This window comes from Malania oleifera, chromosome 9 (assembly GCF_029873635.1).
Source record: "Malania oleifera isolate guangnan ecotype guangnan chromosome 9, ASM2987363v1, whole genome shotgun sequence".
NCBI lineage: Eukaryota > Viridiplantae > Streptophyta > Magnoliopsida > Santalales > Ximeniaceae > Malania > Malania oleifera.
This window is the reverse complement of record NC_080425.1, coordinates 9,875,777-9,947,865: the sequence shown is the minus strand read 5'-3', so window position 1 is coordinate 9,947,865 and position 72,089 is coordinate 9,875,777. Positions and strand designations below refer to the sequence as shown.

Below are 72,089 nucleotides of genomic sequence, written 5' to 3'. Positions count from 1 at the left end.
ATATATGGTTGCAAAAGTATATATTATTATATATGGTTATGAGTACATTTTTTATTATTTCTCAATTAAAATAAATTATTAAATGAATGTGTTATGACACACTAAAACTCATTTACCACACACTGTTAATAATTTATCCCCACTTAGTGAGAGGTGTCTCACCCCAAGAATTTTAAACATTTGAAGAAGTTCAGGATGCCAGGTGGAGCAGGCTCCGAGATAGAGGAGGCTTAGATTACCGTAGTTTAGGGTACGTTTCATTTTTGAGACTAGGGATATGTTTTTATAACCCTTGGGATAACTTAAGGTTTTTTTTTGAGTTTGTAAGTATATTTATGGAGACTCTAGTGCTCTGATATTGTATATAAGAATTAGGTGTAAAAACTTATAATATAGATTTAATTTAAAAGCTCATTAAACACCGTAGTAGAATCCCAAGAGGAGCATCTTTCTTTAGAAGTATCATCAATGACTCTTTTAACATCAAATAAAATCAGGATAGATCTCCAATTTTTTTCAATAACAATGAAAAGAGCATTTATAAAATTTGGAGTTCATATACCAAAACCCCTATTTTTGGCCAAAAACTGTAAAATCGTAAAATCGTAAGAAACAACATTTATACCTGGTAAAATTTTGCAGATAAGCAGTCAAAATGTGTAGTAAAACATAATCTATCTTTCTAGCAGTTCAGTTTTCTAAAAATACTGATGTAAACAAATCCCCTTACCTTAATCCCGAAAATAGAAATACGAACGGATCGGTCCAAAACAATGACTCGAGATCCCAGAAACCTAGAAATCGAAGAACATTACTTCACTATAATTTTGACCACTACATAACTACCGAATTAGAAACGAAATCAGATCCTTACCTCAATTTTAGGGGAAACCTCGAAAATCCTCAAATTGCAAATCTGATCCACTATAACTGTAGTGATTCTCCTCCTAATCCACTTAGTGATGTTGGATTGTTGATTCCAGCAACAGATGACATAGAATCATAGAGAGAGAAAGAGAAAAAAAATGGGATAACTTAGCAAAGAAGAAAAAGATATTCTATTTATAGCCAGGTTGACCTAGTTAGCCTCGTCGATGAGTCGGAGTTCTCGTCAATGAGCCGAAGAAGGTCGCTCGTGGCCGAGTAAGTGACCTCGTCGATGAGCCTGAGTTTTTAGCATCTCTGAAAATCCCTTGGTATCTCTTCGTTGACGGGTCTTTGCATCTCGTTGCCGAGCAACTGAAGAGACTTCGTTGATAAGAAATGGAGCCTCGTCAAAAAGCTCTACTATTTTATCCTTTTTAATTTTCCTTTTCTTTTCTTTATTTATTTTCCGGATTCGGGTCCCTACAACCCTGACTTGTTTAGTAAGACCCAGAGTTTGACAAGTAAAGGTAAGTAATGGTTTTTTACTTCAATCTTGTACAATGTAGAATAGTTGGTTATAAGTTAGTGTTTTGGGTTCTAGGTTATGTGGGGTCTTGTAAGAATTTTGATTTGGTTATTATAATCTCCCAAAGCGGTTTATGTAACCACGGTATTCCTCTGCCATAAGTGAGGGTAATTAATAAAGATTCAATGATTTGTTTTTCAATTGATGATATGAGTGGTGATTAACAAATTTAGAGGGCAAAATTTTATAAGGAGAGGAGGATGTAGAGACCTGAAAAATAATAATAATAAAAATAAGTAAGAAAAAAGAGAATTTGGTTTAGCACAGGTCAAACCTTCGATGGTTTTGGCGGAGCTCAGAAAACCATCGACTGTTTTGAGTTATCGTAGCTGAGTAAGGGTAAGACAGTAGAATTAAGGTTTGGTTAAAAACCAAACCATCAGCGATTTCAGGAAACCATCAACAATTTGCTGTGGGTCAAAAACCTATAAATAGGTTTCAATTCATTCTTTTTAGATTAAACTCATTCCTCTTTCTATCTCTCTCTCTCTCTCTCTCTCTCTCTCTCTCTCTCTCTCTCTCTCTCTCTCTCTCTCTCTCTTCATTTTCTCCCTCAAATCTTCCCCAAATTGATGATCGGACACCACTATAAGGTCCTTGGTTTGATTCTCGTCACTTTAATCGGGGCAGATTTGTGTTTTAAGGATCCTAGACACCACTCCAAAGTTAAGGTAAGGAAAATTTATGCGTGTTGTTTTTAAAGTTTAATTGGTTAATGGGAGTGTATGAGCCTTGAAATGTTAAGATGGAAAATATTCTGGGATTTAGCTGAATGAACTGAAATATGTGGTTACAAGGTTTGTGCTCCAAACGCCGTAAGCGTCATTTTAGGATTCTTACAGGAACAATCTCAATAAACAAGTAATGGGAATAAATTATGTCAGGAGTTTTCTTTGAAAATTAATTGATTAATTTAAAGCATGCGATTATGAAAATATTATTATATGTAATTCTCTGACGAAAATAGTGGTTTTGGATTATCAATTATTTTATGGGCAAATGTTATATTATAAAATATTACTGAAAATCTGTGTGGCATGAGAAATGGTTTTGGTTACCATAAAATAAATATGTGAAAATATTTTATGATGAAATGAGATTTATACTAATTTGTGGGGGAACATTGAAAATGTGACAGATATTGTGAAATGATGAGATATGATTTGATATTGAAATATGTGTATTGGCAGTCTTATATTGGGAAATGAAATGATAGAAATGATATTTTTTTTCTGTATATATATATTGAGTTGTGGAAATGAGAACCCGATGACCAGTGATGTATATGAGAGCACGGTACCGTAGCTAGTGATTGAGTTAGTGCAACCACACTGCTCGGGGAGAGTGTTGGTATTGGAAGTCAATTGGGTCTGCAAAGAGATGTTGACCGTCCCTGGGTTTGGACCAGGCTGCGGTGTGCCAATTGAACTATAGACGAGATATTTTGACTTAACCTGGTAGGTCAGCCATGGTTAAATCCCGCTTTCGAACCGCACAACCCGGTCATGTGGGGTGATGACATGATGCTGATATGAATGTCCTCAGGATGGTTCCTCATTACAGACATGGTATACTAAGATGATTATACATTTATAGACATGATGTGTTTTGTACACTGGGAAATTTATTGAGTATGAGTATGTTTTTGGGAAATAAATATATGTTTGCGAAAGTATATATTATTATATATGGTTATGAGTACAGTTTTCTTGATTTCTCAATTAAAATAAATTATTAAATGAATGTGTTATGACATACTAAAACTCATTTGCCACACACTGTTAATAATTCATCCCCACTTACTGAGAGGTGTCTCACCGTAAGAATTTTAAACATTTCAGGAAGTTTAAGACGCCAGGCGGAGCAAGCTCCGAGATAGAGGAGGCTTAGATTACTGTAGTTCAGGGTACATTTTATTTTTGGGACTAAGTATATGTTTGTATAACCCTTGGGATAACTTATAGTTTTTTTTAGAGTTTATAAGTATATTTATGGAGACTCTAGTGCTCTGGTATTGTATATAAGAATTAGGTGTGTTATGTTCTCCGCTGCATAAATGGAATGTAAATATGGATAGATGTATTCCCGGTATCCCACCTTGGATATGTGTTAATTACATATTAATATTTTTTGGGTAAGAAGACTTCTTCTTCAAACAAAATTTAATACTTCACACTTACCTAATAAAAACTTTTGCAAATAGAATTGTATCTTTCCCTCTCAACAATAATGTTAAGATAGAGCTAATTCAATGAGTACTTTTCCTTCCTCCTCTTTGTGGATGAAGGGCCTTTTGAAGAATAGAACACTAAAGTTACATGCCTCCCTAGGACAATGCAACATTGAGTTGGGACAATGACCTTAGAAAGAAACTTTTAAGAGACTCTTGTGCATCACTTACGAATTGCTACAACGTACATCAGAAACCACCTCTTACCGTCATAGGTGAGTTCTGAAGAGCCTTAACTCGAATGATAAATTCAAGAATGAAAAAAAATATGCATAGGGTAAGAAACAAGTTAATTAGATCAATGGAATTGACACCACCATGTTATTTACCTAAATGTGGTTAAATTTTATAAATCATATCAGTTGATTGGTCTCTAAACTAACTTTAGGATTAACGAATGGATAGTCATATTTTTTTTTATCAGAGTCAAATTTTAGAGTATATGTTTATAGGAGAGGAAGGTACTAGTACCTCATATGCACTTGTCCAAAAAACGGTACCCAATTAACATTGCGTTGTTTTAGGTTGAATCAAAATGTCATGCAATTGCTCTTGCTAATTTACTAGCCATTTTAATGTTGAATATTCCCCACAAGGTCATCTTCCGTTCTAGCATGACATAGAGTTCATTTCATCTTATGAAAACTCAAAGGCCACAATTGCCTCTCCTTCAAGCTTCGTAGAAACAAGTTGGTTTTAAGTATTTTATAGGAAATATTGTTAACATTGGAGCTTATCTCTACCCAAAGATAGAAAAACTGTTATTATATTGAAGTAGTCCAAAAAGGAGGGTACTAAATAAAATCCTTAAGGGATGCAAGGATAGACTTAGATGCATAATTATAAGCAAGGGAATTGTACTTCCTATTAATAAACTTAATTAAAATGGTAAAAGAAGAACATATTACAAAGGGTTCCAATATCATTAAACACCGCAGTAGAATCCCAAGAGGAGCATCTTTCTTTAGAAGTATCATCAATAACTCTTTTAACATCAAATAAAATCAGGATAGACCTCCAAATTTTCATCCCTAACAACAAATACTTCAGCTTGATAAGCCGAAGATGTAGAGAATTTCAAACCCTCAAGAAACTAAAAAATTTGCACATTTTTCTTAAAATCAGTTCTACAATAGCAATGGAATCTGATAAAACACAACAAATAATCACATTATAAGGCCATATGAATTGAATCAACTCATGCAATAGAATTCCTTTAAAACTCAATGGTGGTAAGAATTTCGTTTCCCTCATGGGATTTCCCTCTTTCCTTAAATCAAAGGCCTACTTTGAGAATAATCTACAATTTTTTTATTTTTCAATTGTTTATAGATTGATAAATGTAAACTATGTTTGACAATAGTGTTTTGATTTTCAATGCATTGTCATGTGTTTTGGTCCCCAATGTTCAAACATTTTTCAGCATTTTTCTAAGGCAGAAAAAGTCAAATATAATATATACAGAAGCAAAAGAAAACGGAAAAGAATATAAATCAAAACATCCATATTAAAATCTTGATCAATTCAACTCTGAAGGAAGTCCATTTGATAAATCATGTACCAAGGTTGATTTTTTTTTCCAAAGGGTTCCATTTTTAGCTACAAAATTTCATACTTAAATGCCTCAAATGGCGGAAGAAGGATTGCCAAATTCATATGACATCGCAGTATGCTTGCTTTGGGATTTCTTTAATGAAATATATCATCTCATTCCATGTGACAGACAAGGGAACACAGGAAAAATTAAACTAATTGATTAAGCCAAATGACATCATTTTTTTTCTAAAAAAATTGAACTTATTCTGTCAAGCCTAAGAAAATGTGTGCAGCCTACCTATATATATATATATGGATGGATGAAAGAAAAAGAGGGTGAAAAAGAAAATCAAAGAAGAAAAAGCAAAAGGCTAATTAAGCTAGGTGGGAGGGAGGGGTGCTTGCAGATTAATTTCAAAGATTCATTGCATAATGCACCAACCCTGTGCCCTTTCTGGAGAAGTGCAATGTATTCCCTTTGAAAAGTGAGTACCCTCTCACTGTAGAAGAACAATTCTTTCATTGAACTCAAACCATGTTTACAGTACAAGACAGAAATTGCCCATTAAATATTATATACATAAATGAAGGAATAATGATTCTAATGATTCCTAAACCCTTATTATTACAGCTTAGGGTTTAAAGTTATGTGAAATTAGGGTTTAAAGTTCTGTGGGGTTTGTCATTATGACGTCAATGCTATTACTTATTAGTCATTACTGTTAGAGACATTTATAATATTTGAACTTTAATTTAACTACTAAAAAAGTGTTAGTGTTGGTGAAACCTTTTAGATTGACTCGTATTTATGCGTCAACACAGACTGACGCACTCGATCTACAATAACAAGAGTGAGTCTTTGAATATGATTTATTGCAGGATTAAACCTTTTAGTCGACGTTCTCAATCTGAGATTATTGCATTTGGTGTATCCATGTATGGAAGCTTGTTATTAAAAGAAAAAGAAAAAAAAAGGTTCTAGTGCCTTATAATTATTTCCTTTTAAAAGATGATATGCAGACCAGAATTTTGTTGACAAGGACCACACTGTAAATCAAATATTTTTAACAGTTATTAATCTAATCATTTCTTTTTTGTGGAAATCGTGTTTTGACTAGGATCAACATTGAGATTTTTCTTTCTTTTTTTATTTTCATTATGGATTTGGTCGAAAATTAATTTGACTCATGATGAAAGTTGATACCAATTTAAAAGGTTTGAAACCAAATTAATAAATTGTTCTACTATTCATCTACGAATTAAAACCCTTTTTGTATCATTTTGAAATAGAGGCATCGTTAATAACATTTTAATTGCTATATAATTACTCACGGTTTGATTTTTTTTTAGAACTTTTATTTTAGCATACATGTCACTTAGTAATTTATGAAGGAAGTCTCAAATCAATAAGGGACATAAAAAATATCAAGATAAAATATCTACCAATTTTTATTAAATGTTCATAGTTCATATGTTTTACCATCAAATTAACTATTGTTTTGCAACGAAAATTACTACAAAAGTTAATTACAATAGATATAAAATGCTAAGTTCACTTTTAATTATACAATAAGAAGAATAAAATAAAAAAATTGAATGAAAATATAATAAAGCACAAAATATATACATTTTTTTTTCAAGATTAAAGGAGATTATATTGTTTTTAAAGTCAATAGGTAAGGATGAATATAAGAATTTTCAAACCCTAATATCACATAGGTGTTTTATGTTGAATATATCCATCTAGCAATTAGCTTTATTCTAAGGTTAATAGTACTCTTTATTGCATATAGCAATGTGCAGGGTGTTTGACTAATTACGTGAAAATTTATTTATTTTTATTTTAAAAAATAAAATTTTAAAAATTAATTAAAATTTTATCCTCAAATACTAATAAATGGTTATACATAATATAAATTAAATATTTAATATAAAATCAAAAATTAAAATGGTGGAAATTTATTTTTGTAATTTTTAAATTTGAAAATCAGTTAATTCTTCAAGAAAATCGTTGAAATTATATGCTATAAAATGGAGGAAAAGTTTATAATGGTTATATATATAAATAGAGAGAGAGAGAGAGAGAGAGAGAGAGAGAGAGAGAGAGAGAGAGATGAAGGAAATTATAAATAAGAGAGAATTGGCAAATTCGCAGAAGCCAGTCAGCCACCCGCAGATTACTAGATCGCGGGTGGTATGACTCACGTGTTGGTCAAACAGTTTCAGTTCAAGCAATTAAAATATGCCACGTGGAGACAGAGCCCCAACAAAGCAGCCGAGCCCAAGCTCAGTTAGTATTAGCACGGTTTAAGATACGCCGGCTCTGAAAATAGATCGGCGATTTTAATCGGCGAGGCTTCGCAGAAACCGCCCGCTTTTGTCCACCGTGGCACCCCACGCCTCTCACTCTAAAACTCACCCACTAAATTCAGCCCAAATGCAGTCCAAATAAATCCCAAACCCAAATGCACACCAAATTCGCACCCTTCAATATCCCTACCACCACCACCACGCCCCTCGTCCCCTCAGCCGCCCTCTCTCTCTCTCTCTCTCTCTCTCTCTCTCTCGCGCTCGCTCTCTCTCTCCTCGTCACTGCTAGCGCTTTGACTCCTTTCTCCGCCGGTGACCGCCGCCCGGAGCCGGTAGCCACTCCGGGGAAGTAGAGAAACCAGTTTAAAAGCAGAGCGTACAAGACCTCTTTTGGCTGCCGGCGCTTTTTTCGGGTCCCGGTTTATGGAATGACGGACTACCGGTTACCGGCGATGAATCTATGGACTGACGATAACGCATCGATGATGGAGGCTTTCATGAGCTCCGATCTCTCCTCGTTCGGGTGGGCGCAGTCGTCTGCTGCTTCCACGTCCACGCCTGCGCCCGACCCATCTCGGAGCGTGGCGCAATCCCAGCCGTCCATTGTCCTCTTCAACCAGGAGACGCTCCAGCAGCGGCTCCAAACCCTAATCGAAGGCTCTCGGGAGAACTGGACCTACGCCATCTTCTGGCAGTCCTCCGTCGATCTCTCCGGCTCGTCGGTGCTGGGGTGGGGCGACGGCTATTACAAAGGGGAAGAAAATAAAGGGAAGCGCAAAATGACGCCGTCGTCGGCGGCGGAGCAGGAGCACCGGAAAAGGGTGCTCCGGGACCTCAATTCGTTGATTTCTGGGTCCTCGACTTCCACCGACGACGCTGTCGACGAAGAAGTCACCGATACGGAGTGGTTCTTCCTCGTGTCGATGACGCAGTCGTTCGTTAACGGCGTCGGATTGCCCGGCCAGGCGTTCTATAATTCAACTCCCGTGTGGGTCGCCGGCGCAGAGCGGCTCGCGGTTTCGTCGTGTGAGCGGGCACGGCAGGGGCAGGTCTTCGGGTTGCACACAATGGTGTGCATACCGCTAGTGAACGGCGTGGTTGAATTGGGGTCGACGGAAATGATATTCCAGAGTTCGGATCTGATGAACAAAGTTAGGTTCTTGTTCAATTTCAATAGTTTGGAGATGGGTTCTTGGCAGATCAATGCGGATCAGGGCGAGAGCGACCCGTCGGCGCTTTGGATCACCGATCCTTCTACGGTCGAGATGAAAGATTCTGTGAACACGGCGCCGGTTTCCTCGTCCCCTCCTACTACCAGTAATAACCAGCACGTATCGAAGCAAATTCAATTTGAAAATGCGAGTACCAGCAGTTTAACTCAGAATCGGAGTGCTGTACATGTCCAAACTCACCCCCAGCAAAACCAGCATCAGCATCAGCAGCCGTCGCCGCCGCAGCAACAGCAGCAGCAAACCCAGAGTTTCTTCTCGCGAGAATTGAATTTCGGTGAATTTGGGTACGACGGTAGCGGCACGAGGAATGGGTGCAAGCCGGAGGCCGGCGAGATACTGAATTTTGGGGATAGTAAGAGGAGTCCTTGCAATGGAAATGGGAATCTCTTTTCAGGTCATTCTCCATTAATCGCGGAGGATAATAAGAAGAGAAGGTCGCCGGTGTCGAGGGGGAGCAATGAAGAAGGGATGCTATCTTTTACTTCAGGGGTGGTTTTGGCGTCTTCCGGTATGGTGAAATCTGCCGGCGGCGCTGATTCAGATCATTCCGACCTTGAAGCTTCTGTTGTTCGAGAGGCGGATAGTAGTAGAGTGGTTGACCCAGAGAAACGACCACGGAAGCGGGGAAGAAAACCTGCAAATGGAAGGGAAGAGCCCTTGAATCATGTTGAAGCTGAAAGGCAGAGGAGGGAGAAGCTCAACCAGAGGTTCTATGCTCTCCGAGCCGTAGTCCCCAACGTCTCGAAGATGGACAAAGCTTCTCTTCTAGGGGATGCAATTACTTACATAAATGAGCTAAAAAGCAAGCTTCAGGGTGCAGAATCAGACAAGGAGGAATTGCAGAAGCAAGTTGAGACCTTGAAGAAGGACGCTGCTAAAGAATCCCGGTTTCCTACTTCATCGGCGCCACCTCCGCCTGATCAAGACCTCAAGATGTCGAACCATGAAAGCAAGTTGATAGAAGTAGACATTGATGTGAAAATAATCGGTTGGGATGCGATGATTCGAATCCAAAGTAGTAAACGAAACCACCCAGCAGCTAGGCTAATGGCTGCCCTGAAGGAATTAGACCTGGATGTGCACCATGCCAGTGTTTCAGTGGTGAACGATTTGATGATCCAGCAGGCTACAGTGAAGATGGGGGGTCGGTTTTTCTCACAAGATCAGCTCAGGGCATCCTTATTTGCCAGAGTATCCGAAAACCGATAAGCAATTGGTTAGAGCTCAACATGATCGATAGGAGCTGAGAGTTTCTATGTTCGTCATGGTGGAGGGCTCTGGGACATTTTAAGACTCCCTGGGTTGAGCTCTGTAATATAGTACTTTATTTAGTTTCTCATTAGTCCTTAGTATATTAATATATATATGTTTAAGCTTTGGGGTGATTTTAATCGAGGAGCCTGAGTTCTCAGAGCAAAGAAGTTTGTGTTTATCAGCTTGAAGAATGGCATATGGCTCTGATGGAGTTAGAACCACCTATTTTTTTGTGATTGATTTTCTGCCCTTTTGTACATAAATGAGAACCCAATGAAGTGTTGGGGCTTTTACCATGTCTACTTAGTTATTAGAATTTGTCTGTACCTCTGTTTTGTAAGATTGTAATCTGTAATATTCTCTTCTAATCCCTGTGTGTAGGATTTTTCGTGGTTAATTTAAGAGATGATGAAGATGAATAAAATCAGACGAATTTGATCTTTGTTCATTGTTGATGCTTTGGTGGCCAAATTGTTTGCAGGAGGGGAGGCTTTATGTGCAGTGCATTTTATCAGTAGGGGCAAACCAATTCTTTTGGTTTTGTCCTGTTTTATTTAACTTATCAGGAGTTTTTTTTTTTTCTGTAGATTGAATGACAATGATCAAACAAGTTGAGATTGAATAGGTATCCTGATGATAAAACTGTTATGGACCTTAGATGGTTGCTAGCTTCCCTACCATTCTTGGCAGAAGGTGATGCAGTTTGGCTGTTCAAACAAAATTGCCCTTCAAAGTTCAAAACCCCCTCCATTCAGGCAAGCCTAGAGCCTTTTTGTTTTTCCATTTTAAGAACATGGGAAACAGGTTTCTAGTTCTGTTGAACTTTTTATCCTGTAAAGTACACCGACCAATATGGGTGGTGGTGAGAAAAGGCTAATACATATTGAGTTGTTCTTTTCCTCTCCTGTACCCTTCCTCCTCTTGAGGACTGAATGTGGAATTATTGAATTTGTTCATATACTGCAATCTTGAAAAGCAAAACCAACGTGCATGACGGGGACTGATGTATATAGCTAGATTTTTTCTTCATTTTTTTTTTTTTTTTGAGAGTAAATTTTGGAATTGTTAACATGAAAAGAATCCAGGAGTTGGCTTCTCCTTTGGCTACCCTTCATCTCCAATCCTACTATCCCTCCTTTGGCTATTATGATATTTTTCAATATAGCAAATGGTGATACTATTCATCACGGGTCTGTTATGCGGCAGGCAGCCTCTCTGCTGGTTCTCATCCCATTAACCCGAAATGTCATGAGGCACGAGTCTCAGCTTCATCAAAAAACACTTCCTGGATTGGGGATTTTGTCACCCACGAAGCATCCCCCAAAAAACAGGGGTTTTTTGGTTACTCTTCTGACTTGCATGTTCATGTTGGGCGCTCAATATATTTCACATGATGGGCTCTTCACAGGAATCAAAGAATGCTCTAGTTTTTTAAGGCAGAAGAAGATAGCTTTCAAGCTTCATCACTAGCTGAGCTTTCTTTTCTGCTATTTAGCCTATTTCTCGGCCTTCCTCTCTCTTGCTCAACTCTCTGCACCGCGATGAGATTTCCTCTTGGGAAGCCCACAAGACACTTTGGCCTCGAGGACAACACATTGCAACATGGTCGAAGCGTGTCCCAGCAACATTCACACTGATGATATATGGAAGGAGGGTCTGGCAATCTTGTATTGGGTGAAAGTCCAGAAAACTCTAGCTTCCAAAATTGCAGCTTATCTCACTCACGGCCCGGGAGTTGAGCTTCATGAGTCAAAAGGTACACTACTTTGCCCGAGTCTGGAGACAACTTTCGGCATTCGGCATCAATATATTTGCGCACAATGCCATAATTAAAAGTCACAAAGCAACGAAAGCATCTGGAATTGATGAACTGGTGCATTAACATGGTAGGAGTTAATGTCTACATAAATTGATGTATCTATATATAAGTTATTGGGTGGTGATAGTTGTTGTTTATAGCAGTAGCCTTCACAATCATTTCCTTCTGTAAATGTTAAAAAGTGGTTCACACCCATGTGCCAAATGCACTTAAAAATGGAAGACTGGAAGAAAAGACATCCAGGGATTATTTTTAGCCCCAGCACAAAGCAGAGCTATGCCTATATTACAATAAGGAGACCTGCGGCGCATGGAAACACAGGGCCATCACACACCAGCTCCCCACCCCACAACAGTCCAACCACACACAACTAAATTCAAGATGCAACAAAAGGTTAGGTCTGGCTGCCTCAAAATCCGACTCATAGCCACCATCAACACCACCTCCAGACAAATTTCATGTCAAACATGTTCGATATGGTGCGATGCTGCTTGGCGAACTCCCCCGCAAAATAAACTGCAAGGGGACTTGTGACAAGGGTTACTCCATTCGGTCCAGAGCCAGCCGATAATGGACCTACTTACCTTGCTTATGGACCAGCTGCAGAGCTAACCCTTGCTCTATTGGTTTGGTGGTTGTTGCTATCAAGATGATTTCCTTATGCCCATCAGAGGACCTCGAGATGTTAATCCACAAAAAACGATACAAGAATTTTGAAAGAACTAATATATGGAACAAGGGCGACCTGTGGTTTCTTACTCGTGCAAAGGAATTCTTTTTTAGCAACTTGGACAAAATCGAATGCAAGGTGTGAAAGGTTTGAAGAACTTGGCAAAACAAGCAAGGCTTGGATAACTCGAGGGAAATTACGTTTTTTCTGCAATTTTGTAAAAATTTTAAAATATTAAAAACACTTCCTTTGTGCGACGAACGGAATAAGTTTATCAATTGCAGAGAAAAGAAAGAAATGTGAATATATCATCAATAAATATTAGAAATGGAGAGGGACAAGGATGTTATCAATAAAGAGATGCAAATATTAAAGTGTTAGGATATATCAACGCAGTTTACATATGACAAATATTAAATTTTAATATTTATATGAGACTACATACAAAAAAATTCATTAATATAAAGAACTATATTTCTTCCTTCTTTTTTTTCATGAAAAAAAAAAATTCATTGATGTTTTAAATACCCCACTGCTGTTTGAAGCCAGGCAATTTTTATGTTTCGTGTCTGTGTATAAACACATATACATTCAACTATTATATTGTAAAAGCAAAAAGAGAGAAATTAGAATATGTCATCTAATTTAATTAGAGAGAGGAGCCGGGCCTTTGGGCCTAGTGGTTCACCTTCCCATCGTCGGTCAAGATGGGGGTTCAAGCCTTCTTACGAGACTTTGGTTACCTTGGAGAGACATTTGTTGATATTTAATGGGTCGTTGGTTGGGCTTTGGGCTAGCTCTTTGAGGGCCTTGTATACTTTGGGTCGTTGGTTGGCCTTTGGGCCAGCTCTTGAGGACCTTGTATAGGCTGTATAAAAAAAAAAAAATTAGAGAGAGAGAGAGAGAGAGAGAGAGAGAGAGAGAGAGAGAGGAAGAATACATCATCAATGGATATATATAATAAAAAAGATACATGCAAATATTAACATTTTAAGATATTTGAATGCATTGTCTATGTATGACAAATACTAAATTTTAATATATATATATATATATATATATATATATATATATATACACATTTACCAAAATTTGATGATGGTATAGCCTTGTTCTTTTGTAAAAGATTTTTTATTTTCAATTATATTTTCAGTTTTTTTTGAATAATTGGAAAAATTCCACTTGCTTTTACAATTTTCCAAATTTGTATTGGAAAGTTAAATTTTTTAGTTATTTTTAAATTTTTTTTTATAAAATTTGAAGCAATAGGAAACAAGATTATATTTTGTAATTATGTAAAAATATAAAAATGAAAAATGAAAACTATTTTTGTACAACTAAACATACCTTAATTTTTTACTGCATAGATAAAAATTATACAATAATAATAACAATAACAATAAATCAAGTTATTTTAGGTCAATCTCTATCCTTTCTAAGCATAACTAGCTTACTCATTGCTAGTGCTCTATTTACTATTTAGCCAACATTGTAGATGCTCAAACCATTTGAATCGCCCCTATCATGACCCAAAAATTTTACCACTAAGATATAAAATGCTCTGATACTAATAATAATATCCACAATGTCAACTTGGACCCAAAGTGAGGTACCAGGGATATACCTATCCTAAATACATACTATCTATGCAGCAGAAAACATAATGTATCTGAACCTTATATACAATACTAAAGTAAAATATCCTAGGAATTACACAAACATATCTCCCAACTCAAACACTTACCCTGAAACTAGGATAGTACCAAAACGTCCTCTACTTTAGAGCTCGCTCCGCTCGTCTAACTGGATTCCCTGAAATGTTTGAAATATATATTGTTGGGGGGGGGGGGGGTGAGACACCTCTCAGTAAGTTGGGATAGATTATCATCAGTGTGTGGCAACATGAGTTCAAACGTGTTATGTAATAACCTAAGAAAATTAATCAGGGTTTTGTCGACAAGCATAGGGGATTCATCGACGAGGGTACATGAGAATCTCGTCGTCGAAGGCACGTCTCGTTGACGAGAAGATACTGAGAGATTATTTTTCCAAGTTTTGAATTTCGTCGACGAGGAGATAGCATTCATCGACGAACCTTCTTCTTGGCCTCATTGACGAGGTGACGTGGCTCGTTGACGAAGCCTAGGGTATAAATAGTGTTAAACTCATATTTTTACATAGAAAATTCAGCGCAAACACACACACACACACACTCTCTCTCTCTCTGTCCTTTACGGTTCCTCCTTCTTTTCTCTTCGATTCTGCCTCTGTTAGTCATCGGATCGACAATCTGAGGCCACCACGATGTTCTTGGAAAAGTTCTCTCCAGGTCTGCCGGAGCGGATCGTTGGTGGGACTGAGTTGAATTTCATCCTAGATTCAAGGTAAGATCTTTTATGCAATATTTGGTTTTCCAGCAGTTGTAGGAAATGTAGTAGTCGAAAAAATAGTGATATTTTGTTCTGGTAAATGTTGTTTTCAGGGTGTTGAGTGGGGAGTTTTGCGGTTGTAGGACCTGTCAAAGTAGGGGATCTTAGCAGGAATTAGGTAAGGGAAATATATTATGTTAGGAAACCTTATTATGATTTCAGTATAAATTATATGTTTTTATTAAATTATTATTCAGACCATATATATAGTTTTCCGAATCTGATAATATTGATATTTAGTTGTGTGGCATGAGTTAGTATTAGATTAGCACATGGTTTATATAATTTTTAGAATACTATGATTTATAGTATACGTACAGAAACTTGTATTTTATAGTATTTTCATACTATGACTTACAAACCTCAGAACCATAACATGCAGTTAATACTGTTAATCAGATATTTCAGTTATTTATTTATTACAGCTTATTCAGATCAGTTTATATAATGTTATGGTTATTTCAGTTGTTACAAAATCATGATAAAAGTAGTATCTAAGAAATATCAGTTATTTATATATAGTATCAGACCCTGATGGACCATATTCAGCCAGCAAAGCACGGTATCGTAGCTATATTCAGTTCAGAGTGCAACCGGTACTCAGATAGTATGTGGTATTCAGAAGTCGATCGTGCCTATGTTGTGGATAGGCCCCCCATCATATATGGGTTGAGGGGGCCGATCTGACTGTCAGAGTTCAGTTGACTTACCCTGGTCGGCCAGCCAGGTTAGGTCCCGCCTTCGGGCCGCACAACCCTGTCATAAGGGGTTAAATCATGACTTTCAGTTATCCATCTAGGGAATTTTCTCAATTATTATATACACGTATGATAAGCTTTATAGAAAATAATCTTACCTATAGATATTAGCAGTATTATGAAAATAATATTCAGAAAAATTAGTTTATGTTAAGCAACCTAGGTATGATTTATTTTGCAACAAGTATACAGGTTTTATTCAGTTGTGTTATTTATGGTATTTTTCTAAATCAGATTTTATAAGCATGTAGCTCACTTGCCACACACTAGTAATAACATATTTTGTTTTACTGAGCGTCGTCTTATCCCAATAAATTGACATTTTTCAAGTGATCCAGTTAGGCGAGCAGATCAGGCTCGCAGGTAGAGGGGCTACGGTGCTACTTTGTCAGTAAAGTGAGTATTATGGGAGATTATTTTTGTATAGTCCTAGTTTCAGTTAAGGGTATTTTGGGAATAGTAGTATATGTATATTTTGAAGAACACTCAGACACTCTGGTATTGTAATATATATGTGGTTATGTTTTACATATCTAGCTTTTTGCTACTTAGGTTGATGGTTAGATTTAAATCAGAAGGTATCAGAGCAATGTAAATTTCATAGTAATTTTTAAAAAATCTTTATTAATTTAGCAGGTCATTACAGTTTGGTATCAGAGCCTAGGTTGGTAGGTTTTGTAGACTTTAGAGCGCAGCGGAAGCAATACCAGAGTATAGGAAAGGATTGAGGTTTTGTTCTGTAGTTTGGGTATAGGATTTCTGTGATGGTTTCTTTGGTTTTCCTAGGGTGACGATTTCAGGAAAACCATAGTAAACTATCATCGGGTTGTGTGTTTAGGTTGCAGAGCTGGATTTTGAATTAAGATTAGGGAAAGCAGTTAAATATGAATATGAGATTCAATTTGAATGGGATATATTAGGTTGTATAGGAGATAAAATTCTTAAAGTGTGTTCCTTGTTTTCAGGATGGACCTAGGAAGCAGTGGCACGAATGCTGGGGAGGATAGGCCAGGACCTTCCAGCATGGGAGGAGGAGATACTGATGTCGTACTGCGCAATGTCACCTAGAAGGTGATGGATGAGATGGCCAGGAGCTCAGGGGAACGTAGTTGCGCGATCAAGCAGTTTACGCAGATGAAGCCCCTATCTTTTGCTGGAGGAGACGACCCGATTATAGCTGAAAATTGGGTCCAGGACATTGAGGAGACGTTGGTTGTGCTTCCATGTACGGATGAACAGAAGATAGTATTTGCGGCATTTAAACTGATAGGGGGGAAGTGAAGTGCTGATGGAGGTCAGCGCAACTGATTGAGGAGCAGAGACAGATTCCAGTGTTCATGATGTGGGACCGATTCAAGGAGCTGTTCTTTGAGCGATATTTCCATGCTATCGTTTAGAGCACGAAGGCAGTAGAGTTTATGCACCTAGTACAGAGGCAGATGATAATATCTCAGTATGTAACTTGATTTATTGAGTTGTCACTATTTGCCCCATATTTAGCACCAGATGAAGAGAAAAAAAAGAGAAAGTTTGAAAAGGGTCTGAGGCAGAGCCTGTTTGAGTAGGTGATTGGTTTTAGGGTTCAGAAATTTGTAGATGTCGTAGATAGGGCTGCAATTATTGAGAGGGGTATACATAGAGGTATTGCAGCTCAGAGTCAGAGGAAGAGGCCCACGCCTTAGGGTTTTCAGGCATGCTCCAGTCGGGGCCCATGGAGAGGAGGTCGTGATAGGAGAGATCAAAGGCAGACTATAGGACCTCATGAGAATTAGGGTACGCAGACTTTTTCGGTATGTTAAACATGTCCGAGACATCATTTGGGGGAATGCCGGGTAATGAGAGATATTTGCTATTGTTGTGGGAGACCCGGCCATATGGCACGTACATGCCTAGGTCTGTCAGATCAGGTTCCAGCTCTTAGGCCATTTCGGGGAGGATATCAAGCGCCTCGTGGAGGCTAACAGAGGAATGTGGCCCCGGCGAGGGTTTACGCTTTTAACACCGGGTGATGTTGAGGCTGCCGTGGATGTGGTGACAGGTACTTTTACTATCTTATCATATCCAGTTATTGTTTTATTTGATTCAAGTGCTACTCATTCCTTTGTCTCTGCATCCTATGTTAAATTTTCTGGAAGTGAGACCTATGGGTTCGATGTAATATTGGGTATGAATTGGTTGGCAGTTAATTACGCCAGTATTGATTACCATCAGAAAGAAGAAATTTTTAGACTCTTGGTGAGCAGGAATTCAGGTTTATTAGTTCACACATACAGGCTCCATCGCAGCTGGTGATAGCCATGCAGGAGTGCAGATTGCTCTTGGATGGAGGTCTGGGGTTTATAGCTTTTTGTAAAAGAAGTGACAAAAAATGAATTGAAGCTTGATAGTACACCAGTAGTACAAGAATTTTCAGATGTTTTTCTAGAAGAGCTATCTGGGTTGCCTCCCGAATGTGAGGTGGATTTTGCTATAGATTTACCTCCAGGGACAGTACCGATCTCCAAGATTCCTAATCGTATGGCTCCAGCTGAATTAGGAGAATTAAAGGATCGGTTGCAAGACTTGTTGGATAAGGAATTTATACGACCCAGTGTATCGCCGTGGGGAGCTCCATCTTTCGTAAAGAAGAAAGATGGGTCTATGAGAATGTGTATTGATTATAGGGAGATAAACAAGGTCATTATTAAGAATAGATATCCTCTACCCCATATAGATGATTTATTTGATCAACTTTATCGTACACGGGTGTACTCCAAAATCGACCTCAGATTAGGTTATCATCAAGTGAGGGTAAAAGTAGAGGACGTCGCGAATTCAGCTTTCAGGACTAGGTATGGGCACTATGAATTCCTCGTCATGCCATTTGATTTGACAAATGCCCCAGCAGTGTTCATGGACTTGATGAATAGAGTCTTTCACTAGTATCTAAATCAGTTTGTAGTGGTTTTTATTGATGACATACTGGTCTACTCGAGGAGTTTTGAGGATCATGAGGTGCATTTGAGACAAGTACTGTAGAAGCTCAGAGAGAGAAAGCTCTATGCCAAGCTTAGTAAGTGTGAGTTCTGGCTTGAGAAGGTTAGGTTTTTGGGCCATGTGATTTCAGGAGATGGTATTTCAGTGGATCCCATTGATGCGGTAGTAAATTGGGCTAGACCGAGGAACGTGCAGGAAGTCAGAAATTTCTTGGGACTGGCAAGTTATTACCGTCTATTTGTTGAGGGGTTTTCAGCCTTATCAGGACCTATCACACGTTTGACCAGAAAGAATGCCAGGTTTGTGTGGGATGAAGAATGTGAGCAGAGTTTTCAAGAATTAAAGCAGCGGCTCGTCACTGCACCAGTACTGACGATTCCATCGGGAGGTGATGGTTATGTAATTTACAGTGACGCGTCTTTGAAAGGGCTCGGTTGTGTACTGATGCAACATGGTAGGGTGGTAGCGTACGCTTCTAGACAGTTAAAAGAATATGAAAAGAACTACCCTACTCACGATCTGGAGTTGGCTGTAGTAGTGCATGCACTGAAGATCTGGAGAAATTACTTATATGGTGAGAGATGTGAAATATTTTCTGATCACAAGAGTTTAAAGTATTTAGTTACACAAAAAGAGTTGAATATGCAGCAAAGGAGGTGGTTAGAACTTATTAAGGATTACGATTGCACCATTAGTTACCACCTAGGTAAAGCAAATGTGGTAACTGATGCATTGAGCCGTAAATCAAAGGATACAACGCAGTTAGCAGCAGTAATTTAGCACTCGATTTAAATGGACTTGGAAAGGCTCGACGTGGAATTAGTAGAAGATGATCCTCAAGCGTTTATTGCCAGTTTGGTTGTACAACCTACACTATATGAAAGAATTAAAGCTGCTTAGGGGAATAATCCAGAATTAGCAGAAGTAATGGCTAGAATACAAGATGGTTAGAAAGAGGAATTCATCATTTTAGAAGATTAGGCTTTGAGATTTCGCACTAGATTGTGTGTGCCTGTGGATGATAGCATTAGGAGAACAATTCTAGAGGAGGCTCATAGGCCTCTATACACTGTTCACCCTAGCAGTATGAAAATGTATAGGGATCTATGAGAGTATTTCTAGTGTAGCGGCATGAAGAGAGAGATTGCGAAATTTGTGCAGCAGTGCTTAATGTACCAGTAGGTTAAGGCTAAGCACTAGAGGCCGGCAGGACAGTTGCAACCACTTTTCATTCCCAATGTAAGAACCCGAACCGTGATATAGGGAATTAACTAATTAAAAGAAGGTAAATTGGTAATTAAACAAGCTTCGATAACGAAGCCAGAGTTCGTCGATAGTCTTTGTAGTTCTCGGCGAAGAAGTGTAGAGTCTCGTCGATGAGGAGTGGTCGGGTCAAAGGGTTGTAAATAGATATTTTCATTACTTCTCAGCTAAAAAAACTCAAATTCTCTCTCTATCTGTCTAGAAACTCAACCTACTCTCTATCTCTTTAGATTTCTTCGCCGTATGTATAGATCCGACGTTACCATGAGGATTAGGGAAGGATTCTCTACAAGTTCTACGGATTGGATTTTCGTTTCAGGCATTCTCAGGGTTTGGCCCAAAATAGAGGCAAGGCTCAATTTTCAGTTCTGATTTTCTAGTCTTGTAGGTAACAGAATTGTGAGCGAGTTTTGTACTGTGGGTTGTAGGTTTTGGAACTCGGTTCGCGATGTAGAGGCCTTGGAGTTCAAGATTTGTCATTCAAGAAAAGGTAAGGGGATTTAGTTTATATCGGTTATTTTTGGAATCAGACTCAGTAGAACTATGGTTCATGATCTTGTGTGTGTTTTGGTTACTCATTTGGGGAAATCTAACAGGTAAAACTCTAGGCTTTTCATGTAACAATTTTTGGAAAAAGGGGGTACTCTGCTGCAATCCCTAGTTTTGTTGGAAAACCTTTGGTATACTGTGTTATGTATTGTGTTAGGGATGGTAGTGCCTTGACTTTATTAAACTGTATAAGCTTGGAAAATCATGATTTATAGATTACCAAATGGGTGTGGTTTGTTTGGTTATATGAGCATGCATGGTTGTGTTTTGATGAAATGCAATAGGAACTGGGTTCCAAGTTATTCCAAGTACTGAAATAGTGTTTGGCTCTATATCCGAGGGCGTGAGCCTTACCGGCTGATTACCGAAGGGTGTGGATCCACCAGTTTGTACCGGTACGAAGCCATGGGAGCCTAGGGTTTGCCATGTGCCGGGGAAGCCGTGTTTCGCGAGTAGGCTACGGGCCAACGTCGAATATTGCGGGCCGGCTTCGGGCCAAAGGGTGTGACGACACCTGGTTACTTGATCATGTGTGTGTGCGTGCGTGTATGCACTGTTTTGTGAAAGTACTGGAAATTGCATTTAACTGTGTATGTTTTGTTGTCATAATAACACTCAAATGCCACACACTGATATAAACTGTATTTGCCTTACTGAGAGGTTTCTCACCCTTGCTGTACGTACATATTTTTCAGGTCTTTTGGGTAAACGGAACTAGCATCCTAGTGTGGGAGCGTAGTGGTTGGTGTACTGCGAGAAGTACCTGGGTAAGCCCTAGGCCTATGCTGGGTGGTGTTTGGGGAGTTTTAATTGCCACTCGAGTTGTGTTGTATTTTGTGGAGTTAGACTCCTTTGTATAGACTCTGGTATGGTACTGTATATGTATACAAAGACTTATCTTTCGTTGTGTTTCCATGGTATATATGAATGTGTATAGGGTGCCTGGGAACCCTATGGGGTTGGACCCTCATTCATTGTACTGTATCTTGATTTTGTATGATACGGGGACAGGTTAGGTTACTTTTTCACCCTCGGGTCCAATTGTTGGGTTCGGGGCGTGACAACTTGGTATCAGAGCTAACCAGGTTGTTAGGTATTGCAGACTTGATTAGGCATAGCTGTGTGTACATACCATAGCATAGAAGTTTGGATGTGGATAAAGTTGGTTAAGGGATGTTTTGTTGCTAAACCAGGACTCGTCGGCGGTGTTATGTGTTTTTCCTAGAATGACGATTTTAGTAAAATCATGGCAAACCATTGATGACTTTCGTGTCAGTGTGATAGGACAGACCTGGACCTGACAGGTGGTAGTTAACATGATTAGTATTAGATAATTGTGTTAATTGTACATGTTGTAGGAGTCTTTATAGAACTCTATTGTGTTTTCAGAATGGAGCCCAAGGATAATGACCTGGGAAGTGGCTCCGAGGAGACGGCGAGTGATGAGTCTCCTATTGTGCCTTTAGGACTGACGAGATAGGTCCTACAGGAGATCGGGCGGAGTGTCAGGAGACGCGAACGTTCTCCTACGTCTGTGGGATGCACCATTGAGAGGTTCACATGCATGCATCCTCCGACGTTCTCAGGGGGACATGACCTGACGATAGTAGAGGACTGGTTCGAGAAGATTGAGAGGATTTTGGAGGTCCTACACTGCACAGACAGGCAGAGAGTTCTTTATGCTACCTTCCAGTTTTCTAGGGAGGCAGGGCGATGGTGGACTGCCATTAGTCTGCTGGAGAAGCAGAGGGCTGGTCCTTTGGAGATGTTTTGGAGTTGTTTCAAGGAAGTGTTCTTTGATAGATACTTCCCGGCTTTTGTACGTGACGCTAAGGTGGATGAATTTTTTGTTCTAACTCAAGGGAGTATGTCAGTGCTGGGCTATGCTGTTCGGTATATAAGGCTATCCCGATTTGAGCCATGCTTGATCTTGAACGAGTACGAAAAGACTCGGAGATTTGAGAAGGGCCTGAGGAAGGACATCCGAAGATTAGTGGGTATGCTTCATATCCTTGAGTTCTCGATTTTGGTGGATAAAGCCACTTTGAGACTGGTATTCGCGAAGACGAGGTGGATTAGGAGCCTAAGAAGAGGCCAGTACCTTCTGATTCTTAGTCTGGATCTCGTCAGGGATCGTGGAAGTAGAGGTATAGGGGCTCGGGTTATCGACAGAATACCGAGCATCGGGGTTCTTAGATGATCCAGGTGGGTGATCGTTGTACCGAGTGCCGTAGATGGCATAGTGGTGAGTGCCAACCATTTGGGGGTAATTGCAACAACTGTGGCCAGTCAAGTCACATGGCTTAAGATTGTCACGCATTGAAGAGGGGTACGCCTTCTTCGAGTCAGAATCAGGGAAGTAACCAGGTATCCTGAGGAACCCACTAGACGAACACAACTTTAGCGAGGGCATACTCGCTTACTCCAGCGGATGCTGAGCATGCGAGAAATATGGTGACAGGTACTATGATGTTGCTTTTCAATAATTTGATTTGGGTGTGACCCACTCCTTTATATCAGCTAATTTTGTGAAACTGTGAGGGTTGGAGACCAAAGTCATGGAAGAGGGATTGTGTGTGGTTATACCATCTGGGAGTATATCATTCTATAGAAGGATATTGGAAGACTGCCCAATGGTAATTCAGGGGAAGTTGCTACTACCAAACCTTGTAGAATACGACATGTTGGGGTTTGATGTTATATTGGGAATGGATTGGTTATTCTCCAATTATGCTGTGATCGACTATTGTAGGAAGGTGGCAGTGTTTAGACCTCCTGGGGAGTAGGAGTACAAGTTTGTGGGATCGTGTGTGCGTTCGACGCCACAGATTCTATCAGCATTGCAGGCGAGGAGGTTACTCTTGGATGGATGTCAGGGGTACCTAGCTCGTGTGAAGGAACCACAGCGGAACGAGTTGAGGCTCGAGGATATTCGAGTAGTCAGCGAATTTCTGGATGTGTTTCGAGATGATTTACCAGGTTTACCTCTAGATCATGAGGTGAAGTTCGTGATAAAATTGCTGCCTAGTAAGACATCGATCTCTAAAGCTCCGTACCGGATGACTCTAGAAGAACTTCGAGAGTTGAAGGAGTAGTTACAGGAATTACTGGACAAGGGCTTTATTCAACCTAGTGTTTCACCCTGGAGAGACCCAGTACTGTTTGTGAAGAAGAAGGACGGTCGATCCGTATGTGCATTGATTACCATGAGATTAATAAGATAACTTTGAAGAATCGCTATCCTTTGCCTCATATAGATGATCTCTTCGACCAGTTGCAGGGTACACAGGTCTTTTCAAAAATTGACCTACGGTTAGGATATCATCAAGTGAGGGTCAGATCTGAGGATGTAGTGAAGACTGCTTTCCGTACTAGATACGACCATTACGTATTTCTAGTCATGCCTTTTGGATTGATGAATGCTCCAGCAGTGTTCATTGATCTTATGAAATAGGGTTTTCCATGAGTACCTAGACCGGTTTGTGGTGGTGTTTATTGACGATATTCTGGTATACTTGAGGAGTGCGGAAGAGCATAAGAATCATCTGAGGTTAGAATTACAGATTCTGTGAGAGAAGAAGTTGTATGCTAAACTGAAGAAGTGTGAATTCTGGTTGAATCAGGTTGCATTCTTAGGCTATGTGGTGTCTGGAGATGGTATTTCAGTTGATCCTAGCAAGATCGAAGCTGTGGTCGACTGGGTGAGGCCGAAGAGTGTGCAAGAGGTTCAAAGTTTTCTAGGACTGGAAGGTTATTGTCATCGGTTCATGGAGGGGTTCTCTAAGTTGTCCGAACCTTTGACTCGTTTGAGCAGGAAATGGGTGAAATTTGAGTGGACCAGAGATTGCGAGCAGTGCTTTCAGGAGTTGAAGCACCAGCTGATTGCTGCTCTGATTTTGACCATTCCTTTGGGGGATGGCAGGTTTGTGATTTATAGCGACGCGTCTTTGAAAGGTCTGAGTTTTGTACTTATGCAATAGGGTAAAGTAATAGCTTATGCTTCTCGACAATTGAAGGATTATGATAAGAATTACCCTACGCATGATCTAGAATTGGCTGCTGTTGTATATGCACTGAAGATCTGGCAACACTATTTATATGGTGTGCAATGCAAGATTTTCACTGATCATAAGAGCCTTAAGTACTTTTTCACGCAGAAGGAACTAAACATGAGGCAGAGACGGTGGCTTGAGTTGATTAAAGATTACGATTGCACTATCAGCTATCACCTAGGAAAAGAGAATGTGGTAGCTGATGCGTTGAGTCGGAAGTCGGATCACGTGGTAGTATCTGCAGTTGTAGCTTAGCATCACATTAGACAGGATCTGGAGAGCTCAGGTATAGAGTTAGTGCGTGGTGATCATCAGGCTTTCCTTGCTAGTTTGGTGGTCCAACCGACTTTGTTTGAGCGTATAAAAGTCACGTAGGCTAGTGATGTAGAGTTGACAGAGGTTGTGGAAAAGGTACAACAGGTTTTGGCTTCAAAGTTTAACATCTCTGAGGGAGGTGTGTTGAGGTTTGGGACCAAGCTATGTGTTCCAAAAGACAATGAGATCAGAAGGACGATTCTGGAGGAAGTGCATCGCTCTTTGTATACGGTATATCCAGGTCGTACAAAGATGTATCGAGACTTGCGCGAGACTTTCTGGTGGAGTGGTATGCAGAGGCAAATTGCTCAGTTCGTGGAGTAGTGTCTGACATGTCAACAGGTGAAAGCTAAACATCAGAAGATGGCAGGGCCGTTATAGCCCTTAGCTATTCTGATGTGGAAATGGGAGCATATTTCAATAGACTTTGTGACCGAATTTCTGCCAACACTTCACGAGCATATTGCTATTTGGGTGATAGTGGACAGGTTGACGAAATCTGCTCACTTCTTACCGATGAAGGTTAGCTACCCTTTGCATAGGCTAGCAGACATGTATGTGCATAAGATAGTTAGAATGCAAGGGGTACCAGTGTCCATTGTATTAGATTGAGACCCAAGGTTTACTTCTCGATTCTTGATGAGCTTGTAGGAAGCATTGGGGATGAAGCTTACTTTTAGTACAATGTTCCACCCCCAGACTGATGGACAGTCGGAGAGGATGATATCGATCTTGGAAGATATGTTGCGGTCTTGTGTGTTAGATTTCGATGGTAGGATACATTTTATGCCACTAGTAGAATTTGCTTATAACAACAACTTCCAGGCTAGTATCGGGATGGCACCGTTCGAGGCTCTGTATGGTCGGAGGTGTCGATCTCCTCTGTGTTGGAGTGAGGTTGGTGAATGTCAGGTGTTAGGATCTGAACTTGTGCAGAAGGAATTTGAGAAGGTAAGTTTGATCCAAGAAAGGATTAAATCAGCTCAAAGTCAATAGAAAAGCTACGCAGATGTTCGCTGCCGTGAGTTGGAGTTCAAGGTGGGGGGTAAGGTATTTTTTAGGATCGCTCCAATGAAAGGGGTGATGAGATTTGCGAAGAAGGAAAAGCTGAGCTCAAGGTACATCAGACCATTCGAGGTTCTTGAGTGAGTGGATCTAGTAGCCTACAGGATTGCACTACCCCCCAGCACTTTCGAGGGTCCACGATGTGTTTCATGTATCCATGTTGAGGAGGTATGTATTGGATCCTTCACATGTTATTAGCTACGAGGACTTGGAGATTGGGAATACTTTAGCGTACGAGAAAGTACTTGTTCAGGTTCTGGATCGTAAGGTCCAGCAGTTACGTACTAAGGACATACCTCTAGTGAAGGTATTGTGGTGGAACCATGAGGTTGAGGAAGCCTCCTGGGAATTGGAAGCAGAGATATGCCAGAAGTATCCACAGTTATTCTGACTTATATACATTACCCTACTTTGTATTGGAATAGATGGTTAGTCTTGGGGAGTATGTGTATTTAAAACCACGATATTCCTCTACCATAAGTGAGGGTATGTATATATTATAACGGGGTTATGTTATAGTAGTCATTGGTTTTTCTTCCTAAAGTTGGGTATGTGTTTGACTATATGAATGAGTTTATGAATAAGAGATAGCAAATTTCGAGGATGAAATTTTTGTAAGGAGGGGAGGTTGTAAGAACCCAAACCGTGATATAGGGAATTAATTAATTAAGAGAGGGGTAAATTGGTAATTAAGCAAGCTTTGTCGACGAAGTCTTTGTAGTTCTCAGTGACGAAGTGCAGAGTCTCGTTGATTAGGAGTGGCCGGGTCAAAGGATTATAAATAGATATTTTCATTACTACTCAGCTAAGAAAACTCAAATTCTCTCTCTATCTCTCTAAAACTCAACCTACTCTCTATCTCTCTAGATTTCTTCACCGGATGTAATGGGAATCGTAGATTTGATGTTACCACAAGGATCAGGGAAGGATTCTCTACAAGTTCTATGGATTGGATTTTTCGTTTTGGGCATTCTTGGGTTTTGACCCAAGATAGAGGTAAGGCTCGATTTTTAGTTCTGATTCAGTAGTCTTGTAGGTAACAGAGTTGTGAGCGAGTTTTGTACTGAGGGTTATAGGTTTTGGAACTCAGTTCACAATTTAGAGGCCTTGGAGTTCGGGATTTGTCATTCGGGAAAAGGTAAGGGGATTCAATTTATATTGGTTATTTTTTAAATCAGATTTGGTAGAACTGTGGTTCATGATCCTGTGTGTGTTTTGGTTACTCATTTGGGGAAATTTAACGGGTAAAACTGTGGGCTTTTCATGTAATAGTTTTTGAGAAAAAGGGGGTACTAGGCCGCAATCCCTAGTTTTGTTGGAAAACCTTTAGTATACTGTGTTATGTATTGTGTTAGGGATGGTCGTGCCTTGACTTTATTAAACTGTAAATCATGATTTATAGATTACCAAATGGGTGTGGTTTGTTTGGTTTATGAGCATGCATGGTTGTGTTTTGATGAAATGCAATAGGAACTAGGTTCCAAGTTATTCCAGGTATTGAAAAGTGTCTGGCTCAATATCTGAGGGGGTGTATTTATCGCCTGCCACGTTGGCAAGAGTGTTAGACTCTATATCCAAGGGCATGAGCCTTATCAGCTGATAATCGAAGGGTGTGGATCCACCAGTTTGTACCAGTACGATGCCATGGAAGCCTAGGGTTCTCCATGTGCTGGGGATGCCGTGTTTCGCGGGTTGGCTACAGGCCGATGTCGAATATTGCGGGCCGGCTTCGGGCCAAAGGGTGTGACAACACCAGGTTACTTGATCATGTGTGTGTGCATGTATGCACTATTTTGTAAAAATACTAGAAATTGCATTTAATTGTGTATGTTTTGCTGTCATGATAACACTCAAATGCCACACACTGATATAACCTGTATCTACATTACTGAGAGGTGTCTCACCCCTACTGCACGTATATATTTTTCAGGTCTTTTGAGTAACCGGAACTAGCGTCCTGGTGTGGGAGCGTAGTGGTCGGTGTACTCCAAAAAGTACCTGGGTAAGCCCCAGGCCTATGCTGGGTGGTGTTTGGGGAGTTTTAATTGCCACCCGGGTTGTGTTGTATTTTTTGGAGTTAGACTCCTTTGTATAGACTCAAGTATGGTACTGTACATGTATAGAAAGACTTATCTTCCGCTGTGTTTCCGTGGTATATATGAATGTGTATAGGGTGCCTGGGAACCCCATGGGGTCAGACCCTCATTCATTGTACAGTATCTTGATTTTGTATGATACGGGGACAGGTTAGGTTACTTTTTCACCCTCGGGTCCAATTATTGGGTTCGGGGCATGACACCCGAGTGGAAGTGGGACCACATATCCATGGATTTTGTTACTAGGCTACCGCCGGCACCGCATGGTTAGAATCCCATTTGGGTGATTATTGATAGACTGACATAGAGGGCTCATTTTATGCCCATTAAAGTTAGCTACGAACAGATTAGTAAAGATTTATATACAGGAGATTGTTCTACCCTATGGAGTGCCGATATCTATAGTGTTAGACCGTGACCCACGTTTTATGTCGCAGTTTTGGAAGAGCTTGCAAGAGGCTTTGGGGACTCAGTTGACATTCAACACCGCTTTCCATCCTTAGACAGACGGTCAGACAGAGAGAACGATCCAGGTACTTGAGGATATGCTGCGAGCATGTGTGTTGGATTTTGGGGGTAGCTGGACCCAGTATTTGCCACTGGTGGAGTTTGCCTACAACAATAGCTATTAGGCTAACATAGGCATGGCACCTTATAAAGCGCTTTACGGTAGGAGGTGTTGTTCTCTTTTATACTGGAGTGAGCTATGTGAGAGGCGAGTTTTGGGGCTAGATATAGTACAGTAGGCGTACGATAATATCTGACTTATTCGAGATAGAATCAGTGCAGCACAGAGTCAACAGAAAAGCTACGTGGATACTCAACGCCGGGAATTGGAATTTGAAGTAGGTGACTATGTATTTCTGAAAATAGCACCCTAGGTTTATTGGTCCATTTGAGGTACTCGAGAAGATTGGGTCAATTGCCTATTAGCCAGCTTTACCACCATCTCTATTCAGGATTCATGACGTATTCCATGTTTCTATGTTAAGGAAATACGTCCCAGATCCTTCCTATATTATCAGTTACGCAGAATTGGAACTCAGTGATGCTTTAGCATACGAGGAAGCTCTAGTACAGATCCTAGATAGAAAATAATAGGAATTGCACAGCAAGAATATACTACTAGTAAAAGTCCTGTGGAGGAATCACGAGATATAAGAAGCGTCTTGGGAGCTTGAAGAGATCAGAAAGAAATACCCCCATTTGTTCAGTGGGTTATAGCAGTGATGATGATTTTATTTTTTTTAGTACAGTGTAATTGTAATATAGAGTATAATATTAGTAGTATTTTGGTTTTGGGGGAATTTCTCTTTTATAGTTGTAATCTCCCACAACTACCTATGTAACCACGGTATTCCTTCGCCATAAGTGAGGCTAAGTAATAAAATAAGTAGATCGTTTATCTTAATGATGAATCATATGAATAGTAAATTTTGAGGACGAAATTTTTATAAGGAGTGGAGAATGTAATAACCCAAGAAAATTAATCAGAGCCTCTTCGACAAACACAAGGGATTCGTCGACGAGGGTACATGAGGATATCATCGATGAAGGCACGTCTTGTTGACGAGAAGATATCGAGAGGTTGTTTTTCCAAGTTTTGAATTTCATCTACGAGGAGATAGCATTCGTCGACGAACCTTCTTCTTGGCCTCGTCGACGAGGTGACGTGGCTCGTTGACGAAGCCTAGGGTATAAATAGTGTTAAACTTGAATTTTTACACAAAAAATCAGCGGAAACACACACACACACACACACACACACACTCTCTCTCTCTCTCTCTCTCTCTCTCTCTCTCTCTCTCTCTCTCTCTCTCTCTCTCTCTCTCTCTCTCTTTCTCCTCTACGGTTCGTCCCTCTTCTCTCTTCGATTATGGCTCTATTAGTCACCGAATCGACGATCTAAAGCCACCACGACGCTCTTGGGAAAGTTCTCTCCAGGTTTTCTAGAGCGGATCGTTGGTGGGACTGAGTTGAATTTTATCCCAAATTCAGAGTAAGATCTTTTATGCAATATTTGGTTTTCTAGCAGTTGTAGGAAATGTAGTAGTCAAAGAAATAGTGATATTTTGTTCTAGTAAATGTTGTTTTCAGGGTATTGAGTGGGGAACTCTGTGGGTGTAGGACTGTCAAAGTAGGGGATCTTAGCAGGAATCAGGTAAGGGAAATATGTTATGCTAGGAAACCTTATTATGATTTCAGTATAAAGTATATGTTTTCATTAAATTATTATTCATACCATATTTACAGTTTTCAGAACCTCATAATATTGATATTTAGCTGTGTGGTATGAGTTAGTATTAGATTAGCCTAGGGTTTATATAATTTTATGAATACCATGATTTACAGTATACGTACAAAAACTTGTATTTTATAGTATTTTCAGAATAAAATGACTTATAAACCTCAGAACCATAACATGCAGTTAATACTGTTAATAAGATATTTTAGTTATTTAATTATTACGGTTTATTTAGATCAGTTTATATAATGTTATGGTAATTTCAGTTGTTATAAAATCATGGTAAAATCAGTATTTTAGAAATATCAGTTATTTATATATAGTATCAGACCCTAATGGACCATATTCAGCCAGAAGAGTATGGTACCGTAGCTATATTCAGTTCAGAGTGCAACCACTACTCAAATAGTATGTGGTATTCAGAAGTCGATCGTGCCTATGTTGTAGATAGGCTCCCCATTAGATATGGGTTGAGGGAGCCAATCTGACTATCGGAGTTCAGTTGACTTACCCTGGTCGACCAGCCAGGTTAGGTCCTGCCTTTGAGCCGCACAACCCTATCATGAGGGGTTAAATCATGACTTTCAGTTATCCATCTAGGAAATTTTCTCAGTTATTATATATACGTATGATAAGCTTTATAGAAAATAGTCTTACCTATAGATATTAGCAGTATTATTAAAATAATATTCAGAAAAATCATTTTATGTTAAGCAACCTAGGTATGATTTATTTTGCAGCAAGTATACATGTTTTATTTAGTTGTGTTATTTATGATATTTTTATTAATAATATTTTACAAGCATGTAGCTCACTTGTCACACACTATAAATAACATATTTTATCTTATTGAGCGTCATCTCATCCCAATAAATTGACATTTTTCAGCTGATCTAGTTAGGCGAGTAGATTAGGCTCGCAGGTGGAGGGGCTACAGTACTGCCCTGACAGCTTCAACCCCGCTTCAGTATTTTGGTCATAACTCTTTATATACAACTCCAAATTATGTATTATTGGTGTCAAAAGAAAGGTAAGAGAGAATAATACAACCTTTATGTTGAACACTTTTTAAAATAAGTAGTATTTGATAGAGGAAAATGCACCTCAATACGGATGTAGAAAAAATGACAGCATTTGGAAAAACCTCTTTTTGGTGATTTTCATTCCAAAAGTAATTTTAACCTTTTTGAAATATCTTTTCACCTTATAAAAATATTTTCAAAGTATTTAAAAAGTATCTAGGTCCAAGAATTAACCTAAGAGTTTCAAAATATTTCAAACGATATTTGAACATTAAACTACTTACATAAAGACTTCTAAGACATTGACATTCTAAACACTCAAGTCTTCATGCTTGCTTTGGCTCTTTCTTTGTCTTCAAGCTTTAATGTACTTTAAACTTTCTTTTTAAGCTTTATTTGATCCTTGTGAGCACTTTGACTTTACTTTCTCATATGTGAACCTTGAAATAATATTACTCACACAGGTATGTTAAGTTCCACTTACGTGTTAGCATCAAAAGAGGATTTTAAGCCTTGTAAGGCCAACACAAATAATGCCTCCAAATTTTCAATGCATACACCACTACTGCTAACTCCAAATCATGCGTAGGGTAGTTCTTCTCATACTCTTTAAGTTGCTGAGAAGCATATGCCACAACTTTTCCCTACTGCATCATAGCACACCCCAGCCCCTTCTGAGATGCATCACTATAGATCATGAAACCATCATTTCCTAATGGAATGGTCAAAACTGGAGCAGTGATGAGTCATTGTTTCAGTTCCTGAAAACCTTGCTCTCAATCATTGGTCCACTCAAACTTCACATTTTTCCTTGTTAATCGTGTTAGAGGACCCGATAGTTTGGAAAATCCTTCCACAAATCGTCGGTAGTATCTTACCAAACCCAAGAAACTTCGGATCCCCTGAACATTCCTCAGTCTCGCCCAATTCACTACTGCTTCTATCTTACTCAGATCTATAGAGATACCATCCTCAGATATCACATGTCCAAAAAACATAATTTCTCTAACCAGAATTCACACTTTCTAAATTTAGCTTACAACTTCCTTTCTCTCAACACATGTAACACCATCCTCAAATGATTTTCGTGCTCCTCAAAACTCTTTGAATAGACTAGAATATCATCAATGGAAACTATCACGAACTGGTCCAGGTATTCATGGAAAACTCTATTGATTAGATCCACAAATGTTGTAGGATCATTAGTTAGTCCGAAAGTCTTAACCAAGAACTCATAGTGGCCATACCTGGTTCGAAAAGTTGTCTTTGGAATATCCTCTGATTTAATTTTCACCTGATGGTACCCGGATTGAAGATCAATCTTGGAATAAACCCGTGTTCCCTGAAACTAATCGAACAAATCATCAATACGAGGAAGATGATACTTATTCTTAACAGTCACTTTATTTATCTCTTTATAGTCAATACACATCCTCATCGTCTCGTATTTCTTCTTTACGAACATAACTTGTGCTCCCCAGCTACTGTGCGGTGCTTCTTCCAGCCCCCAAAAGAAAAGGAAACCCTCCTTCAATCCTAAAGAAATAATAAACTAAAAAGCCACCTTTTGTTGACTTTTCAAATTTGCTTTTCATTCATGCCTTCCAAAACCTTGAATTTTCAAAATTGCCATGGAGAGGGAGAGGCCTAGCGCACAGCTCGAGTGCCTCTTTGCATGCCCTTCCATGTGGTCACATCGTGAGCCTCACACATGGGCTTTTCCTTTTAATTCAAAAGCACACGACTTGCCTTGCACTTTCAAGCCCAATTTTGACCTTCTTACAGCCCGTATCTCTCAAAACCCAAATCATCAAAATTGTAGAGAATTTTATTGGCTTTCCATATCATCATGAATTACTTCAATCGGAGTTGGGATAAAAATGTTATGCCCAGATTACAAACAATGACGAAATAGTCCATAAAAATAGCGTATGATAACTTCACGTCCGCTTTCGACCTTGATGCAACAAGTATCTCTCAAAACACAAAACATGAAAGTTCTTAGATTTCTACATCAACTTAAATCATTTGAATCAGAGGTCGGATGAGAGAGTTACGTACAGATTATGAAATAGTGTTGAAACTATCTATAATTGCCTAATTAGCTTCGTTTTTGCACTCAACGCCTCAATTTACATCATTTTGCATGACCCAATCTCCTTGTTATTGCATGCATGGCCCAAGAAATTAAATGCATGACCTCTCCAAATTTTCAAAAAAATTATCCTGTAATAATTAAACATGCATATTCGTAAATCTCTAACAAAAATAGGATAATTATCTTAAAATTATCAAATGAGCTCACTGATTAAAATATGGGACATACTTAAGTATTTAATTAAAATAGTGATATTTAATTAATGCATTTAAATATTTAATTACGCAACGTTGATGCGTAATCATTGAACAAAAAAAAAATCACATAGAAGAGGAGAGAGAAAGTGAGAAAATGTAAGATTAGAGAGCAGAAATGGAGGGTTGAGAAGAGATGAGAAATTGCGAGGGGGGAAGAACCAGAATAGAGAGAGAGAGAGAGAGAGAGAGAGAGAGAGAGAGAGAGAGGGTGTGTGGAGAGCAGAGAATGAAGAGAGAAGGAAGAAGATAGAAAGAGAAGAGGGCAGAGAAAGAAGGTGAGCTGTAGAGATGAATAAAAAAAATAGAGAGAAAATAAAGGAATAGAAAATGGAAAGGAGGAAGAACCATAAAAGGAGAGAGAGAGAGAGAGAGAGAGAGAGAGAGAGAGAGAGAGAGAGAGAGAGGAAGAAGAGAGAGAGAGAAAATCGGGGAAAAATGAGAGAGGAGAGAGAAATTTTTATTTTTTATTTAGGATAGTGGGACATGTGTCACCACCGCATGGTGACATGTGTCACATTTTGGGCAAAGTATTTCAAGACTGACGTGGTCAAATATCAGTCGTCCAATTTGTGTTTTTTCTGGACAGTTGGATCGCTGCCACGTAAGCGATCTTGGCCATTTACCTCAGGCCACTCGGATGAGGCCACGTGGCAGGGTGATGTCATGCTGACGTCATTGAGTTGTAATAAATCATTACAAAAAATCAGGGTATTAGTGAAGGATCGGATCCGTCACTAATACTCATAAATTTGTCACTAATACTATTAGTGACAAATTTATAAGTATTAGTGACGATTTCAAATTAGTTGCTATATCTACCATTACTACTAAATATTTGTGACGAATTTAAAATTCGTCACTAATAAGGGAGTATTAGTGACGGATTATAACCATCACTAAAATCCTAATACCATCACTATAAATTTTACATCGGTTCAGCTCAAATTCATCACTAATAGTAGGGTATTAGTGATGAATTATAAATTTGTCACTAATAGTACAATATTAGTGAATGATTCAAATTCATCACTAATAATAGGGTATTAGTGATGAATTACAAATTCGTCACTAATAGTGGTGGAATCCTGTTTTACATCTTCCGTTTTCTTCATGGCAGTTTGTTATTTCATTTTTTGTTCAATTTGGTGGTAAATGTCTTAATTAGGGTGCTAATTAGGTGTGAGGCTTGTTGTCTTATGCAAGGTTTGTTGTTTGGCAGGAATGAAGTCTGTTTCTCATGTACACTTTGCTGATGATTTTTAGAAGGTTTTAAGATTGCCTTTACTTTGTTGGAGATTTTTAAGCTTGTCTCTGGTCCTTAGGATTTAATTTGCTAACTTGAGTTTGACTATAAAAGTTTTTAATGTATAGGAGGTTTCGAGTTTTGATTCTTTAATGGGTTTTAATGTTCATAAGTGACTTTCACTTATATGGCATTTAGTTCTTGACCTTTCCCTTTATTCTATACACTGTTGTTCTTAGCTAACGATATTGGACATTTTCAATGATAAGCCTAAGATCGCCTATTTTCTTATGAATATCAACACGTGAGAGGCACGAGTTAGAATGACTTTAAGTTTTAACTGATCATGCATACGTTTCTTCGTACATGATTTTATTCTGGAAAAAACCTTAACAAAATTTCGGTAGCATGCCGTCTGTAAATTGGACATTTTCCAAAAAAAAAATCCTGCACTAAAACTTGATAGATTCAAGAAAACAAATCACAATAATATGCATCATGCAAATACTAGTGAGTTTGAGCATGCAAGAACCTAAATCCATTACCAGCATGCAATTCACAATGTACTACAGCAGCCATGCGGTTGGCGTTCAACACAAGTGTCGTGATGTCTCGAAGTGTGTGTGCCCTGGGGTGGGTGAAATAAAAATTGTGGTTTAAATTTTCAGGAAAAATAGGAATGGAATCGCCACTAACCTTTTAGTGTGGTTAGAACACTTAATTACTATCCAGTTAAGGGTAGGATTGGTGTACGTTACCAAAGCCGGGATCGGGAGTTCGGTTACACGAGGGGAATGTACGAGCACCCCCTATGTGCTCGTTCTTATGAACGGTACCTAATTAATTAAGAATTATCCCAAATTTAATTTAATAGATCTTTAAAAGTTAACCCCTTTTAGTGAATTTTTGGAATACAAATTTTAAAAAATAAATCACGCAAAAATATATATAATATATATTCCCTCAGAACTAAAGGTACGTGAAGCTCGAAAGCTCGTACCCCTTTTTGAAATCATAGGGATATATATATGAAAATAAATAATACTATAAAATAATAAAAATAAATATCATAATACATGATACCAAAATATAAATATACCCAAAAAACAAAAATACTAAGAATATTTAACATTAGTAATAATAAAAAGTAATAACAATAGTAACAATAATAAAAACATATTACTATAATAATAGCCCTATACTGATAATATCATATTAATATTGCGGCGCTACACTATAATAGTAGTATCATAATAATACCATATTAATATACGCAGTAAATATAATAGTAATAATAACGAATAAATAATAATAATAATAATAATAATAATAATAATAATAATAACAGTAAATAATAAATACGATAATAATAGTAAGTATTAAATGATAAGGATAATAATAAATAATGATGATAGGAATAATAATAACAATATTTATAGCAATAATAATATACAAATTTTATTTACCTTAATATTGACACCCAATTAAAGATACAATACACACGTATATAGGCAATTAATTAATGAAACAAATCAAATTAAAGGCAAGCAAATAATGAACTTATGGAAACCTATTCAAGCTATTACTAATATGCAAACAATCAGTATGGTAACTTTTAGACTTATAGTAATAAATCAAATCGAAATTCGATATTCAATACTAAACATTTAACATGATAATAATACAATATTATATGGTAAACCATTATATTACATACAATATAAAATAATGAATCATAACATATACATGATAATAGAAACAATATAATAAACCCTAATACACCTAAATTATATATGCATAACAACCTTATAACATAATAAGCATAATAATAAAAAACAATATGAAATAATATATCACCATATTACCTATATATATACATGATAAAAATAATAATAAACCAAAATATCACCCAAATAATAATAATAATAATAATAATAACAACAACAACAACAACAACAACAACAACAACAATAATAATAATAATAATAATAAGCAATAAGAATACCTAAATGTAAACATGATGATAATGACCCTAAAAAAACACAAACAAAACAATCATATAAAAATAAAAAATTCGTGCATGTGTGTATTTAAGTGTGTGTGTGTGCATTGTGTGCTGTGTGTGTGTGCTGTGTGTTGTGTGTGTGTGTGCGCTGTGTGTTGTGCATATATGCTATGTGCTATATGTTGTGTGTTGTGCATATATGCTATGTGCTATATGTTGTGTGTTGTGCATATATGCTATGTGCTATATGTTGTGTGCTGTGTGTAGATGCTATGTGCTATGTGCTGTGTGTGTGTGATGCCCCGAACCCGCTAGGTGGGGCTCGGGTGTCACATGTTCCAATCACCTGTATCTGACACCATAATTAACATGCACATAGCGGAACATAAATAAATAACCTCAAATAAATACTAGAGTCCTATATAACAACCCCAAAAACGAACACTACAACATCCAGATATCCGTATTCACAACCAGTATTTAAAACATAACCTAGTACAAATATAGTTGTATATATATCAATATCTCCCAATACCCCAAAAAGAAACCAACAAAAACAGTCCCAGCCTAGGCCTTCAAACCCGATCTCCAGAAGAACCTAAAAAGTTGTTAATCCACTAGGGTGAGACACTTCTCAGTAAGGGTAGAATAAATTATAACAGTGTCTGACAAATGAGTTTTAATATTTACATATAAAAAAAAAATGCTTCTCATATAACATCAATAACAACTGAGAAAACATATCATTAATAACATCATTGATATCTAATATCATATACACATCCAATATGCACAAGTATATAATTTTTATGCAGGCGAAAGTCTCCGAGGATAGGGAAGATTATTCGCCCATACAAGTAGTTTCCTTCTGCTTTGGTACTAAAAACTACCTACCAGAGCACTCACATTAACCAGTAAGCCCTCAGGTGAAGAATTACCTCGCCGCCAGTATACACATCTTTATTATTTTAAAGGTGAAGGTTTCTGGGAATCAGGACCGCCCATACAAGTAGTATCCCTTTGCACTGATACCAAGAAGCTATCTAGTAGAGCACTCGCCTTTCTCAACAAGCCCCTAGTGGTATGTTTACCTCACCGGATGCACATATATGCATTCACAATATGCTATATTATTATTATTATTATTATTATTATTATTATTATTATTATTATTATTATTATTATGCTATAATTAAATTTACATGCACACAACACATCCACACAGGAATCATGCATCTCATACTTCGTCTTCCAATGTCCTCAGTACGTGGCTCACATAGAACAACTGTGTACATATCAGTACGTGGCCCACACAGGCACCTACGCACTTCTTATCTACACGTGGCCCACACAGGCACCACTACCCACACAGGGTATATAACATATCCCACACAGGCACAACCATCCACACAGGATACATAACATGGCCTACATAGGCGCCATTATCCACACAGGATATAACGTGGCCCACACAGGCACCACTCCAGCTTCCGCGACACGTGGCTTAGACAGACACCACTATTTACCAGTATCCAATCCCCACGACCTTCCCATAGTATATCAATAGAACAAGCTCCTCGATCTTCTAATGTCCTACCCCATATAAACGACAATATGACGAGCTCCTCAATCTGCCAACGTCATATCATGGTTTGTATCTAGGTAATATAACAACCTCCTCATGCCAACGTTATATTGAGATGCATACGAATAACCACACCAGTTAATTCACATAGACGCATCAATGCATTTCCACACAGGAATCTAATAGATCAATTCATTTCCCACACAGTATCCTTACAGATCTATACATTTCCACACAGGAGTCAAATGTAACAATTTATTCATCATGTCATGATCATTCCAAACATTCCCACATGTAAACCCAAATGCCACACTAATTCATATTCAATTTATTAGGAAAAATTGTTCCCATGTCACACGAATTTAATATCATAAGCAATTATCCCAAATACAAACCTTAAACAAAATCATCATTTTTCTAGTACTCATGCGGTTCTAGAAATCATATAGATAAATAATAAATTTCATGTGCTCATAAATGACCAGTTCACCTTAATAAAATACTGATATAATTTTATTCCCCTTTACCTGATTCCCTGAACCACGCCTGTAGGGCTCCCAAAATTATACCCACGGCACTCACTCGAACCCTAATTCAATCAAATCAACCCCAATAAAATATTATTTTAACTTTTCCTAATTAAGAATAATTAAATATCAATTAATTTCTAAATAACTCATTTATCCTAATTTTGAAGCTATTTCTACAACAACCCCACGAGAAATCTGTTCTGCTAGACTTATAGAGAATCATCCCTAAATTCTCGTGGTGGTTTTCGATCGCCCATTTGGCTTAAAATTTAAGAAAAATTGAGGTAAAAGTGAGAATTTGCCTTACCCCAGGAGATATGCCTATGTTGCTCTTATGACAAATCCATTTCAGTAGAAATGTTGGTGACAGAAAATGGAGTCCAGTGGTATTCTTCGATTTTTGATCGGCCGAATATTTGTCGAAAAATTGAGGAGAGAGAGTGAAGTGAATGGAGGAGTGAGGAAAGGAAAAAAAAAAAAGAAAAAAGAAATGGATGCAGGTTAGTGTTGCCTTCGCAGGAAAGAAGAAGAAAGAAGAAGTCTTCCTAAAGCTTATCCAAGCTTCAGGAAGCATCCATTATAATATACTTATATAGATCTTATATAATAATATTATTATTTTATATACTTATATATATATATATGCACATAATCTTCAAATTTATTAATTTAATTAATTTTCTTAATATTAATTAATTGATTAATTATTAATAATAATTTTTTTTAATTTTTATTTTTTTTTTTCGTTACATTCTCCCCTCCTTATAAAATTTTATCCTCGAAATTCGCTAATCAATGCTTTTTCAGAACTCTAAAATTACTTAATCATCATTATACCACAGATTCAATATACTCCACAATTCTAAGTAAGGATATGAATCTAAAATCAAATCAATCTTTAATATAAAATCTTATCTACTCCTGCACCACAAGCAATATCCTTATCAGCCGGAACCATGGTATATACACGCGCTGGACCACCACGAGGAAGCGGCTCATTCCTCTGGTGCTGATTAGAGGTGGGTGCGTTGTTCGGCAGTCTTCGACAATCTCGGGCCATGTGGCCGTATCTGCCGCACCAATAGCACTTAATGTTCCTAGTTAGGCATTCTCCCCAATGCCTCAACTTACAACGAGCACAATAAGGAGGTTACGAATCGCTCTGACGTCCTTGATTACCTCTATCAGATCTCTATCCCCCAACATATCTGTCCCTCTTCCACGAGCCCTGTTTGGCATCTTCAGAAAAACTGAGAGGCATAGGCCTCTTCCTCTACTCTGCCATCTCTGCACTCCTCTGCAGACTCAATTTTGCCACGGCGGCTCTATCCACCAACTCTGAAAAGCTCTGCACCTTTAAGACTACCACTTGCTCATGAATTCTTAGTTTCAATCCCCTCTCAAACCACCTCGCCTTTTGGAACTCATTTGGAACCATAAAAGGTGCAAAACGGGATAGCTCCATGAACTTCACAGCGTACTGCTGCACAATAAGTTGCCCCTGAGTCGGGTGGAAGAATTTCTCTGCCTTCGCAGCCCTGATGGTGGCAGGGAAGTACCGATCATAGAAAAGCTCCTTAAAACGACTAAAAGTCATATCCGTGGGTACTGCCCGCTGTTCCTCTAGCAGTTTTACTGCTTGCCACCAGCACTCGGCCTCCCCTGTTAACTTAAAGGTAGCGAAGAGAACCTTTTGTGCCTCAGTGCAAGATAACACTACCAATATTTTCTCCATTTATTGCACCCAGCTTGTTGGCCTTACAAGGCTTAAAATCTTGTTATCTTGTTTTGATGCTAACAAATAAGTGAAATTTAATGTATTTGTGCGAGTAATGTTATTTCAGGGCTCACATATGAGAAAGTAAGGTGAAATTACTCACAAGGATCAAATGAAACTTAAATGAGTCAAAGCATGGATTTAAAGATGATATATGAAATCTTGAAGAATATGAGGACATGAATGAGTTGTTGAAAGCTAAGGCATATTAAAGTCCAAAGAGCCAAATAAAGGAAAAGTGAGAAAGCGCAAAGAATATGGAAGCTTGAAGAAAAGATGAACTCAATCCAAGGACAAAGCATGAAGACTCAAGAACTTAGAATGTTAATATCTTAGAAGTTTTTACGTAAGTGCTTTAATGTTTAAAATATTGTTTAAAATATTTTGAAACTCATGGGTTAATTTCTTAGACCTAGATACCTTTTAAAATACCTGAAAAATATTTTTATAAGGTCAAAAATTATTTTAAAAAAGGTTAGAATCATTTTTGGAATAAAAAGCACCGAAAAGAGTTTTCCCAAATACTGTTAGTTTTTATATAGCCGCATTGCGGTGAATTTTTATCTATCAAAATTTCATTATTTTAAAAATTAGTCAACATAAAAGTTGTAGTATTTTCTCTTAGCTTTCTTTTGACACCAAGAACACATAATTTGAAGTTATATAGAAAACTTTATGGCCAAAACACTGAAGCTAGGTCACTGTTGTCAGACATCTGAATATTGTTCAACGGGCAAATTTTTTAAATTCTAATATTTTAAAATATAGCCGTTTGAGCTCCAAACTTTCTAAAAAATTGGTAAACTCTCTAAGAAAACTTTTTCAACATGCAAACAAGTTTGAAAGCCTATAAATACATGGTTTTGCAAATCAAAACTATCCAAGAATTGAAAAATCTGCTTGTAAAGTTGAAGCACTCTTATTCTTCCAAAGCTCTCTTGTTCACTCATTGAAAAACTATTTTGCTGAGATATTCTGAAGTGCTAATCCTTCATCCTCTGAATTTCTACTGCAAATCCTTATCTAAGAAGGATATTGGTGAATTCTACACTTGAGTTTCATTGTATTTCATATTGATATTTTACATTCAAGTATATAGTGCTGAAATTGTACTAACTTGCTCTTTAAGAGAGTATACTTGTTCGCAGATCTTATCTTGTATTTCTTGTAGTTCTTTGACATTCCAAGGATTGTTTGGATCGTTGGCTAAGCAAGGGGATATTGCTTAGAGAGGCGGGCTCTAGCCTAAAGGAGTGACCGGACGAGGGAATATTGTTTGGAGAAGGCGGGCTCTAGCCTTAACCAAGGAGGTTGTAAAGGTTTGTTTCACCCGTCAACGGAACAGGTTTAGTGAATACTTTGGTGGATTGCCAAGGGCGAGGACGTAGGCTGGGTATAAGCCGAACCTCGTAAAAATTTCCATCTCATTCTCTCTTTCCCTTACTCTTTATTTTCAGCATATTTAAATTGCGTGGATAGTTTATTTGATAATCATATATACTACGTAATATTTGGAAATCAAACAAACTTAAGATTTAATTTTGATTTGGATTTTGAAAACTGAAAGAGAGTACGTTGGTTACACCATATCTTGCGGAAACCTTACAGGAGTACGTTACTTGGTTAACATCCCAAAGATAAATTTACCAATAGTTTATTTGAGTTCTAAATATTTGGAAAGAGTGATTTGATTCATCTATACATGGCTTTACATCAACAAGCATAAATTCTCATTCACTATAGGGCTTGGTTCAAATTTGGCAAATATAAACAAACAACCATCTTGAGTTGTTATATTACATAAGTGTTGTGTATTGGCTTGTTTGTTTACTTTATAATTTTTGTTCATTGGTTTGGTTGAATGATTGGATGTTTGTATCGTTAAAAATTAAGTAAAGAAATTAAGTTCTTGAGTGTTTAACAAATTAAACAAATCAGTCAAATTGGTTAAAAGAAATAAAATAAGTTTAAGAATTCTAAAAAAGAATTAAAAGAAATTTTAAAAGCCAATTCACCCCCCCTCTTGGGGAGTTATTCCTAATTTCAATTGTCTGCTACAAGTAGGTCAACACCGCCCACAAATGCAGAAGGTTTCAGGCGAGTAAATTGGTCAATCGAACAGCCCTGATTCATAGGTGGGCAATTCTGTTCTTCAGAGTCTCGCCTAATTTCTTCCCAAACCTGTCGAGCTAAACCCCGTAATAGAGTGAAGGTATCGATCTCTCCCACACTCGTAGCTCCTACATCATTCTCCTCTCCAACATCAACATCCTTTCCCCTGGAATCCATCCCGTGGATAGGACAAAAGCGAAATTAGAACCTTCATATCACATTAGGTACATTTATAAAATAACAAATCAGTTTAACATTTAAATCATCAATTAAAACATTAAACAATCAGCTTATACCCAAATCAACCTAACCCTCAAGTTCTAATTCTGAGTTCTAGTCTCTCTGCTCAAAAACATAACCGTCAATGAATTCACCGTGGTTTTCTGAAACTGGCTGGATTGAGAAACTCATTGAAATCCATCAAGGGATTTCTGCCTCTAAGCTGCGAAATAAAACTCAAAATCTCCTATCAATATCCTAATCTACCAATTCCTATCCTTATCCTTATTCGTACCTATACTCTGGTATTAATCAATCCTAAAGTTTGCAGAATCTATAACCTAATGCTCTAATACCAAAATGTGACGCCCCAAACCCACCAGGTGGGGCTCGGGTGCCACGTGTTCCAATCACCTATATCTGATACCATAATTAACATGCACGCAACGGAACATAAATAAATAACCTCCAATAAATACTAGAGTTCTATATAACAACCCCAAAAATGAACACTACAACATCCAGATATCCGTATCCACAACGAGTATTTAAAACATAACCCAATACAAATATATCTGTATATATATCAGTATCTCACAATACCCCAAAAAGAAACCAACAAAAACAGTTCCAGCCTAGGCCTTTAAACCCGATCTCCAGAAGAACCTGAAAAGTTGTTAATCCACTAGGGTGAGACATTTCTCAGTAAGGGTGGAATAAATTATAACAGTGTGTGACAAATGAGTTTTAATATTTACATATAAAAAAAAAAATGCTTCTCATATAACATCAATAACAATTGAGAAAATATATCATTAATAACATCATTGACATCTAATATCATATACACATCCAATATGCACAAGTATATAATTTTTATGTAGGCGAAAGTCCCCGAGGATAGGGAATATTATCCGGCCATACAAGTAGCTTCCCTCTGCTTTGGTACTAAAAACTACCTACCAGAGCACTCACATTACTCAGTAAGCCCTCAGGTGAAGAATTATCTCGCCACCACTATACACATCTTTATTATTTTAAAGGTGAAGGTTTCTGGGAATCGGGATGTCTATCCGCCCAAACAAGTAGCATCCCTTTGCACTGATACCAAGAAACTACCTAGCAGAGCACTCGCCTTTCTCAACAAGCCCCCGATGTTATGTTTACCTCACCGCATGCACACATATGCATTCACAATATGCTATATTATTATTATTATTATTATGCTATAATTAAATTTACATGCGCACAACACATCCACACAGGAATCATGCATCTCATACTTCGTCTTCCAATGTCCTTAGTTCGTGGCTCACATAGAGCAACTGCGTACATATCAGTACGTGGCCCACACAGGCACCTACGCACTTCTTATCTACACGTGGCACACATAAAAACCACTATCCACACAGGGTACATAACATGACCCACACAGGCACCACCATCCATACAGGATACATAACATGGCCTACACAGGTGCCATTATCCACACAGGATATAACGTGGTCCACACAAGGACCACTCCAGCTTTCGTGACACGTGGCCCACACAGGCACCACTATTCACCAATATCCAATCCCGACGACCTACTCATAGTACATCAGTAGAACAAACTCCTCGAACTGCCAATGTCCTACCCCATATAAATGACAATATGACGAGCTCCTCAATCTGCCAACGTCATATCATGATTTGTATCTAAGTAATATAACAACCTCCTCATGCCAACGTTATATTGAGATGCATACGAATAATCACACTGGTTAATTCACATAGACGCATCAATGCATTTCCACACAGGAATCTAACAGATCAATTCATTTCCCACATAGTATCCCAACAGATCAATACATTTCCACATAGGAGTTAAACATAGTAATTTATTCATCATGTCATAATCATTCCAAACATTCCCACATGCAAACCCAAATGCCACATTAATTCATATTCAATTTATTATGACAAATTGTTCCCATGTCACACGAATTTAATATCATAAGTAATTATCCCAAATATAAACCTTAAACAAAATCATTATTTTTCTAGTACTCACGCAGGTCTAGAAATTATATAGATAAATAATAAATTTCATATGCTCGTAAATGACCGGTTCACCTTATTAAAATACTGATATAATTTTATTCTCCCTTACCTGATTTCCTGAACCACGCCTGCACGGTTCCCAAAATTATATCCATGGCACTCACCTGAACCCTAGTTCAATCAAATTAACCCCAATAAAATATTATTTTAACTTTTCCTAATTTACAATAATTAAATATCAATTAATTTCTAAATAACTCATTTATCCTAATTTTGGAGCTATTTTTACAATAACCCCACGAGAAAATCATCCCTAAATTCTCGTGGTGGTTTCCGATCGTCCATTTGGCTTAAAATTTAAAAAAAATTGAGGTAAAAGTGAGAATTTGCCTTACCCCAGGAGATATGCTTACGTTACTTTTATGACAAATTCACTTCATTAGAAATGTTGGTGACAGAGAATGGAGTCTAGTGATATTCTCCGATTTTCGATAGGTCAAATATTTATCGAGAAATTGAGGAGAGATAGTGAAGTGAATGGAGGAGTGAGGAAAGGGCAAAAAAAGAAAAAAAAGAGTGGACGCAGGTTGGTGTTGTCTTCACAGGAAAGAACAAGAAAGAAGAAGTCTTCCTGAAACTTATCCAAGCTTCAGGAAGCATCCATTATAATATACTTATATATATCTTATATTATAATATTATTATTTTATATACTTATATATATATATATATATATATATATATTCTTCATATATGTATTTAAGCATGTATATATATATACACACACATTATCCTCAAATTTCTTAATTTAATTAATTTTCTTAATATTAATTAATTAAATAATTATTAATAATAATTTTTTTAATTTTTTGTGTCGTTACAGTGTGTGTGTATATGCTCTGTGCTATGTGCTATGTGTGTGCACTGTGCTGTGTGTGTGTGTGTGTGTGCGTGCTGTGTGTATATGCTGTGTGCTATGTGCCGTGTGTGTGTGTATATGATGTGTGCTATGTGCTATGTGTGTGCAGAAATGGCATGTAGAGAGGCTTACCTGAATGCTGCCGGAGGTGGGTAGTCGGATACGGGTTGCTGCGAGGGGGAAGAGGCCGGAGCTCTGGCCGGAGATCAGCTGGGTGTGTGAGGTTGAGTGGCTGGCCGCGACAGAGGACGGCCAGTGATGGTGTTGCTGGTGGACGTGATGGTTGCTGGGCTACTGTGAGACGGTGGCGATGGCGTGCACATGGGGGCAGAGCCTCTGTTGCAGCGAAGAGAGGAGATGTCGGGGTTGAAGATCGGAGCTGGGAGGCCCGCCAACACTGGTGTGGCCGGATCTCCTGGTTGCTGGGCGGGGAGTTGGTGCTGCTGCTGGTGTGTGGTCGCTGGGGTGGTGCAGAGGATGTTATATGGCCGGAGATGAGGTTGGGTGATATGTGAGGGAGAAGGGGGCTCAGGTCTGGCTGTCTGGGCCGTCTGGTGATGGTGAGTGTTAGCGAGAGGGAGAGGGGCTAGTTGGGTTGCGGCTGGTGTGTGCAGGAGTGAGAGAGGATTGAGAGAGATGGCTGAGGGGTTTGGGTGTTTGCCGGGGTCCAAGAAAGGAGAGAGCTTTTTTTTTTTTAGAGTATTGCTGCCCCTCGGCTGTCGGTGGTCTGTGCGAGAGGGCAGAGATGAGGGAGTGCAGGGATGGTTGTTGGGCTACGACTGCAAGGGGGGTGGGGATGGTGGCTAGGCGAGGAAGATGGTCGAGGCTGGGTGCGTGAGAGAGAGGAAGAGAAGAGAGCTAGGTCTCCTTCTTTTTGTTTTTTGGTTATTTTTTTTTGTTCTGCCCCCCGGCTATGTCCTCCATGGTGCCCCCAAGACCCCCTTTTATAAACTTTTTCTCCCCCAAACCCTATAATAATAATAATAATGATAATAGTAATACTAATAATACTTAAAAGTAATGATGATATTAATAATAATAAAAATGATAATAGAAATAATAGAAATAATAATAATAATAACAATAATGGTAATAATAATAGTGAAATAATAATAATAAAGTAATAATAATAATATTTAAAAAATGATGATAATATTAATAATAATAATAATGATAATAGAAGTAGGGATAATAATAATTACAATAAAAATAATAATAATAATAATAATAATAATAAATAATAAAAATATTAAATAAAAATTAGTAAAGTAGCAATAATAATATTTAAAAATAATGATAACATTAATAATACCAACAAGAATAATAATAATAATAATAATAATAATAATAATAATAATAATAATAATAAAGTAGTAATAAAAATAAAAATAATAATAATAATACTAAAGATAATAGAAATAATAATAATATTAATAATAAAAACTTTTGTTATATTGGGTTTGGGTAAAAATGGGGTGTCTGCAACAAGCATGTATTATAATGCACAAGATACAATTCATATAACATAATACCATCCATCAAGAAAATATTACTAAGAAAACGTTAAAACACAATTCAACTAAGGTTTTCTAGTTTTGTCCAGAAGATTGCTTCTCAAGCATGCTTGATGCAGCTTGGGTTGTGCATGAAGTTGTTACTTAGATTGAGAGAAGGCTTGTGATAGATTAAGTTGGGGTTTCGTGGATTTAGTTATGGACATAAAAAGCTTTGGTTATAGATTGAGGAAATGAATTATGGTTTGTTTTTCTTCTATTCAATGATAGTGGTGGAATTTACATCTTTCGTTTTCTTCATGGCGGTCTGTTATTTCATTTTTTGTTCTGTTTGGTGGTAAATGTCTTAATTAAAGTGCTAATTAGGTGTGAGGCTTGTGTTCTCTTAGAAGGTTTTTTGCTTGACAGGAATGAAGTATGTTTCTCGTGTACACTTTGCTGATGATTTTTAGAAGGTTTTAAGATTGCCTTTACTTTGTTGGAGATTTTTTAGCTTGTCTTTGGTCCTTAGGATTTAATTTGCTAACTTGAGTTTAACTATAAAAGTTTTCAATATATAGGATGTCACGTCTTGAACCCAGTAATGGGTCCCAGGGGTGAAATAGTAACCTAATCTGTTCCTGTATCATATAAAGCACCAGTGATACACCATAATGAATGAGGGTCTGACCCCATGGGGTTTTGGAACACCCTATACACATTCACAAATATGACAAATAGGCAGTGGAAATTTTTCTTTCTATACATACATTATACCATACCAGAGTCTATACAAAAAAGAGTCTAGGCTCTATAATACAAAACACAAACCCAGGTGCCAACCAAAACCCTAAAATGACAACCCAATAGAGTCCTAGTAGTTACACAAGCACTATCTGCAGTAAATTGACCATTACGCTCCCAACACAAGAACGCTAGTTTCGGTTACTCAAAGGACCTGAAAAAGTAAACATGTATGTACGATAGGGATGAGACACTTCTCAGTAAGGCAGATCTAGGTTATATCCGTGTGTGGTATATGAGTATTATCATGACATAAAACATACATAGTTCAATGCAATTCTAATATTTTCACAAACAATTCCAATATAGTGCATCATACGCACACACACATGATCAAGTAACCCAATGTCGTCACACCCTTCGGCCTAAAGTTAGCTCGCATTACACGGCATCCCCGGCACATGGCATAGCCTTAGGCTCCCATGGCATCGTACTGGTACAACTGATGGATCCACACCCTTCGATGATCAGCCAGTAAGGCTCACACCCTTGAATATAAAGCCGGACACTCTTTCACAACTTGGAACAAGTTGAAACCCAGTTCCTATTTCATTGCAGCAAAACACAACTCATGCATATTCATATAACCAAACAATCCACACTCATTTGATAACCTAAAATAATGATTTTTTCGAATATATACAGTTTAAACAAGTCAAGGCAAGGCCATCCCCGTAACATAATATATATCACAATATATTCACAGTTTTCAAACGAAACCAGAGATGCAATCCAATGCCCCATTTTTCCCAAAACTGTAACATGAAAAACCTATAATTTTACCCGTTAGATTTCCCCAAATGAGTAATTCAAACACACACAGGACCGTGAACCATAGTTCTACCGAATCCGATTTCAAAAATAACCGACATAAATAGAATCCCCTTACCTTTCCCTAAGTATACCAAATCTGAACTCTATGGCTCCTAAACAGCAAACCGAGTTCCCAAAACCTATTAACCACAATACATAACATACTCACAATTCTATTTCCTACATAACTACCGAAACAGAATTAAAAATCGAGCCTTACCTCGATTTCAAGTCAAAACCCAAAAATGCTCGAAACGAAGATCCGATTCGTTAATCTCAAAGAGAATCCTCCCCTGATCCTCGTAGTAACGTTGAATTGACGATTCCAGAAACATACGGTGAAGAAATCTAGAGAGAGAGAGAGTGTGTGTGAATGTTGAGTTCCTAGAGAGAGAGAGAGAGGGAGAGAGAGAGAAAGAGAGGGAGGGAGGGAGGGAGGGAGAGAGAGAGAGAGAGAGAGAGAGAGAGAGAGAGAGGATTTCTTGATTACTTATCTTAGAAGCAATATAAAAATATTTATAGCCCTTTGACTCGGCCAACCTCGTCAACGAGTCAATGTAGATAGTTCGTTGATGAAACGGTGGCCTCGTCGACGAGCCTGAGATTTCCAGATATCTGAAACCTCTTGGCTTCTTCTCGTCGACGAGCTCTTGCATTTTGTCACCGAGCAAAAAAAGGCCCTCATCGACGAACTTTGGCTTCGTCAACGAAACCTATTCAATTACCATTTTACCCTTCTCTTTATTAATTTATTCCATATATCACGGTTCGGGTTCTTACATAAGAAGTTTCGAGTTGTGATTCTTTAATGGATTTTAATGTTCATAAGTGGCTTTCACTTATATGACATTTAGTTTTATACCTTTCACTGTATTCTATGCATTGTTGTTCTTAGCCAACAATATTGGACATTTTCAATGATAAGCCTAAGATCACCTCTTTTCTTACGAATATCAACACGTGAGAGGCGCAAGTTAGAATGACTTTAAGTTTTAACTAATCATGCATACGTTTCTTTGTATGGTTTTATTCTGGAAAAACTTTAATGAAATTTCGGCAGCATGCCGTTTGTAAATTGGACATTTCCCAAAATATTCCAGCACTAAAACTTGATATATTCAAGCAAATAAATCACAATAATATGCATCATGCAGATACTAGTGAGTTTGAGCATGCGAGAACCTAAATCCACTACCAGCATGCAATTCACAATGTACTGCATCAACCATGTGGTTGGCGTTCAACACAAGCATGTATTCCAATACACAAGATATAATTCATATAACATAATACCATCCATCAAGAAAATATAATCAGGAAAACGTTAAAACACAATTCAACTAAGGTTTTCTAGTTTTTTCAAGAAGGTTGCTTCTCAAGCATTCTTGATGCAGCTTGGGTGGTCCATGAAGTTGTTACTTAGATTGTGAGAAGACTTGTGATAGATTGAGTTGGGGTTTCTTGGATTTAGTTATGGACATTAAAAACTTTGGTTATAGATTGAGGAAATTGATGATGGTTTTTTTTTTCTTCTATTCAATAATACTGGTGGAATCCTAGTTTACATCTTCCGTTTTCTTCATGGCAGTCTGTTATTTCATATTTTGTTCAGTCTGGTGGTAAATGTCTTAATTAGAGTGCTAATTAGGTGTGAGGCTTGTCGTCTTATGGAAGGTTTGTTGCTTGGCAGGAATAAAGTTTGTTTCTCATGTACACTTTGCTGATGATTTTTAGAAGGTTTTAAGATTGCCTTTGATTTGTTGGAGATTTTTGAGCTTGTCTTTGGTCCTTATGATTTAATTTTCTAACTTAAGTTTGATTATAAAATTTTTCAATATATAGGAGGTTTCGAGTTGTGATTCTTTCATGGGTTTTAATGTTCATAAGCGGCTTTCACTTATATGGCATTTAGTTTTTGACCTTTCACTGTATTCTATACATTGTTGTTATTAGCTAACGATATTGGAAATTTTCAATGAAAAGCCTAAGATCGCCAATTTTATTACGAATGTCAACACATGAGAGGTGCGAGTTAGAATGACTTTAAGTTTTAACTGATAATGCATACGTTTCTTTGCACATTGTTTTATTCTGGAAAAACTTTAACGAAATTTTAGCAGCATGTCTGTAAATTGGACATTTCCCAAAAAATTCCTGCTCTAAAACTTGATAGATTCAAGCAAACAAATCACAATAATATGCATCATGTAGATACTAGTGATTTTGAGCATGTGAGAACCTAAATCCACTACCAGCATGCAATTCACAATGTCCTGCATTAGCCATGCAGTTAGCGTTCAACACGAGCATGTATTCCAATGCACAAGATACAATTTATATAACATAATACCATCCATCAAGAAAATATTACTAGGAAAACTTTAAAACACAATTTATAATTACTCGTAAGACATGCACATCTAATGAGAAAATGCATCTAATGATGTCTCTAATAGTGAGTTTACAATGGACTCATTTATTACATTCGATGAAGTACTAAGAATCTAACAAAGGATATAAATAATACCATCTAACAAACGATATAACATAGTGCAGTATTTTTCATTTCTTCATTTACTCAAAAAACAAAAAATAATTTTCATCTTTGTTTTGAAAACCAACAAAATTTATTTAGTTTTTTTAAGCATACACAACATATTTGAAATGGAGTTTTTTTTTTTTTTTTTTTATAATATTAATTTGCAAGGACACGCATACTAGCATATCCATGTATTTAATGTATAAGTTTGAAGCTCCTTGTCGTAAAATAGTTAAAAGTTCAAGGCCGCTTCTACAAATATATATATATGCACACATACACTATACAAATAAGTTATGTGTAGTGAGATTCCAATCTTTATGTGATGATGAATATATTTATGTATGGTGAGATGCCTAATTAATGTGCAGGAGAATATATAGTAACATGCATATAAAATTTAGTTAATCTTTGAAATTAATATGCAGCAAGAATATGCTATATATCATGAAATAAACCTTTTTTACTTATCAGTTCAAACATGCTTCTGGATGGATTTACCTATCAGTTCAAACATCCATATTTTCTAGAATTATCTAAAAATTCCTACTCTATGAGGTATACATGCTGAATTTTCAATGCACAAGAATAGAAAAATGACATACCTTCTAATGAGAGAAGCCAGCTGCATCATTTGATTGAGATTGATGCATCATTTCTTCGAATTGCGTTTGCCTGTTCATCATAGTTGCGAGCATGGCTTCAAAGGTGGACACCTTTTCTTTCAAACTCTAGTTCTCCAATGTGACGTTAGACACCACGTGTCTCAACTCCTAGTTCTCCGGCTCCATCGTTTGCACTTGCTAATCCATCTCGTCCGCCCGAGCATCGACCTCTCGACGTGCTCATTCTACCTCAGCACGAGTCACTGCACACATCGAATACGATGCTGTGGGGGTGATGTATCCACTTCCAAGCCCTTTCACCCAGCCTTCCACTCATTCCCCAAGCACCTGAGCGGTTATCTGGTAATCCGTCATTTGTCGGCTCCCCTCTTCAACAGGTGCATCTCTCAGCTTGACCATTTGCGCCTATTTTCAGTCATGAAAATGAAAAATAAAAAGAAAAAGAAATGAGAATACAACTTCGATGTTTTGAATCAAATTATAAACTACATATTTAATTTGACTTACATGTTTACTTTGCGCATCATCGTATCATTCCCCCGATTGCCGTAGGTGCGTTCTTTGATAAAGATCTGGAAGTGGCTCCTCGGTGCCGGTCGCGGGATCACACTACATTATCATATAAAACATCATTAATATTAATTCAGGTAATTGTCAGATAGTTTTATATATAGCAATTACCCATCGATATTTTACGAATAACCTCGACCCACTGCAAGGTGTCATAGGGAGTTTGCTACGGTTCGCAGCATTTTTTACACATACAACCTACAAAAAAGATATCAAGACTTCTTATTAGCCACAACAAAGCTTAAAGTAGATATTATAATACAAACACATCACCTGATAGTGTGGGTCGCATAAATGGCGACACACCACCTCCCAATCCTCTTGGGATATCTTATTGTATGGGTGGGTTCCTGCTTCATCTCCCATTGCACGAAAATGTTCGTGCATTTTCACACTATAGGACTTAAATTTATGGCAAAGTTGGACGTCCTCCGCCCTCTTCACATGGTTGGCGTGAAAAATGTCCATATCGAACTCCTCCTGCATAGGTAATACATTTAGAATGTTAGCCAGTTGTTTGGCTAGTATATTAAAAGTTATAAAAAAAAAAAAACAATACAAAGAATTTTGGATTACTTACCAAGATGCGCATGTAAAGAACCATGCGCTGTGCCTCAGTCACCTACGGCCAGCTGAAGGCTGTGACTGAAGCATACTGTCGGTATATAATGTCGAGCTCTTGCGTCCACGCTAGACACCAATCGTCACACGGGGCGGTGAAGCCTGGAGGAATGTTGATCCTAATGCGCTGTCCCATCCTCTGTAGGTGCTTCTTCAACGCCGTGTTCTTCGCGACACCACGGTCTGACATGGTCGTGGATGTTTATGCTAAAAGAAGAGTTAAATTAAGAACAATATTTTAATCATACATGTGAATAAAAATCAATAGTTTACATCTAAATAAATAAAAGAAAACCTTACCAACACTACTGATCATGGTGGGCAACTCACCCTGCATGTCATCCTGAGCTAAGGTATCCACATTTGGCTGAGGTGCCGATGGCTCAAACAATGGTGTTGCCGCATCAGAACTAATGGGCTCCACCAGTCTTGAGGATGTCGGATCATCCTCATGCAATGTAGTCAAGTGTTTGGAAGGAAGTCAGCAACGTTGACCTCTTGGTGCCATATCTGCAAAATACTAGACAAGTAAATATAAGAAGTACGAATATTAGATGGATGCATAATACATATAATTTTACTTATTTACAAATGTCTAGTTTTCTATCAAACCAACATAGTAATTTTTTTTTTTTTTTAAAAGAACTCCTTTCTGTCGGTTTCTTTGTAAAAGGTACTTTAAAACCCGGGAGCGTGTGTGCCCCGGGTGGCGAAATTAAAATCAATTTTATATTTTCATAGAAAAACATGGAATATCGGAGTCGCCACTAACCTTTAGTGCGGTTAGAACACATGATTACTACCCCGTTAGGGGTAGAATCGGTCTACATTATCAGAGTTGGGGTCGGTAGTTTGGTTACGCGAGGGGAAGGTATGAGCACCCCCTACACGCCCATTCTTACGAATGGTACCTAATTAATTTGAAATTATCCCTAAGTTAATCTAATAATTCTTTAAATTACTCCTTTTTTTATGAATTTATAAATACATGTGAAAAATAAATAAATAAATAAATAAAGATAATATATATATATATATATATATATTCCCTCAGAGCTTAGGGTACGTGATGCCCGAAGACTCATACCCCCCGCAATAAAATCATAGGGATTATAAAAATCAAAAACATTTAATAAATAATAAAATATCTATATATATATAATAAAATAAAATAATAATAATCATTATAATAATGAACGTAATAATAACAATAATAATAATAATAATAATAATAATAAATAACAATAGTAAAAATAATAATAATGGTACTAATGATAATAATAATAATAATATTAATATTAATAGTAGTAATCCCACAATAACAAATAATATTAATACGCACATATTAACAATAAATACATATTCTAAATATCATAATGGTAACATAATAATTTCACACATGATAATAATAATACTACACTATAAATAAAAGGTAATAATAATAATCTTCCTAATGGTATACACCCCTAATATCCTATAAATACTTTTACACCCATAGGGAAATAATTGATAAAAAAGATAAACCAAAATTCAAATTAAAACATGGAAACCTATGCACAAGTAAAGAAATAATGAAATTATGGAAACAAGGTATTGCTGAAAATAATAAATACAAAATGGTTGCCAAAAATAATACACAACCCTAACTGTACAAATATTAAATACAAAGTGAGTACAATAATGACCAAAACCCTAAGTACATAATTTATATGGAAGCAATTTCAACCCTAAAAGTACATCAAGATACAATAAATCAAAATATGAGAATATAAAAAATCAAAACATGATATACAATGTTAAGAATATATAGTAGTAAGGCAGCAATTTTAATAATAACATATCTCAAAATACTAAGGATCTCAAAATACTAAGGTTACCAAGATAAATGATATTGTGTACATTAAAATACTACAAATATGATAGTAATAAATATATAATATGTAATATCCATTATAATATTGAACATACCTTAAAACTAACATGCTAAATACACTAAAAATACTAAACACAATATTACTAGATATATCAACATGCCAACCGTAATCAAAATATAAAATATGCAAATCAACTATATAAACCTAAACATAATAATGAAACAATCTACATAATAAACCCAATAATAGCATATAACAATAATAAAACAATCCACATAATAATAATACCAACCATATGCAAACAATAGAATTTTAATACTAATAAAATCAATATGATAATTAATATAATAATAACATTCAAACCATGCCGTAATTTTACTAATAGTAATATACAAACCAGGAACATAAGAATAACGCAATCATGTAATTAATAATAATATACAAACTACGTAATACTAATACTAATTAATATAATGCCAATGCTAATATTAATAAACCAACTATATAACAATATTACTAATAGTGATATATAAATCATATAATACTAATAATAATACACCTATGATGTGATAACAATATTAGAAATATTATACAAATCATACAATAATATTATTAATGGTAATATACAAATAATGTAACAACACAAATATAAACATAAGTATATATAGAAAAACCTAAAATAAGTATTTCAAATGTAAAACCCTACAATAACAAGATTATACAATAAACACAAAACATATAACCAAAAGCATTAAAAACCTAAAATGGATATTTCAATCATAAAACCCTACAATAACAATTCTAATAAGTACAGCAATATGCAGATCGAATATTAAAACCAATCCTTTAATAACAATTTTCATATACACAATAATGATAAAATAAAGAAAAATTAGAACTTTAAAACATAAAGTGTGTGTGTGCATGTGAGAGTATGTGTGTGTGCGTTCACTGTGTGTGTGTGTGCGTGTATAGGAAAACTTACAGTGGGGGGCGCCGCAGAACTGAGAGGATGCCGGAGACGGTGATGGTTGCTGGAGGCTCGTGGGAAAGCGGCGGCAACTATGAGTGGCCGGAGCAAGGGAGAACAAGGTTGCAGCGGCAGAGGGGTGACTAAACGTGTGCGTCGGAGCTTGGTGTCACCGGAGTGTAGCAGTCTCCTGCAGGCTTCTCAGGCTCGTGGCGGCAGCAATAGGAGATTAAAGTTTCTGGAGTGGTCGCAGCACCGACGGAGGACGGCTATGAGCAGCGACGGGTGCGGATTTTCTGCACTGGCCTACTGTGGGGAACTCGGACCAGTGGTGCTTGCCGTAGGGGTGGGGGGCTGGTCGTTGCGTTGCTGGAACAGGCCAGAGCAGAGGAAGGTTGTGCTCTGCTCACGGCCGTGCTGGAGTGGCTGGACAGTGCTCGGGCTGCAAAGGGAGCCGCTCGGATAGCCGCTGGCAGGCTGGGTGGCCTCGGGCTCAGGTGAATCTTGATGATTGCAGCGGGTGTTGTCGGTGATGGGGTCGTGGCCGTGAGCAGCGAGGACGCCGGGGCTGGTATGCTGCTGGTGCTCGCGGTGGCTGGAGAACAGGGAAGGACGACTGCTGCTTCGCGAGTGGTACTGTGGGTATGGATGCGGGGCAATGACGAGAGATTAAAGAGATAGAGAGGATGGAAGAAGAAGAAGAAGAAGAAGAAGAAGAAGAAGCCAAGAAACAGTTTTTTTTTTTTTTTTTTGGCTGTGCTCTGCGCCTGTGCCCCTCGGCCGTGGCTTGAAGAGAAGAAGAGGTCCTTATAAAAAACTTTTAGAAACCCTAACCCATTTCTTTTCCTTTTTGGTTTTTTTTGTATTTTATGGTATTTTTCTTTTGGAAATAATATATATGAGTATAACTACTATTATGGTAATAAGGAAATAATAATAATAATAAGGTAAAAATAATAATAATAATAATAATAATAAAGTGAATATGGGAATAATAAAATAATATAATAAAACAATAATAATAATAATAATAATAATAATAGAAAAATAATAATAATAATAATAATAAAGTGATTTTTAAAAATAATAATAATAATAAGGTAATAAAAAATAATAATAGTAATAATAAAAATAAATAATAAAAATAAGAATAATAATAATAAGAATAAGAATAAGAATAAGAAAGTATCACACTAATAATATATAAGATAATAGTATTAATAATATAATGGTAAAAAATAGCATAATAATAATAATAATAATAATAATAATAATAATAATAATAATAATAATAATAATAATAGTAATAACAAAATAAATAAATAAATAATAATAATAATAATAATAATAATAATAATAATAATAATAATGAAAATAATAAGAGGAGACCCCTTGTTCTGTTTGACTAGGGCAAAAATAGAGTGTCTACAGGAGTCATATACAATGCAAGTCAAATTGTATACCAATGAAAAGCAATAAACTAGCTAATGTGATATAGGACTGTATTGGAGTCGAGTCGAGTTGATACAATAAATTGTTTGACCTCAATTCGACTCGAAAATATTAAGTTTGAAACTTGACTCGAACTCGATCGATTTCATAATTGTAAAACTCAAACTGGACTTGACTATAAGATCATAAAATTCAAGCTCCACTCGATTATAAATTAAAATTAAATATATATATATGTATAAATATATATAATGCACATATAATATTAAATATATTAATAAAATGTATATTATATAATATATAAAATATAAAATTAATAAAATTAAAAAACTTTATTAAACTCAAAACTTGACTCAAGTACTATTACGGAGTTCGAACTCAACTTGTTAAATTACTGCAAGTAGTTAAAACTCGAGTAGAATCAAGTCTAGTCAAGTTAGGAGACGAGTCGAGTCAAAGTAGGTTATAAGTAAGTTTGACTCACTTACACCCCTGAAGTGAGAGGTTGTGTAAAAGGTACAAGTATATTTAAAATAATTCATAGTGAGGTAGCAAAAAAGGATTTAATAGTCCTTAATTTGTCAGAATTAATTGCCCAATAATTTTATAAATTGACAAAAAATGATTCATGTACTGACCTTCGCTTAGTGGAATTTAAGGTTTGGGTTCTTATTATCTTGGTTGCTGAACGTATGCATTATATTACAACAAACTAACTTTCATTTGTTGTCATTTAAGAGAGCATTTACAATGTATTTGGGAGCGTGTAGGTTAGGCATTAGATTCGAGTATGTGGAAATTTGAATAAAATATAATATTAAAATATTAAAATTTTATTAAATTTATTCTAAATTCAAATCTAAATCCCAAAATCCATACTCACAAACATAAGGTGATTCTTTTATCAATCTGAGGCTTATCTTAATTTTTAATGTTTGTACAAAAGGTCAAAAAATCATATTTTAATTATTTTTATATTGCTTATGGGTCCATTTAGTTGCAATTTTTTTTTTTCAGTTTTAGTTTTTTAGAGAATTATAAAATTTTATCTTATCTTTTAGCTTGAATGTCTATGAATTTAAAATAACTTTTATATATAATATACACAAATTGAAATCTAGTATTCAGATTCCATACTTTAATATGCAAAGCAAGACTTACAACTTATAGCAATAACGAAAATATGACTTTCGACTTTTCAAAGTTGTAAAAAGAATGTGACATTTTTATAATTAAAAACACAAAAAAAAAAAAAAAAAAAAATTCTGAGCAATCCCAGAAACATACCTTGAAGGTTGGATCTAGTGGTTGATCTCCTCGGCAAAGGCAACGGATCCGAAGCGTCAGCGGTGACGAAGAGATGCAGAGACTGATAGAGAGAGACCGAAGAGATTGAGGGATGGAGAGACAGAGAGAGAGAGAGAGAGAGACTGGAGAGATGAAGAGAGAGGGAGAGATTGAGAGATGGAGAGATAGATAGAGAGAGAGACCGGAGAGACGAAGAGAGAGGGAGAGATTGAGAGATGGAGAGACAGAGAGAAAGAGACTGGAGAGACGAAGATTGAGAGAGGGAGACTGAGAGATGGAGAGATAGAGAGAGAGATCGGAGAGATGAAGATAGAGAGAGGGGGAGATTGAGAGATGGAGGGAAATAAAAAGCTTGGAGGGAAAGCAATCTGCAAATTGGGGAATCCGTGTGCGGTTTTTTAGTGTCAGACTATTAGTGACGAATCTTAAATTCGTCACTAATAGTGTTTAATAAATGTCTATTTCTTTTAAATAAGGGAAGTATTAGTGACAGTTCTCAAATCCGTCACTAATAAGAGGCCAATATTGACGAATTTGTATATTCGTCACTAATACTCTATAATAAAATTTTTTTTCTTTAAATAAGGGAAGTATTAGTGATGGTTCTCAAATCTGTCACAAATTCGTCACTAATAACCTGAAACAAAAAAAAAAAATTATTTTTTTAAATAAGGAAAGTATTAGTGACGGTTCTCAAATTCGTCACTAATAAGGGGTCAATAGTGACAAATTTATATATTCGTTACTAATATTCTAAAGCAAAAAATTTTATTTTTTATTTTAAAATTAAATGAAGTATTAGTGACGGTTTATAAATCCGTCACTAATACAAATTCGTCACTACTACTCTGTATCAAATTTTTTTATTTAAATAAGGGAAATATTAGTAATAGTTCTCAAATCCGTCACTAATAAGTGGCCAATAGTGACGAATTTGTCGTCACTAACAGTCTGAAATAATTTTTTTTTTTTAAATAAGAGAAAATTAGTGACGATTTTCAAATCCGTCACTAATAAGGGGCCAATAGTGACGAATTTGTATATTCATCACTAATACTCTGAAACAAAAAGTTTTTTTTAAAAAAAAAAAAAATAAGGGAAGTATTAGTGACGGTTCCAAAATCCGTCACTAATAATAGGCTAATAGTGACGAATATGTATATTCGTCACTAATAATGTGAAACAAAATTTTTTTATTTTTTTAAAAATGATAGTAGTGACGGTTATTTAATCGTCACTAATGAATATCTTTTGGTGACAAATTTAATTCGTCACTAATACCGCATAAATCGTCGCTAATATTTTCCTTAGATAATTTTTGCGCGAAAAAAGTTTTCCAACCATTTTTTTCAGTTTTTAGTGACGAAATTATTAGTGATGGATTCATTTCGTCACTAATAGTGTCTTATTAGTAACGATGACAAAATTGAATCCGTTACTAATAAATGTGTCACTAAAAACTAGTTTTTTTGTAGTGAATTTTTTTTTTTTTAAAGAGGAAGAATCGAGTGATGCCACGTGATAGGGTGACTTCATGCTGATATCACCATGCTACAATAAATTAGAAATAAAAATAAAATAAAAAGTGTCACGTGTCACTACTGTGGGTTGACACGTGGCACCACTGAGGCGAACTAGTTGACTAGGTTTAAACCGGTCTGTTTTACTTGAACCATTTTTTATATTATTTATTAATTTGTTAATTTAAAATTTTAATTAGTTTTCTTATATTATTTAATTGAAAAAAAATAAAAAAGAGCATAAAAATTAGAGAAAACTCAGAAAAAATAGGACAATTTTTTTTTAAGTCGGGAAAAATATTTTGAGTTATTTTGGCTAAGGATTTTAAAAAGTGGGAAATAAAAAAATATTAAAAAATGAGGAAAAATATTTAAAAAATCCCAGAAAATTTTAGAAAAGTCTTGAAAAATGTCAAAAAAAAAAAAAAAACTACAAATTTTGAAAAAAAAAAAAATATGCAGGAATGTTTTAAAGATTTTTTTTATGTTCAAAATTAATGATTTTACTTGATTTTTGTGTGTGCGTCCCAATGATTTTAAAAAAGGTAAAGAGGTATTTCAAACCTCACCGATATTAACTCTGAGGGGAGGGGGGGTTTATCTAACAAGATCACCTCATTTGGAGGTCTTTTTTGACATTCCTAATTGCACTTTGATTTTTTATTTTTCTTTATAAATTTTATTTATTTATTTATTTGCTTATCTGTTAACTTATTTATTTATTTATTTTGTTTATCTTAAAGGAGTTAATTAAAGACCATTAGATTCAATTTAAGGATAATTCATAATTAATTAGGTACCGTTTGTAGAACGGGTGTGTAGTGAATGCTAGTATCTTCCCTTCGCATAACTAAACTTCTGATCCCATCAACTCTGGTGAAAGCAGATTAAGACTACAAGTTCCTTTGCCTAGGACTAGTTTAGAGACCAATCAATGAGTTGTAATTAGGTGATCTAACCATGCCTAGGCAAAAAAATAGGTTTCCATTTATCTTGGAAGATCACCTATTTTAGGTTCTAAAATAATACGGCTTAATTTAGCCTAGGAGTGAATTTGTTTGCCCCAAAAGTATAGGGAAGGCTAGCTATTGTTTTCCAAATAAATATATAACTATGGTTAGGCATAACTCTGTAGCTAACTTTCTTTATGATTTAACAATTGATGTGTTCAACAACTTCAATAATCAGTCCAGCCGGCCAGCTCAAGTGGTAAGGGCGACTTGTAACTTTGGTGAGCCCAAGATTACGAGTTCGATTTCCTTTTAAGGCATTACGTCAGAGAATTACCAAGGGTGCATCAATGGGCGGGCGTCTTTCATCCCCTGAGTTTGGTACCGCACAAAAGTGTCCAATCATTTCTTGTTTGGCCAACTAATCATTTGATATGAAATAAAATAAAACTCTTGCATGGTATATGTTGAGAATTCCACTTGTGAGCTTGTCCCACATTGAAAAAATAGTGTGGATCATGGGTGCTTACATACATGGTTGAGTCCAAGACCCAATAGGCTTAAGCTTTTGGGTTAAGTTAGTCTTCACCGATGTGTATCAAGCCCACCCATAGGTTCCTTCGTCCTAACAAGTGGTATCAGAGCCGACCATTCGTAACTCTGGGCGAGCGAAATCATAAAAGTCGAGACGTGAATCTAATTCTCTTGACGTGCTAACAGTTGGAGGATCAAGTGTGTGATCGAGGCCAATAAGGATCATCTAGCCCTGAGATGGATTTGAATAGGGTCAAGACGTGGGAGGTAAGATTGATTCGGAGGCACATGAAATGCAATCTGCGGCACGTAAGGCACCAGTGATAAAGCCCACTTGAGCAATTGTTGGGGAATTAGGCTTACTCCCATAAGGGAAATGGTTTCCGTTTAAGGGGGAGCGGTTGGAACTCACAAGTGAGAGGAAGATTGTTCAGAATTCCACTTGTGAACTTGTCTCACATTGGAAAATTAGAGTGCATCATGGGGGCTTATATACATGGCTGAGTCCAAGACCCAATAGGCTTAAGCTTTTGGGTCAAGTTGGTCTTCACCCATGTGTATCAAGCCCACGCATAGGCTCCTTCAGTCCTAACAGTATACATGCGCGCACACACACACACACACTTAATAACCATAATTAAATAAAGCCACAAACTAAATGTTTATTTTTTTTCTTCTTTTTTCTTGTTTTTTCATGATTAAAAGATGATGAAATATGATATATTTCATTGGAAACATTTTTACAATTTCTGAAGAAGTTCAAAAATTATAATTGCAAAAATAAAACAGTGTGATTATGATTTACAAAATAACAGGTATCTCTCTGTAGACGAAAAAATAAATTGAATTTATTTAAAAGTGAATAATTTGAAAGTTTAGAAGGCATTGATATAAAACACACATGTTGTATATAAAAATAAGGCATACTTGCAAATAGGGCTGCAAACGGACATGACAACGGTTTTATTAAAAAAATCAATGAATAAGCTTAAACATAGTGAAGCTCAGATTACATCAACTCATTTGAATTCCTACTTACGCTGCACATGTTTTCACTTAAAAGTAATATGTAGATTTTTTGATCAGCTTTAAATGAACATATAAAGCTATAAAAGGATATGTATGTATACATTGATTCACAACTAATGCACAATTCTACTTGTCCGTCTTAATCTGGTTGATCAGAGAAATCTAGTTAATTAATTGCTCAAACAGTAAAAACCAATCTTCAAAATAAAATTATCTATCCATGTCTAATTACGGAGAGGGAGAGGGAGAGGGAGAGGGAGAGGGAGAGAGAGAGAGAGCTTAAAAAATAGTTAGGATTAATGTTTTCCCATTTATATATATATAAATAGCTAGATGTCCAGCTAATTAATACCGTTTATAACCCCATGAGCCTGCATGCCTGCAGGTACGTACTATATATTGATCGACTCTCCAAAATAGCATAGGCCTAGCTTTCTTTCCGGATGCTATTTACCCTAATTATGCTTCTTCACGGATGAACAACTTGTAATGGATTAACAGACAGCTCCTGCGTCCCCCACTCCTTTGGCTTTGCACCAATTCCTCAATCCTTCCAGCTCATACTTGCATGCATACCTAAATCTGAGTCTCCTCTCCCCAACCCACGTTATAATCACCACCTCCCCACCTCCTCCCCACCTCCTCTATTAATGTAGATCAATTCATTTCTCAAACCTTTTCTCTGCTTCCTCTCTCCCACAATATATCGATCCACGACGAACGCACCCGCGCCCTTCTTCATTAATATCATCAGCATGAGCTTGAACTGCCTAACCTGCCCCACCATGCAAAGAACAGACTCGGACGGCAATACTAGATATGAGCCCTACAAGCCTCCAATGATACTTTGTTGCCCCAAGATTAGTCGGAACTGGTCCGGGAACTTAGCCCCGCCACCTTACGAGGAAATGAGAAGTGGGCCTTTTGCAAAGAAAGCGAAGAAGAGCCACCGACACCTCCGCAGCACCAACGATGCAATGCTCGAGGGGGCATTCATGGAGGAGGAGAACACCGAGCCGAGGCTGGTGCGGAGCTGCGGGATGAGAAGGGATTGGAGCTTTGAGGATCTGAGGCAGAGAAAAGGTGACAGCCGATGTTGGGCAAGGAAATATTGATCGTTCATGCGTGTGTGTGCATGTATATATATGCATCGTTTATTCACCACCTTGCTTGCAAAATTTGTACCCTCTCCATTATTTTCCTTTTACATTAGGATGATTACTGTATTTTTAGTACATATATTGTGTGATATATGTGTTGAGCCAATGGAGAATATTGCAGATGCGCTGCTTGCAATTGATCAAATGGGTGGAAGAAGGTTTCTCAGTTTTGAATGTGTACGTTGTGCATTGCAATTAAGGGTTTAGACCAATTATCATTAATTAATTTCCTTCTTGTTTGTGTTCGTGGGCAAAAAATCCATATATTCATGAATATTTCAATCGATGCACACCCCAACGTAGCCAATCATTTTACAATCAGATCGGTAGTTTCCCCTTATTTAAAAAAAAAAAACATATATATATCAAGAATTTTCAGTTTATGATTTTATATGGGTATTCGTTGCGCTCTCTCCGTCCTATCCTTTATATAGGGTGACATTGTTGTCCTCAGCTTATTCAATCAGAAGAAAAGTTCAACTAAACCAATTAGTTTGTATATTCACGTGGTTTATTTATTGCTTATAAGTCTTCCATGTTTTTTGTTTTTTGGTTCCCCTAGCTAGCTAGCTATCAATCAATTTTCCTCTTGCTAGATTGAATTGTAACCAAGTGGGTCGATTAAGGAGATAAAAAAAAAAAAACTAATTAAAATCATGCATGAATAAATCTTTGAGACTGAAGAAAGTGTCGCTTACAGAAATTAAAACAAGATAAATATTGAAGCTATGCCGCAAATAATATATTATATTTTCACAACTTCCGTATATGTAGTTATGCTCATATATATATATATATATACACACGGAGAAACCCCTTATTCAAAAATTTCACAATTTGAAGCTGTAGATATTGGGGTACCATCAAATTATAGAATAGCCATAATGACCATATATAGCTGAATGTGTAAGATCTGATTTTGTAAAATGTTATCAACATGCATGCTACCTAGTTTTCTTCCATCGCACGCATTTGACAGTGGCTTAATAACTAATCATGATGGATGGTATGGCCAATGGCCATAATCAAGTCTTGTTGAGTGGCAATATATATATACATACGCACACACACGAAACGAGAGAAGGACATAAACAAAGAAAATCCAGAACTAAAAACACCCAGCGAAATATAAACACAGCACAGAAAGCCAATGAAAGACCCTGGATCGGCCGTGAGAAAAGATAGATGCAAGAAATTAATCCTGAAAGCTTAATTTGCAAGGCTTCAGCAACAGGAGACCATTGGAACAGTAAAGTCTCAGCACACAGCACCACGTATATCTTTGCCTATTGCAAATTAATTTACATGTTTGATGTGTGGGAATGGAATGGAATTGAGTAATGTTGGAAATTAAAAATAAATAAATAAATTAAACTTGATGTATATTCATTGTGTTTGGTTCAAGTATATGAAAAGTCTTTTAAATTGAGAATTGCAATTATTATGGATTTATGTACTAGATTCTAAGTGAGGCCTATATATAGACATGTACTCTACTTATTTGAGTCAAGTAGAACAAATTAAAAACATCAAAATGCTAATCTTTTATCCACTTCTCTCCATTTACTTTGCATCCTCTATTTCTAAGAAAGTGGTATAAGAGCTTAACGTGTATCTAGTGTTTCAAATGATGACAAATCCATTTTAAATCCCTCTCCTTACCAAAGATAATTTTGATAATTGGAGTATTTGAATGGAAACCTTACTTGGATCTCAAGATGTTTGGGAGATAGTTGAAAAAGGCTACATAGAATCACAAGATGGGGTTACCTTGAATGATGCACGGAAGGATCCTTTAAAAGATTCAAGAAAGAAGGATCAGAAGGCGCTCTCCCTCATACATCATGGTTTGGATGAAGTTATATTTGAAAATTTTTCTAGTGTAACTTCTTCAAAACAAGCACGGGATAGCCTACAAAACTCGTAAAATGAGTCGATAAAGTGATAAAAGTTCATCTCCAAATACTAAGAGGTGAGTTTGAAACACCACACATGAAAGATTTTGAATTCATTTTTAATTACTTTTCAAGACTTTTGGGTATTGTTAACCAAATGAGAAGATACAACAACAACAAAATCAAGACTTAAGTCCCACTAGGTGGGGTTGGTTATATGAATCATTTTCCGTCAATTTATGCGATCATGGAACATTTTTTTTTTTGTTTGCAGATTCAAGACTATTAAATCCTTACTTACTATATCATTCCAAGTTAATTTAGTTCTACCCCTACTCCTTCTACTGCCCCAACAGTAACTAATTCACTCTTCGTCATTGACGCACTATGTGGCCTACATTGGAAGTGTCCATACCATTTAAGTCGTCTCTCTCTTATCTTATTTTCTATAGGAATTACAACTGACTTACTACGAATGTGTTCATGCATTTTTATCTTGGAAAATTTTACTTATTTAAAATATTTTTCTTCTTCGTCGCCCAACATTCTAATCAATGTAGCATAACTGGTCTTATAGTCCTCCTATAAAACTTTCCTTTTAATTTTAAGGATATTCTATTATCACAAAGCATATTTGAAACACTTCTTTATTTTACTCAACCTACTTTAATTCTTTGCATTACATCATCTTCAATTTATCCTTCACCTTGCATAATAGATTCAAGATATCGAAATCTACAAGTGTTATTTATTTCTTCATCATCTAGTTTAACTTTGTCTTCAATATTCCTCCTACCATTACTGAAATTATATTTCATATATTCAGTCTTATTTCTACTTAACCAAATGAGAAGATATGGTGAAGATTTGCAAGATGCTCGAGTGACCAAAAAAAAAATCCTCTAATCATTGGACCCAAAATTCAATTATGTTGTTGTAGCCATTGAAGAATCCAATGATTTTGAATCCATGATGGTTGATCAACTCATGGGGTCTTTGTAAGCCCATGGAGAAAGTCTTATTAAGAAGAAGCAAAAATCATTGAAGCAAGCTCTCAAAACCAAACTTTCTTTCAAGGACAGAGAAGAAATTTATGAAAGAAGAGGGCAAGGTCATGGTATGAGGTCAATGAAGAGGAAGATGAAGTGATTCCAACTCATCCAATAATGATGATAGGAATCAAAATTATCAATTTATTAAAGGACGTGGAAAAGGATCAAACTTGAGAAGACAAAGGTATGCAAAATTTTAAATTATTAGATGTTGTAATTGCAACAAATATGGTCATTATTCATATGAGTGTAAAACTCTTGACAATGTTGAAGAAATGAACAATTGTGTTGGAGAAGAAAATGAAAAGGTCAAGCATACTCTACTGCTAGCATACAAAAGAGATAGAGGAGAAGAAAAGAACACATAGTATCTTGACACTAGAGCAAGTAATTATATGTGTAAAAATAAGAATCTTTTCATGGAGCTAGATGAGTCGGTAAGTGGGAATTTTACATATGGAGACTTGTCCAAGATTTAACCAAGGGGGAAATGTAAATTATTAATTCAGCTAAAATATGGAAGACATCAATTCATCACTATTGTATACTATGTACCAAATATGAAGAATAAAATTTAATGTTTGGGACAACTCTTAGAAAAAGGATACAATATCCCCATGAAAGATCATAATCTTTTGATAAGAGATTCTAAAAATTGCTTGGTCACAAAAGTGATGACGACGGAAAATAGAATGTTTAAACTAAACACTCAAACTAATGTTGATAAATGTTTGAAGACTTGCTTGAATGTTTCCTCCTAGATTTGCGTTGTGCAAAGATTACCAATGCACAACAGAAATACAAATCAAATCGAATTGTGCAATGCAGCAACCAACGATGAATAATACGGAAACAATCAATCACACAGATAATAAAAGAAAGAAAATAATCAATGACAAAAGAGATTATGTGGTTCAACAATGTTCCTACGTCCATAGGAGCAGACGAATGATTTTCACTATCTTAACAAACAAGGGTTACAATATTGTTTATATGCTAACCCTATGGATATAAAATGCTTAGAAAGTTCATAAAGTGCCCTTATAGCAATCCCCAAAGGAAAATCCTCCGAAATCTCCAATCTACTGATCTTCCTGATTCAAAATCCGTAATCAATGCCAAACAAGATCATCGATGGCTTTAGGCAACCTGTTGATGGCTTAATATCAAGACTGAAACATGAAGACTAAAACCATCCACGGTTTCATGCAAACCATCGATTGTTATCTCCTAAGGGTAAACTGTTGACCAAATTGTCGACGGTTTCTTCTTGTAGTCCAGTTCCTTGTTCTTGCTTCACCATGCTTTCCCTGTGCATGTATTCCACTCAATATATGCCACATAATCCAACAATTTCCACCTTGGCGATAATCACCCCTTAGGAGAAATATGAAGCATAATCCACAGCTCCACCTGGGACAGTAGATTGGAACGTCTCCCATCTAGCACCTGGAGATGTTAATCAAGTCCAAGAAATGCTTGAACTTGTCCGTTGTAACACGTTTTGTTAACATATCTATTGCATTCTTAGACATGTGAATTTTTTCAAGTAGTAGTTCACCAAAAGCAACCAGTTCCCTGATCCTGCGAAATCGCACATCTATGTGCTTAGTCCTTATATGAAACACTTGGTACTTCGCCAAATAGATGGCACTTTGACTATCACAATGCATCAAAACTCCACCTTGCTGGATACCCAACTCCTTGATCAGTCCTGTAAGCCACAAAACTTCCTTGCCGGCCTCAGCCACTACTATGTGCTTCAATTCAGTAGTAGATAAAGCAACAAGTGATTGCCCATGGACCTCCAACAAATATGCCCTCCCATAAGGGTGAATACATACCCTGTGGTGGACCTGCTATCATCCAAGTTCCCTATATAGTCTTCATCCACATAACCTACAACTCAAGGATCACCCTTTTGTCTACTTAACATAATACCATAGTCTGTTGTACCCCTCAAGTACTATCTGAGAATTTACTTGATTGAATCTCAATTTTGTCGACACGAATTCGAAAAAAACTTTGCTCACCACACTAATAGTTTGTGCTAGGTCCGGTCTTGTACATACCATAGCATACATCAGAAACCCCACTGCACTGGCATAGGGGACCTTCAACATGTCATGAATGCCATCATCCGTCTTTGGGCACTGGGCGGTTAACCTAAGATGATTCTCTAACTATGTACTCACTGGTTTAGCATTAACCATGCCAAACCTCTCCAACACCTTCTCCACATAGCTGCCCTGAGATAACCACAATCTCCTTAAAGCTTTGTCCCTGTGAATCTCCATCTTAAGAATCTTCTTGGCCGCACCCAAGTCTTTCATGTCAAACTCTTTACTCAATAGAGTCATCAACTAATTTATCTCAGTCATATTCCTCGTAGAAATCAGCATTTCATCAACATTAAACAATAAAAATATAAGTGAGCTGTCCTTAGGATTCCTCACATAGACGCAACAATCATACTCACACCTCCTGTAGCCAATCCGGATCATGTAGGAGTCAAAGCATTTGTACCATTGCCTTGGAGACTACTTCAATCTGTAAAGTAATTTCTTCAATTTAAAAATTAAGTGCTCCTGTCCAAGTTGAATAAACCCTTCTAGTTGTACCTTGTAAATCAGATCCTCCAAATCACCATGGAGAAACGCTATATTTACATCCATCTACTCCAAATTCATGTCGTAATGTGCCACCAATCCCAATACTACCCTGATGGAATTGTGTCTGACCGCAAGGGAGAATATATCATCATAATCAACCCTTTTCTCTGTGAGTAGCCCTTTGCTACTAATTGAACCTTGAACTTCTCTCTTTCTTTTTCTGAAACTACTTCTTTCTTCCCATAGACCCATTTGCATCCTATTACCCTCTTTCCTTTGGGAAGCTCCACCAATTCCCACATCTGGTTCTTATGCAAGGACTCCATCTCCTCCACCATAGCACCCATCCATCCACTTTTTTGCATCACCTCCTGAAAAGTAGTAGGATCCCCGCTACTAGTAATAAGTGCATAAGACACTAGATCATCAAATTCGTACCTCGAAGGTGGCCTAATAGTGTGTCTGGGTCTATCTACAACTATACTATGTTGCTGTTGGTCTCCTGAGCTAGAACTCCTTGCATCTTGACCATTGTCAGCTCCACCTTGAGTTTCTAACTCCACCTGCACCACATGTTCATTGCTATAGTAGTTTTCTGGCACCTATTTCTCTTCTTCTTACTGAGTATGCCTTAACATGGCTTTCTCATAAATAAAAAAAAAATAGCGACTCTAATGATCACCACCTTGTTTGCCTTTGGATCCCACATCTCGAACCCTTTCACCCCTTTATGATACCCCATAAAGATGCATGGTCTAGAATTTGCCTCAAGCTTTAATCTTTCCTTACTAGGAATGTGCACATAAGTTGGACACCCAAATACTCTCAAATCACAGTAGTCTACCTCGATTCCTATCCACACCTCCTATGCAACTTTCCCATCTAGTGCCGCCCTTGTTGATTTGTTAATCAAGAAACACACCATATTTACTGCCTCTTCCTAGAAGTTCTTCGCGAGCCCTTCATTCAACTTGAGACATCGAGCTCTTTCAGTTATGGTTCAGTTAATCCTTTTCACCACATTATTTTGTTGTGGTGTCTTGCATTCTGTGAAATGTCTCATATTGCCATGGTGCTCGCACAACTCCATGAACCTCGAATCACTGTACTCATTTCCATTGTCTATCATGAGGCATTTAATCTTTCTCTTGATCTAGTTTTCCACCTCAGCTTTACACAATTTCAACTTGGCAAATGTCTCTAACTTGTGCCACATGAAGTACACCCAAATCTATCGTGAATAATCATCAATGAAACTCACGAAGTACATAAGCCCTCCTCGTGATGCTACTCTCACTAGCCCCCAAACATTTGAATGAATGTAGTCAAGAATTCCCTTTGTCTTATGCATGGCTACCATGAACGGTACCCTATTCTATTTCCCAATAACACAGTACCCGTAGAAATCCAGGTTGCATGATTTGACCCCTTCAAAATATTTCTCCTATAGAGCTCCATCATTCCATGCTCACCCATATGCTCTAATTGCATATGCCACAAGACAGTGCTATCTGACTCAAACTCTGTAGCTATAGTTCCACTTACAACTGTGGTGCCTAGCAATGTATAAATATTCTCTGGTACTTTCTATCACTTTATCATGGTTAGAGCACCCTTACTCACCTTCATTATCCTACTTTTAAACTTGTAACTAAACCCATTACAGTCCAAAGTACCGAATGAAATCAAATTCTTCCTTAACTCCAGTATATGCCTAACATCGCATAACGTCCTCACCACACAAGCATACATTTTAATTCTGATGTTCCCCATTTTGACAATTTTGCATCAAGCATCATTCCCCATCAGAGCAAAACTATAATTTACCAATTTGTAGGTGGTGAACTAGTCTTTGTTGAATGACATTTGATAAGAGCATGTTGAATCTAACATCTAATAATTTGTGAGACCATCTAAACTAGATTAGACCAAAAGCATATCACCAACACAGCTCCTTGAGTCTCGTTCTTCAACTATATTTGTCGAGTTTGATGTACTTCTTTATTTTTTTTTGCATTCCCCTTCTTCCCCCTACAAAAAAATAAGGTTATTATTGACGGCTTAGTGACAATATTGAATTCGTAACTAAGGTGGCGGTGACCATTATTTATTAGTGACGGTTTTTAAAACCGTCACTAATAATAGAGTATTAACGACAGTTCTATTCCATCACTAAAAGCCTAAGACCGCCACCATTAACTTGCA

General features: G+C 36.9%; 3 protein-coding genes across 3 annotated transcripts; 2 read left to right on the top strand and 1 right to left on the bottom strand.

Annotated features, from left to right (window-relative positions):
• The first annotated feature begins 7,468 nt into the window (after nt 1-7,468).
• On the top strand, nt 7,469-10,463 carry LOC131163893 (transcription factor MYC2). The gene has a single exon (XM_058120710.1). The coding sequence runs from the start codon at nt 7,958-7,960 to the stop codon at nt 9,968-9,970; it is 2,013 nt and encodes a 670-aa protein (XP_057976693.1). The 5' UTR covers nt 7,469-7,957; the 3' UTR covers nt 9,971-10,463.
• A 29,802-nt stretch (nt 10,464-40,265) lies between these two features.
• LOC131163352 (uncharacterized) lies at nt 40,266-40,727 on the bottom strand. The gene has a single exon (XM_058119949.1). The coding sequence runs from the start codon at nt 40,725-40,727 to the stop codon at nt 40,266-40,268; it is 462 nt and encodes a 153-aa protein (XP_057975932.1).
• A 23,193-nt stretch (nt 40,728-63,920) lies between these two features.
• Nucleotides 63,921-64,280, top strand: LOC131163351 (uncharacterized). The gene has a single exon (XM_058119948.1). It carries the CDS (start codon nt 63,921-63,923, stop codon nt 64,278-64,280), a length of 360 nt encoding a protein of 119 aa, XP_057975931.1.
• The last annotated feature ends 7,809 nt before the right edge of the window (nt 64,281-72,089 follow it).

Bases quoted from the DNA above. Each gene is read 5' to 3' on its own strand.
- LOC131163893 (XM_058120710.1), top strand. From the start codon at position 7,958: ATGACGGACTACCGGTTACCGGCGATGAATCTATGGACTGACGATAAC.
- LOC131163351 (XM_058119948.1), top strand. From the start codon at position 63,921: ATGAGCTTGAACTGCCTAACCTGCCCCACCATGCAAAGAACAGACTCG.
- LOC131163352 (XM_058119949.1), bottom strand. From the start codon at position 40,727: ATGGAGAAAATATTGGTAGTGTTATCTTGCACTGAGGCACAAAAGGTT.